At 40.7% G+C, this 72,089-nt stretch overlaps 1 long non-coding RNA gene across 1 annotated transcript; it reads right to left on the minus strand.

The window, feature by feature from the left end:
- Nucleotides 1-282: 282 nt before the first annotated feature.
- Nucleotides 283-51,468, minus strand: LOC309674244. Its single transcript, XR_014269377.1, has 3 exons — nt 51,342-51,468; nt 23,665-23,714; nt 283-926 (listed from the first exon to the last, which is right to left on the minus strand). It is a non-coding gene; the product is annotated as an uncharacterized lncRNA (long non-coding RNA).
- Nucleotides 51,469-72,089: the final 20,621 nt, after the last annotated feature.

A 72,089-nucleotide genomic window follows, 5' to 3' on the forward strand; every position in this document is an offset into this window, starting at 1 on the left:
TGAAAAGGAGGAAATATAATGATTTGCAGTGTATTTACGTTTTTGCTCTTTTTTTATTAAAATTACCATGAGTGAAATTTTCAAAAAGTGTGCCTTTCTACTGAAAAGGATGATAGTATGTGTCTTCTAATTTTTAATTTTTTTTTCTGAAGGTTATGTGCCTGTGAAAAGAGGACTTTGCAGTAGAAATAACAGTAAAAACAGTAAAAAAAATACAAAATTATGATGTTGCTGAAACCACTTGTCTGTACTCAGATTATGTGTAGTTTTGCCCTAAAATAATTCTAGTTATTATTTTTCAGCTATTTTTCCAACTGTAATGTAAGAATAAGATATAGAAGATAGTATGTCATTCTGTTTAACAGGACATGGTATTCTCTTATGTGAATCACACTATTGTCCTTTCAGATGTCATTCCTAAGGTCTCATTAAGATTTTTAATTAAAGTAAAATTTTTACGTCCCCTCATATCTATTACTTGCTCTCAGATTCCATACTTAATGTAGATAGGCCCTGATCCTGTACAAACTGAAATGTATATTATTATGTGTAAGCACACTGAGTAGTTCTCTTCATTACTATGCTCTTGTATTTTGGACTTAAGCATCTAATAGTGATATTACACAATCGTGATTCTCAGTATTGCTTAGCACTGCACGAAACATAAACCTAATGTAATAGTCTTGATTTACATCTTCCATTCATATCTCTTAAGTTAAATCATGCACAATTATAATAATTTAAGGGTCAGAATGGGTAAATATTTAACTGAGTATCAGAACAAGTGAGACAGGCGATTGCTAGAGTCTAAAAAACCATGTAATACGAGGTGGGTATTGCATTCTCTGGCTGTAGCATCTGGGAGAGGATCATCAGTTTGTTTCCTCAGTGACTAGTGAAGCCAAAAAGTCACAGCAGGAACACAGCTGAGGACAGAAGGGAGAGAAAGGGATTTTGAGCCTCACCAAAAGTGATGTCAATTCTTTAGATCAAGTTTCCATTCCAAACAACTTGGGCTCATCAGAACGGTGGAAATCTTATCTGCTGTGGTAGCAAATATGAGGTTAAGCTGCAGTTCCTATAATCGACTCCTTTCCTTGTACAGTTCTCATTACAGCACTACCTGAACGCCTTCTAGTAGCACCTGTCCTCAGTTATAGATTCCTCTCCTCAGAATGTCATTATATTGACAGAGAATCTCTTAATACTGTAGTAAGTGTCATGACCAGCATTTGTCATATCTGTTTTCTTGTTGCCAGGGGAAGGAGCATGTGCAGTTGCATGTTTTCAGTTTATTTTATCTGTCTTTTCTTCCATATAGGTGTTATGTATTTATGTTAGTGAGGCAAGATCAAAGTCACATGTGTTGTTCTTCAAGCAAAACGCAGTTAGGTTTCTGATGGCCCTTAGCTCCTAGGCACGTTCATTCCATAGACTTGCACCAGCCCCAGGAAAGTTCTGGCTCTAGAAATGGTAGCTTTTCCCTTCTTTTTGCCTGAGTTCTCTTATGTCAGAAGAGGGAAACTGTTGACAACTGGATCCAGTCTAGAGACCTAGTAGGCATTTCCTTAGGAATCCTGGATTTAGGCCCTGGAGGATCTTGAGACCCTGAATTTGTAATTTAAAATTCTGGAGAAAATGAATATAGAGTGGAAGAGAGGGACTTACAATGACCCACGTTGCTGAGATGACATCCCCCCAGCTTCCTGTACTTGCAGTTTCCTATATGCAGCAGACTTCGTGCTGGGATATACTGAATTGCCTGGGTCCGGTTGAGAGGTGGCAAAACCAAAGCAAGGTACTGATCTGCCAGAATGGTGCAGAAGGTCATAGCTAGTCAGGGATGATTAGAAAGCTGGAGGCTGTCTTCTGACTCAGGTGCACATTACTTCACAAATTACCTTGCTATGTGTTTCTAAGATTTATTTTACAACTATGAGGATTAGAGGAATTTGTTGTAATGAAAACTGGCATTGTGTTGGTAGCATGTAGCTTTTTAGTTAGATTCTTTGGCTTGCCTGGGTACTTGCATGGTATTCCGTTACCTGCATCTAGTTCAGTTCCTAGGTAAGTTAGACCAGTTGGAGGGCACCAAGATACACCCACATGTAGTAATTATAATAATCATTGCAATAATTGCACATCTACATGTTATTTTGGTATTCTGTGTTTGTGTGGCATATGGACATAAAGCCAGTGGGAATTCCAAATATTTTTCTACTTATTTTTCTAATTTGAGCCTTGCCTGGCCCCTGATGCTCATCTGGTGTTCTAGGTCCCTGTTATAGATTCATCTAAGCCTCCCTTCAGACCTCTTCTGTAAATTTGATATCAGTTGAAGTTTAAAGTTTCAGTTTAATAACCTAGTAACTGTAGTTGAATGTCCTCTTTCATGTATGAGTTTTCTACTTCCTCCTTTAGTCATTCAGTCTCTGATTTACCCTGACAAATGTAGGATTTGGAATTCATTACTTTTGCAATTTCAGTCTGCTAGCAATGATAGAGGTTGTAATCTAGAAAGGACTGGACAACATTTACTATTGTACAGTGAAAACAGAGTTCTGAATTTGCCAGGATAGACCTGATCTAGGGATGCTTCTGTAGGCAGTAAGGACTGCAAGAAGTATGTGCTGGCTTAGGACTTGCATCTGCTTTATTAGATTTCCTATCAACTTCCAGGTGGAAAAAGAACCTAGTGGTTTTTTTTTTTTTTTTTTTTACAGTAGACTACCTCCTGATTTTTCAGTAGCCAACTTTCAATTTAATTTTTTTTTTCAGCCTTTAAAATGCTCAACGTATCATGAAGACTGATGTTGTAGTCAAAAGTTTGGATTTACTGTATTTGATTCAGATCTTATAATACTGACTAACACGGCTATAGGCCTGACTCATAATAATGAACATATCCCTAAGGATTTAAGAATGTTTTGTTATTAAACTTAGGTGCTCTAGTAAAGTTTTGCTAAAATGGCCTAACTGTAACTTCTAAATGTTTTAATAGTTTTGTGGATTTAATGGTTGTGAAAAGTGCTGGCTTGATATCTGTGAAAACTGAAGCCCATTCTTTATTCATGGATTAATTACAGCAGAGCAGTTGCCAAGTGATCTTCTCCACAGCACTTGTGAACTTCAGCCTTGAAGTGAAGAGGACTCATCAAATGGTGAGAAAATAGCATGGCTGTTGTGGCTATTAAGTTATTGAGGGGATGCTGTATTTCTTCTTAGCATCGATTCTGTTATTTAATAGGTATTGAAGGTAGATTTTTGTAGGGTGATTGCTGGGACCATAACCTAATTTCTCCCCCTCCCCCGGTGTTTCAGCTGGTAATTTCTCAAGCTTTGCTATCTTCTTAGCTGTCCTTGACTTTTCAAAAATAATTGTCAGTGATACACTGAATTCAGTAGCCAATTTCTTAATTACTTGCTTTAGCCATAGTCCTGTGCATGTGCTTAACTCTGTTCACATGAGTAGTTTTATCAGTAGCACTGCTTAGAGGAGTGAAGTTCAGATATGTGGAATTGTTTGGAAGATTGAAGCTTAAACTTTGCAGATATGTATGCTTGCATTTAAATGAAATGCTACTGAAATGAATGCAGGAGTGAGGGATCTGGAAATGCTTTAGCTAGTACTAATTAGTTTGCTTTTATGCTGTTCAATTTATTTCTTTTGAGACAGCTTGAGGTAAGTTGTTCATTTGCTTCTCTAGTTTCCCAATTTCTGGGAAATTTTGAAATCTGAGCTTCAAAACATTTATAAAATTTTAGTGATGCTCGTAACTCTCCTGAGAAGAACAAAACGTTATTTTATTTAACCATTTTATGAAAGGGTGACTGCATCTATAGAGGAACTAAAGCTATCTCTAACTCACTGCCTTAATTAGGTCTTTAATCTTACTCTAGTGCCCTACCTTCATTAAGTAATGATTCTTATATATATGGATTTATTAAGCATAAATCTTAAAAATTTGGAGTTAACTTTTTTTACAGCCATAGATAAAGGATGGAATATTGGTAGCAAGGGGTTGTGTGTGTAAGAACACAGCTGTTGAGTGTTGGTATTTGCTTCCTGGTCATTTGGATAGGTGACAACTTAAAATAATGGTGCACAGAATGATCCATAGTTCAGGAGACAGATCACAACGATCAGAAGTTCACAGGATGCTGAGAGATGCACCAGACCTTTTTTGGCATCTCAAAAAGTGGCTCAGTTTCTGTTTTCCTTTAGTCACTGTATTGTAGAGTAAGGAGTAAAAGGGACAGAACCCTACTAGCAGATTATGATTTCCACATTTTCTCCTATCTCTATGGTTGTTACCATAGAGATTGGAATACAGGATATTAACTCTCTCCCAGCTATTTACCAAATTAGGTTTGGAAGTGCAAGTGTGTTTAACTAGGCAGGAGCGATGGCGAGCCCTTTATACCAAAAACTAAATTACACCCTGTGTTAAGAATTACTTTAGTACTGTTATCAACCACTGAACTAATTTAAACTTTGGCAGAGTTATTTACCATTTTGTGTATTAAAAATAAGATTTAATACTTAAGCCAGAAAGAAGCAGTAGTTTTCAGGCAGAGTGCACTGAGATATAACTCAGAGGTCTTTTATTTTTAATACAAATTCAACAATCTTTCTTTTTTTTTCTCAGCCACTTTTTCTTTAGTTTTCTTTTTGAGACCCAATTCTTGAATTAACTTTAAGAACTTAATTATTTACATTCTGCCTCATCAAAAAATTGATCTTGTACTTAAGTCACAATACTTGCGTGAGTATGGCTTTTGAGAGGAGAGTTTGAATTAGTCCCTTGCATGGTGTACTTGACTTTGACTATTTGATAACCAATAGGCTGGAGCCAGACTAGTGCCAAAGTGTGAGTCTGTGTTAGCAGGGTGAGGAATTGGGGCTCAGATTTGAATGTGTGCTTGATACTACAGACATAGTGAATGATCACAAGATGATTTCAATTTATTTTCAAATTTAAGCACTTCTTTAGTTGTTTAGCTGAGCAGAGTTTAGATACTCCGTATGCTTAAAGTTAAATGGTTCAAGTTAAGTGGCTTAAAGGTTTACCTAAAGCATTTTTTGAATTGATGTAATTCTTTTACCTCAATAGAAGAAGAGATAGGACAATGTCAAACAGTTTTGCAAAGCCTGTTCTCATTGCTCTGCTAAGAAGATAATTTTGTTTCTTTTGTTCCATCCCAGTTTTGGTTAAATCACTTTCACTTCCCTGACTCTTCTTATACCCATTGTTTCCTGCTAACCCTTCCTCTAATGTCCAGTTTTCTATTAACTTTTCCCACTGAGTATTGTTTGTTTCACTTCTTTTTTATTGGAGTTTTGGAGAGGTCATTATACTTTCTCAGTTTCTTTCCTTCTTTCATCAGTTCCTGGAATCCAGCAACAAACAAAACCCTCTGATTTCAACTATTATTTTTTGGTGAGAAACAACGAAGTCAAAATTTAGTGCTAGATCAGTAGAAAGAATAAGCAGAGCACTGTGGATGCCATATATATATAAAAAAAAGGGAACTGGGACTTGCATATTATTAAAAATTATTCACTAAATTGGTGTATCAGGATCTGGATCCAGGCAGTAGGATCAGCACCTGAGAGTGGTCATGTAGGAATTAGGGTTTCAACCCCCAAAAAGATGGCAGGATCAATAGCCCAGCTGAAGTGCATCTACACAAATGCACGCAGCACAGGCAATAAACAGGAGGAGCTGGAAGCCATTGTGCAGCAGGAAAGCTATGATATAGTTGGCATCACAGAAGCACGGTGGGATGACTCACACAACTGGAGTGCTGCAATGGATGGGTATAAACTCTTCAGAAGGGATAGGCAAGGAAGGAGAGGTGGTGGGGTAGTTAGGGAGTGTTTTGATTGTCTAGAGCTTAGTGATGGTGATGATAGGGTTGAGTATTTATGGGTAAGAATCAAGGGGAAGGCCAACAAGGCAGATACCATGGTGGGAGCCTGTTATAGACCACCCAACCAGAATGAAGAGGCAGATGAAATATTCTATAAGCAGCTGGGAGAAGTCTCACAATCTCTAGCCCTTGTTCTCATGGGGGACTACAACTTATCAGGTGCCTGCTGGAAATAATACAGCGGAGGGGAAACAGTCCAGGAGGTTCCTGGAGTGTGTGGAAGATAACTTCCTGACACAGCTGGTAAGTGAGCCGACTAGGGAGAGCACCCTGCTGGACCTGTTGTTTGCCAACAGAGAAGGACTTGTGGGTGATGTGATGGTTGGAGGCCATCTTGGGCATAGTGAACATGAAGTGGTAGAGTTTTCAATTCTTGCAGAAGTACGGAGGGGGGTCAGCAGAACTGCTACTTTGGACTTCGGAGGGCAGACGATGGCCTATTTAGGAGCCTGATTCACAGAGTCCATTGGGAGGCAGTCCTGAAGGGTAAAGGAGACCAGGAAGGCTGGACATTCTTCAAGAAGGAAATCTTAAAGGCTCAGAAGCAGGCTGTCCCAATGTGCCAGAAGACAAGCCGGTGGACAAGAAGACTGGCCTGGCTGAACATAGAGCTTTGGCTGGAACTCGGAGGGGAAAAAGACCTTTGGAAGAAGGGGCAGACCACTCAGGAGAACTACAAAGATGTTGTGAAGTTATGCAGGGAGAAATTTAGAAGGCCCAAAGCCCAACTACAACTTAATCTGACTCCTGCTGTAAAAAACAATTAAAAATGTTTCTATAAATATGTTAGCAACAAAAGGAGGGCTAAGGAGAATCTCCATCCTTTATTGGATACACGGGGAAACAGAGTGACCAAGGATAAGGAAAAGGCTGAGGTACTTAATACCTTCTCTGCCTCAGTTGTTAATGGTAAGACCAGTTGTTCTCGGGGCACCCAGCCCCCTGAGCTGGAAGACAGGGATGGGGAGCGGAATGAAGCCCACATAATCCAAGGGGAAATGGTTAGAGACCTGCTACAGCACTTAGACACATACAGGTCTATTGGGCCAGATGGGATCCACCTAAGGGTACTGAGGGAGCTGGTGGAAGTGCTCACCAAGCCACTTTCCATCATTTATCAGCAGCCCTGGCTATCCATGGAGGTCCCAGTTGACTGGAAGTTAGCAAATGTGTCATCCGTCCACAAGAAGGGCTGGAAGGAGGATCCAGGGAACTACAGGCTTGTCAGTCTGACCTCAGTGCCAGGAAAGGTTGTGGAGCAGATCATCCTGAGTGCCGTCACGTGGCATGTACAGGACAACCAGGTGATCAGGCCCAATCAGCATGGGTTCATGAAAGGCAGGTCCTGCTTAACAAACTTGATCTCCTACTATGACAAGGTGACCCACTTAGTGGATGAGGGAAATGCTGTGGATGTTGTTTACCTGGACTTTAGTAAGGCCTTTGACACTGTTTCCCACAGCATTCTGCTGGAGAAACTGGCTACTCATGGCTTGGATGAGCATACTCTTCTCTGGGTAAAAAAACTGGCTGGATGGCTGGGCCCAAAGCATTGTGGTAAATGGAGTTAAATCCAGTTGTCTGCTGATCACAAGTGGTGTTCCCCAGGGCTCGGTATTGGGGCTGGTTCTGTTTAATATCTTTATCAGTGGTCTGGACGAGGGGATCGAATGCACCCTCAGTAAGTTTGCAGATGACACCGAGTTAGGCAGGAGTGTCAACCTGCTTGAGGGCAGGAAGGCTCTACAGAGGGATCTGGCCAGGCTGGGTCGATGGGCCAAGGCCAAGTGCCAGGTTCTGCACTTGGGTCACAACAACCCCATGCAGCACTACAGGCTTGGGGATGAGTGGCTGGAAAGCTGCCCGGCAGAAAAGGACCTGGGGGTGTTGGTGGACAGCTGGCTGAATATGAGCCAGCAGGGTGGCCAGGTGGCCAAGGCGGCCAACAGCATCCTGACCTCTATCAGGAATAGTGTGGCCAGCAGGACTAGGGAAGAGATTGTCCCTCTGTACTCGGCACTGGTGAGGCTCAACCTCGAGTACTGCGTTCAGTTTTGGGTCTGTCACTACAAGAAAAACATAAGAGGTGCTGGAGCATGTCCAAGAAGGGCAATAAAGCTGCTGAAGGGTCTAGAGCACAAGTCTTATGAGGAGTGGCTGAGGGAACTGGGATTGTTCAGCCTGGAAAAAAGGAGGCTGAGGGGAGACCTTATGACTCTCTACAGCTACCTGAAAGGAGGTTGTAGAGAGGAGGGACTCCGTCTCTTCTCTCAAGTAAGAAGTGATTAGGACAAGAGGAAATGGCCTTAAGTTGCACCAGGGGAGGTTTAGATTGGATATTAAGAAAAATTTCTTCACCAAAAGGGTTGTCAAGCACTGGAACAGGCTGCCCAGGGAAGTGGTTGAATCGCCATCCCTGGAAGTATTTAAAAGACTGTAAACATGGCGCTTAGGGACATAGTTTAGTGGTGGACCTGGTAGTGCTACGTTAATGGCTGGACTTGATGATCTTAAAGGTCTTTTACAACCTGAATGATTCTATGATTCTATGATTTGAAGGTGATTCTTTAAAAATCACTATGCTTATTCAGAAAAAAAAAAAACAAACAAACAACCAAAAACCCCACAAAAGAAAGTCCAAGTATACTGAATAGGTTCATTAGACTTAATGTCACTGTTCTTTTATTGAGCTATGTATCACTGAACTTCTCTTATGCCTAAGGAGAGACAGCATGGAATTGGAAGAGAAGCAGGGATCTCCACAAAAGGCAATCAACTACAGTCTGGGTAAGTTCAAAATATATATATAAAATTTTATTTCTGTTAAATGTTCACCTTTATGAAGCAACATATATTTAGGGCCCTGTTCACAGTGGCAAAATAAAGCCAGTTTTATGAAACAGTCTCTACGTTCCCTGGATTCATTTATGCTATCAACATGTAAAAATCTGTGTTCTGTTATAGCTGAGTTTCTGGTATAACTCCTGAATGAAAATAATAAATGACATAAAATTTGTTAATTATTTTCACCATGATTATGCTACAGTGTTTTCACGCCCAGTTGCTGAACAAAACAAGATATATCGGATTGTGTTGTTTCCTAATGACTTTTGAATCCACTGCTTAATTTCAGCTGCATTTGATATAGAGATAGAGGTCACAAAGTTGAGTGAAATTTGAGTGAAACTTAGCAGCTTGGAGTAGAAAAGGGACTCAAATTAGTGCCCCTGGGGTAGAAAAGATGCAGCATGGACTCAGAAATTTTCTGTTCTGTTCAACCTGTTGATTTGCCTGTCAGTGTGCTTGGTTGGTCTGCCAGTCAATGTATGTGTAGCTCGGACCTAGCCACAGTGTGGGCTGCTTCTTGTTTTCTGCAGGGATTTAGGGAAATCTGTTTAGAAGGGAATAGGAATAGTGTCAGCCTAGGATTACTGCACAAGTGTGTTGGTGGCACGTACAAGCACGCTGATAGGTAACTAGACTTCATTACTTCTGCTAGTCATGCAAAAACTTGGTTTTGCCAGGGCCTTCTAGTCTCCCAAACCACTTGTGAATCATTCCACTGTATGGTAGTTTCTGTACCTGGATTAGATGCATGTTTTCCCTGTCCACGTCAGAGAAGGGAACTGTTGAGACAGATTCAGTATTTCATTTCTTCGACTGTTTGGATGTCAGCTCTGAGCTATTGCTTAGGCTATCAAAATTGTAAAACTGTGGTTTTGGCTGTCACCAGAAACTGACTGTAATTTAGACTGCAGCTATGTGTCCCTGACCCATCCTACAACCTATGCTCTTGGAGCAGTGCAGGAAACGTGCATTGTATTCCAGTTAACTTCCTTTGTGAAGAAAGACATGGAGCTAGGCATGGGGACAGAAAACAATATTAGGGTCTGGCTGCATCAAGTTACCACATTGCATTGCAACTTGGGAAATGCGAAATCTGTAGCTGCATGATTTTGGGCACTATGATTGTCCTGAAAGGTATGGTCTGTCCCTTCTTCTCAGTCAGTGAGAAAAGGGCAGCTTACACTTGCCAGAGGTACTGGTTCACTCACTTTGCAGGCTCAGGTAGGCAGCACTAACTTGACAGATGTCTGATATTTTTAAATTTTCTGTGTAATGTTAGACAGGGGTCAAGATACCTTATAAAACTTTTTAAACAGAACTTAGCACTGTAGCACTGTTTGAAGCAGTTGAATTTCTCAGAATAACAGAAGCCTAAGTCATGCATATGAAACATAAATTTTGAAAGCAGTAACATGAGAAGAAACACTTCCAATTCAATATTGTAATACAACTGCCTTGAAATTTGTCATAAAGTCTGAAATGTGTATTTTAAGTGTTTTTGTTTGTCCTCCTGCCCAGTTGAAAACCATCTCAACCTGGCAGCAAGGAATGAAAAACTGTGATACTCTTCTCCATTTTCTGCTTATTTTCATGTCTGTTGTTTCACAAAATCAAAGCCAGTAAGAGAACAACTTTTTGTTCTTCTGTTAGATTCTCAAATCCTTTCATTTAGCCCCAGCTTTTTTTTTTTTTCCCAGAAAAATATAATTGTTTCCCTAATGCTGTCTGTATTAAAGGAATGAAGAAATGTCTTCTGCATGTTTCTAGGGTCTCGAGGTTGTTCTTATAACTTTTATCACCAGTACTCTTGCATAGTGTCACCAGTTAAATATTTTGTGGAACCTATGGCTAACCTGTTTTTAAACGGTTTATAATATATAAAAACATTGTTACTTATAGTATATTCCTTTTAAAGATCAACATAGATGTATTTTAATAAGAACAGTAAGGTCAAATCATGAATGTTAAGTTTTGTGTGAACAGCAAATTGGTGGTATATTCTTGTTTAACATTATGTTGTGTGCTTACCGTGTTTTAAGTGGTATTCACTAAGAGCTTAAACTTAGCAAATAATTAATTACAGTTGATTTTTCATAAGGTTTTTTTTTTTTGTTTAAGAAAGCTGACGCTTTTTAGTCTAAAAATGACTAATACTAAACTACTTTTTATCATGTATTTTCAAAGACCTTGGTCTTGGATGCTACAGTTTGTGGTCAGAGACTTTCACGATCATGAAGACCTCAAGAAATTCACAGGCTTGTGCTGTGTCCCCAAAATGGGTGTTGTGGGACAGATATTAAGAAGGCTTAAACACTAAAAAGCAACTTGCATCATAGACCAAAGAAACGAGGATAATTAATTTTTAGAAAATAATAATTACAAATTTATATTTCAAATGCATATCCTAAAAGGTCCCATAACGTGCTGTCACTACATGTAAAATCCATAAGCAATTTTAAGCCAACATTCTTTAAAGAAGGAGCTAAAAATTCCTATAAATAGTATGCAACTTAAAGATGCATGGAACTCCTTTATTATGTGCTAAATGCTGTAATAAAACAGGCTATCAGTAGGTTTTGCTGCATGTTACTAATTTTTTTTTTTTATCCCAATATTTTTGCAGGTGTGTGGAGGAACACGTCCTGTTCTCACTGTTGTTACTCCCACATAGGCGGACTCTGTTATTGATTATGTGTGGGTAGGGGCCTATTGAAATTAAGGAGATTCTGCAATAGTGCAGGGTTCTTTTTGTCAAAGTTCAGTTGCAAGATCAGGACCCTTCTGTGACTCCTTACTGTGAATTCTGTCAGTGTATCATTGATTGTGCTGGAACCTGCCTTTTGGGATAATGTAAGTCCTGCTTTTCCCCCAAATGTACTTCAGACATGAAATAATCATGAAATGTTTCTAATTAGAAAATTAGTATCATTTACATGCATTCTTTTAATTATGTTTTTTTGGCAGTACCAAATAATATATTCCTCAAAACTTCTTAATGGCACTGAGGCTTTGTGGATAGTTGGTCACATGATGAGAAAATTCAGCTGTAAGTACATTGAAATGATTGAATTTTTCAATAGTTAGACTTTAATTATGTTGAAAAACTAATAATGATAAAAAGGTGAATCAGGAGGTTTGACTTATGTCAACTGACTTCAGTTCTTTTTAGAAAATAAATACAATATATCTATTAAGAATTTAATTATTCTTTGGTAATTCACCATGTGAACCTGGAGTCCTTCTCTACTGGTATTAGAGAGGGAATTTTAATTAATTTGTTATTTTCAGAATAGTGTGTCTCTGACTTGCTCTGTATTTTCACCCATAAACTTTCTGAAATTTATAGATCTATAAAAACTGTTTATACCACCAGTATTCATGTAGATATTGCAAACCGATTTACTAACATAATTGTTTTGCTGAGTTGAACATTGAAATGTTAATAAATATGCACTTATACTTGTGTCAATGTAACTTGGTTAAATTAAACTAAACTGAGCTGGCATTATGAGTGAATTCGATCATGCATGCTGATTAGCTCTAGTCTTAGGCAGGAACAACATATTTTATTGTACCTAAGGACTTTGTGCTTAATCAATAATAATTACGCATATCATATGTCAGTGGATTCACCCAAAATAACTATAAATATCATTGCTTGGATTAAGGAGGAATTTATTTTCCTGTAGCTATGGGTACAGTCATTGCTATGACTCCTATTTTTATATACAAATGAGCAAAAAACTACATGTAGGTGTTTTCCCTGTGTAACAAAAGGGGTATTATAAACTCCATGCCCCTTTTTATGATGCCGTATTTCCTTTCTGGTATTCAAATATAAGAATGTTTTCAATGGGGTCTTAGTATCTGAAAAATGGAAGAACTGGAAATATTATTGAATTTGTGAATAATTATTAAGGGACTATAAAGGTCTAGAGGAGTTGTATGTAAGGACAATTAGAGATTCTTTCCTGTGGAGCAAGGACACATAGTAATTGGTGAGTAAAGATTAACTAGGATAGGATTTTTTTTTTTTTTTTTTTTGCTTGGCACAAGAGCAGCATGAAATGAAAGTTATTTGAAGAAAGAGCAAGACCAAAGAAGAAATCATAAACTCAGATCAAAAGCAAACTAGAGAGTCCAATTTAAAAAAAAACCACAACACAACAAAACGAACAAAACCAAAACCCAGAAAATGGATGGCAAAAACATAGCTGAAAGGAGAACTAAATACATAGCACTCATTGCACTGAATATATGATAGATTTAAGTTTAAAACTTTCAGTTAGTGTTTTTCTGTATTTTTTTTTTCTGTTGGAGGGGAGTATGTGGGCTTTGAAGAAGACTCAGTGACTAGTTGTGAATTACCTGTATAAATTGGGGATTCAAGATGACATTTACAACTAAGAACAGAGAACAATAGGTTATGTATGCTAAACTACAATTAGTGCTAAGCAGAAGCCATAATTTCTTGTTCAAACACAGAACCTAATGATTTTGAAATGTATCATCTTTATCAGAGCTCAAAACACGGTTTCATTATGTTTGTTACAGGATGGGAATTTTCAAAGTTCTAGTTAAAACACTTAACAGTGATTCTTTTGAGATTTTGCAATATAACATGAAATTGAGATTTTTCAATAAGAAATGAAATTAAGATTTGAGAACATTGGATGTTTCATTTTGCATAAAAGATCTTGATCAGCATATTTTGTTTCTAAAATGTTTAGACCTAATGGTTTACTGTTTTCACCTTTTAATCCTATTGGCCGTATTTATTCTTACTTGCACTAAGCTGGGTAAAGAAAGAAAAGGAGAGGGAGGTTAGGTGATTGCAGAAAAACCCCAAACATGGTCCTCTAGCTGTGCCCACCCCGCCCTGAACCAGATCAAAAGTGCCTCAGAACAGATCTAGTTTTAGAGGAGAAAAGGGAGGAAAGTGACATGCTAGTGAGTTTGGTATGAAGAATCCCCTGAATGTTTCATATGTAGCTGTTTTTTTCACTCATCACCACTGAGATGCAGATCACCTGGGAGCGACTGCTTCCCTTTCCTGTGATGGCAACTTCCCAGTACTTTGAGGGAGGTAATGTTGGGGCACAGCTCTGTTCTGCCTGTGGTAGTGGTGCTACAAATATTATTTTGAAGAAAACGAACTCTGAATTGCTGCCTGCTGTAACCAGCTCTACACTACTCTCTGCTTCTAACTGCCATTGTTAAGCACCTAATCCGATTGTTTCTTTGGTTTAACCCATGCCGTGATGCCGTAAATTACTGAACCTAGGAGAACAGCAAGAAAGTGGATATCAGGAGGAGGAGTTGATGTTGTGGAGTGTAGGGAGTGGGCATTTGCTACACAGCTACACATTGTGTGGGCTTGGGAATACTTCAAGAGCTGGAATACCAAACTACAGCAACAGAGAGTAAGTTTCCTTAGTGGCAAACCGAGGTGATAGCCCTGGTTCTGTGCACTAAGAAGGAAGAGCAAAGGAACGTGCCTGAACATTCAGCATGTTAGTTGTTGTAAGTTTAAGTTGTGAGATCTTTTTCTCTGCTACTGTTTGCGCTTGGCTTGTGTCGTGACTGTCCTGTCTTCAAGCTGGATGTAGCATGTTCCTGTTTATGTTGAATGAGGCACCCATCATACTGTAATGTCACAAACATTGTTTTTCTTCAACCCTTGAAAGTCAAAACGTGGTAGTATAGATAGCTGTAATAAGTTAGTAATAAATGTGACATGAAAGAATTTTCTCATTTCACAGTATTTAGCAGAAAAACAATGTTTTATGTATTTCATATACCTCTTCCCATCTTTTCCACTTCTAAGCAGAGCTAATGCATGAAAAAATTCTTCAGTAGTACCCTTGGTTCTTTATTTCCATTTACAACTATGGGCCTTTTGTGTTTTTGTTTTTGTTTTTTTTTTTCATATTTAGGTTGAGGCCCTCACAAAACCTCTCTGCATCCTCTATGAATTATACCATCATGCTGTCACTTGCTTTAAGTCATCAGATCTAGGCTAAATCTGAGTTTTGGGAATCTTTTTCCAATCCTTTCCAATCCTTTAAGGATGGTCTTTCTTTTCTATCAGATTATCATATTTTTCATTCGGGTTTTCCATGACTCTTTAATAGAAAATATTTTTATTTTGCCTTGACAAATGCAGTCTTGCCATGCTTCTTATCTAGTCAAAGTGCTACTCTATGGTAAATATCAGTTTTCAAACTTACTCCTCTGGTATTTTCAATTTCCTCCTTCAGTTTAAAGCAATAAAGATAAGCTATCTGTCTTTATTTTCAAGGCCCATCAAGACTACTTCTACCTGATACCTCTCCTTCAGTATCAAGAGGTTGACTGGTTTTGATCAACATATGAAGCCAGCTTCCATCATTCGGTTGTTAAATTTTCAGACTGGATATTTTCTCCTCGGCTGCCTCTCATGTATTGGTTGGCTTCTTCATAAACAGAACTTTTCACTATCTTCCTTTAAACATAATCTTAAAAGTTTTATGTACTGTGAAGCTTAAAACAATCCAGCTAGACAACAGTTATATAGCAGGTATATTGATGCCAACGTTTATCGCAGTAGTACTGTGTCATTGCATTTGTACTCTGCCATAATTTCTCTGTTGTCTCTTTATGTAGAATTCAAGCACATCTACTTTTTGTTGTGTGTTTATTCATGGCATAGTGAGAAGTGGTCCAGGGTGAGGCCTCCCAAGATTTATGGTAATACAAATAATAATAAATAATAATGAATACCTACTGGATACTGCGGTGTAGCTATTGGATTCTGCTGTGCCTAATGTCACATTGTATTTAATGCAGAAAGACATGCTCCAACTAGAGGCCTCACAAAAGGGAAAGAAGTGAGTTGCAGCCAACAGATAAAATGCTAGCCCCAGAAGCCTTCTCAACTGTCAAACCCAAGTCAGTAGCTATTGTCATTGTGTCCTGAAAGCATCCCTCTTCTCTTGTTCACTGGAGTAAGAACAGACTCTCCCTCCTCATAGGAGGAGGTAAATGCAAATATCAAAAAGTTCTGCAGTGTGTGCAAAAGGTTAAAGGACGTTTTATACTTGCATAGCATCCTTCTGCTCCTTAGTGCATTTCCTTCCTGACACAGCATCTCTTGGTACAGAAATCTTGAATAACCTCAAATAGTTGTCCCAGCCATACTGTTGGCCAGTCCTTTTTCAAATCCTTCTCTGTTGAGAAGGAACCTATGCTAGTTTTGATTTGGTGTCTTGGCACATTGCTGTCTCATAATGCTCCATTTCCATTGTGCCTTGAAGGTAATGATTCTTCAGAAGAGTGGTAAGCATGAATTCCATCAGGAATTCCCCAGGTATGTCACCCTTCTCCTGGAAGAGGGTCTGCATGTATCCCTTTTCTTTCTTTAAAAGGGACACTGAAATGTCAGTGTATGCATTATATAGACATGATAGAATGTTTAGTGCCTAGCTGATACAGAGATGGTAGATTGGACTATGCAGAAAAATGGAACTGTAAATACCAAAGAAAATATAGTCAAATAAGTTAATTTTATCAGAACGAAACAACAAAACATAACTGCAAATGGTTCTCTGTTTCAATAGGAAGTGTCTAGTAAGAGCTCTGGACTAGTTGATGGGGTGAAGACCGTGACTGTGAAATACTGCGGGAGACTGGAGAGGCTATACAACCCGAAAGCTTGATCATAACAAGAGTTTGCAGTTACCTATGTATAGACTGGATAAACAACATTAGGCCACATTAAGCCATCATGCACAGGCTGTATTTTTAGGTATCATCAAGAACTACTTTTTGAGCAAATCAGCTAGAGAATCCAGAAGGGGGGGAAAGCCCTTGATTTAGTCTAGATTAGCACACAAGAAGTGACTATAGAAGAGCCATTCAGTAGCGATATCTCATGTTACACTTGTCTCATGCTTGTAGGTGAGAAAAACATTAAATCATAGAATAGTCCAGTATTGTTCAAAAAAGAGGAATTGTATACAAATGAAGATACTGTTTAAATAAATATTAGAAGAGACATGGGGAATTCGTTTTCTGATTCTAACCCAACTGAATAAGAATTGTCCAACACAACTGAACAGTAAAGGAAGTTACTAGAAATAAATAGAGATTTTTCAGAAAGTGAAATCCAAGCAAGCAAAGCAGAAAAGAGCACGATTCTGCGAAGTTAAATGTAGATCTATTATAAGGCAGAACAAAAAGATTTTGAAGTGCAACAGGCTAAAATCCTAAAAGCCAAAACCTGTTTTTTTTTCAGGTATAAATTTTGCTGGAAGGGAGGTGAGTTCAATAGATAATTGTGGATAAAGAGAATATTTAAAGACAAAGCCATCACAGAAAGAAACAAATGAACTCTTTGCTTTGGCAAGGTTTATTACAAGAAAATTAGGGCCATCGCAACATAAAGTTGTTCTTTATAGTGTCTATTTCAGATTTGAAATATCAATAAAAGATTTTTTTTTTAACAAATTGATTGAATAAACATTAACAGATTGTCAGATAGCATGTTCATTTGGTAGTCCTAGAGAAATTTAGAAATGAAATTAGCGAGCCATGAAGCGTGATGTATAATCTATCACTTAAATTACCCCTGATAACAGACAAATGGGAAGTAACAAATGTGACACTAGTTTTAAAAAGGACTGTAGGGATGATTGTGGACTAATGGACTAATAAGTCTAACTGCCATGACAGACAAAATGCCAGTGAATGTGATAAAGAATATAATTAATAGGAACATGGGTAGGTGTAATAGGCAACCATCATCTTGGCTTTTGTGCAAGGTAGTTTTGTCTTAGAGCTTTGCTAGTTATTTGAAGGAGTCAACAGATCTACAGGAAAGGGTGACCCAAAGTTTTTTAAGTATTGAGTAACTTAAAATTCTCTGTGGATTAGTAGACTGTTACAAGTTAAGGAACAATATTACAACTGATGGGCAGTTTTAACAATGCCACCTCACAAAGATTTGTACTGACATCTTTGCTGGTCCACCTGTTCCTAAATGGTCTGAAAAAGTGCAATGATAAAGATTGCAGATGATAAAAGGAAGATACTCAGTTGGAGCCAGACCTAATGTTGACCCTGAAGAGTTGCAGAAGGATGTCACAGCAGGACCTGTGGTGATCCAGGAGCTGTGGCTATCACAGAGGCCAGATACTGTTGACCCTGCTGTTCAGCCCTATCTATCAGCAGAGAGAGGCGGTGGCTGTTGGATTATGGCAGCCATCACCCTGTGAGCTCAGAGGGCTGTTACCAGTCCTGCCACTCAGGAAGGCAGGGGCTTGTAGCTGTTCTTTCTAACCACAGCAAGGGCCGTAAGTTGAAGAGAAGATTCTTCCTCCCTATTTCTCAGCATTTCACAGCCCCAGTGAGCTTGAAGTACAGGTTTTGATCCTCAGGTTCCTGCCTGTCACAGGGGTAGAATACCGCTGTTAAACTGATAGGTAGTATCTCGCTTCTGTGAGAAGTCAGGGCTCTCAAGCCATCTTACTGGTGTTAGCAGGAGCTGATAAAAAGCCGTGCAAATTTCCTAACATCATTCTGGATGGAGCTGATGCTAGCAAAAAGTGGCAAAATGGTATTTAAAATGGAGAAGAGGGACTGGCATGCTGGTCAATTTTGAACATTGATGAGAACTGTGTATGACATAGAAAAGGATGACTAAGAGGTATGGGATAGCTCTTCTGCGGGGACAGTAAATGGATCAGGATTTCTCAGTTTGGAAGAATGTTGACTGAAGAGTATGTAATGGGAGAAAGGTCTCTCAAACCATGAATACATGGAAGTGTTTAATAGGGAACTGTAGTTCCTTGTTTCTCATAGTAGAAGAACAAGGGGCCTTTGGTCACTGTTTTTTTTAATTTAGGTGATCTTACAATGGCAAAAGGCTGCTTATCAACAATTTTATGTGCCATAGTTTTGTGGATACAGCTTTTCAAGTGCACAAAACCCAACTGTTTTCTGGTCTTGAAAACTACAATTTTCCTTAACCAGATGTGGCAAAAATCCAACCTGTGCAGCATTATAGCTTTTCTGTAAATAAAATTTTGAAGTCCTCATTGATTGATGATAAATTTTAGACATGAATCAAATCTAAATTGGTCCAAATTTCCTAAATCTGCAGATATTTTTTTTATCCTCTGCTTCTGTTTGTTCCTTTATCTGGTAGTAGCAACATTATGGATGGGCAGATCGGTTTTAGTTAACAATGTTTTAAATAGCGTTTCCAATTAAAAGTTTGATCAGGTGAGTGTGTGGTGGTTTTTGAAAAATATTAAGGGTTGATAATGATCTGTCGTTCCAAAAATATGGGAACTGCTGTTCTGGAGTGTATGAAAAGGTAGAGAGCAGTCAACACTTTCTCAGCTTTAGATAGGTTGCATGCTTTTCCACCGGAAGCAAAAGCTAGAGTTCCCAGAAAGGAGCCAGGAAGAGCAGTCTGGTAGCATTAACCCTTCTGTCCCCACCGCGCCCTACCCAGTAACAGAATTGTGGGGTCTTAACTATTATGTTGTCCTTGAGTATCACTAAAAGTCTTTCACTACCCCTGCTTTTCAAATACACTCATTACTACTAGATTTAGTTTTCTGAGAAGTGAGTACAGTTTTTCAAGTCTTGGGTCCTCATAGTATAAAGATTGAACTTGTCAACTCCACTAGATTAAAATATATATCCATCTTTGAATTAATACCTGCTTTCTCATTGCCAGAAAAATAGACTTTTAAAATTTTCTATTCTGTCATTATTAACAGATGTAAACTTTCCTTACAGGTATTAGCATGTCTTATTACAATATCTGTTCATCAGTTTTTTAAAATTCCCAATTCTATGTGACCAACTTCTTTTAATTTATGTCGACTCTCTGAATGGTAATTTTACATTGTAAAAATCTTCTCTGTCTTCATATCAGGTCTCTTTGTTACTGTTTTTTCTTATTGAAAATTTTCTGGAATCATAAAGTATTTGTATTATCTTTTAGGGCTTTTAGTTGCCCTTGACATAGGTTACTTCCCATTGTCCTGAGTACCATACAAGCACATCCATAAGTAATTTGTAGAGATGTTGTCTTTTCCAACATACTGTGCATCTTTATGCTAGGAATTATGGTGGTGTCAAATTTGAGAAATGCCTTATTCAAATGGTACAAATATGTTTATCCTGAAGAAATCAGTTGTCTAATCTAAAATTGCTGTAGTGTATTTTATGAAAATTAAACAAAATACTGGAAACAAACTTTATTGACAGTAGTGTTTTAGAAAGAGCTGAAGAAAGTTGGCAGGTGAGCATGCTCTGTGTAATCTTTTTTTTGTTCCATATTTCTGCCTCGTGTTTTGATACATATGTGGAAAATGAGGGGGTTTGTACATGTTTTTGTATTACCTTGCTAAATACCTGTTGCTAACTATGATTCTGAAGTTGTCTTTGCTGAGGCTTAAGCTACTAGCTGGATACGAGATCGAGGAATCTTTGGCTTGTATCAAAAAGGAACATGTAAGGGAGGGAGGAGAGACTTCTACTGTGGTGTGGAAAAAGGTTATTTCCTGGTGTCATCTGTGAGTGAGAGGAGGGAGGGGTTCATGATTCTAGACAAGGCATATGGGTACAGAAGCAGTGATGGGGCGTATGAGTGTATGTGAATGAAGAATTTGGAATAGGGATCAGAACAGGGTTTCTGTGAGAGTTGGCGAGATCACAGTTGGATAAACATATTTGGGTCAGTTGGAAGTCACTTTACTACGGAAGGTGGGTGCAGCTCTCTATCTGAATCTAGCTCACTCCACACTTGCCCAAGCTATGCTCTTTCCTGTGTCTCCTGGAAGCCTAGCTTCTTCTCCAATTCCTGCACATGACCTTTTTAAGTGGAAAACCTACTTTCCTGCTTATTCCAGGAACAGTTACGTGCAAAGATACAAATGGTCCCACAAATCCCTCCCATCTAAAGCTTCTCTTCTGTCCCACTATCCTTTCTTCTGCCTCCTGCCTATGGGGTTCTGCACTGCAGGTGCAGACAGACAAATGAGTCGTAAAATAGAATCACAATCATTTAGGTTGGAAAAGACCCTTAAGATCATTGAGTCCTACCGTAAACCTAACACTACCAAGTCCACCACTAAACCACATCCCTAAGCGTCATGTCTACATGTCTTCTAAATACCATGGGGCAGCCTGTTCCAGTGCTTGACAACCCTTTCACAGTGAAGGAATTTTTCTTAACATCCAATCTAAACCTCCCCTGGTGCAACTTAAGGCCATTTCCTCTTGTCCTATCACTTTTTACTTGGGAGAAGAGACCGACCCCCACCTCGCTATAACCTCCTTTCAGATAGTTGTAGAGAGTGATAAGGTCTCCCCTCAGCCTCCTTTTCTCCAGGCTAAACAACCCCAATTCCCTCAGCCATTCCTCATAAGACTTGTTCTCCAGACCCCTCACCAGCTTCATTGCCCTTCTCTGGACGTGCTCCAGCACCTCTATGTCTTTCTTGTAGCGAGAGGCCCAAAACTGAACGCAGTACTCGAGGTGGAGCCTCACCAGTGCTGAGTACAGGGGGACTCAAATGAGATGCTGTGAAAGTGCTGGGTGCAGAATAATGATGTCTCTCCTTTCCAACATACAGTATGCATCTTCTCCAAGTGGGACATGTCCCATCATTTGAAATGTGCTGATCATAGCTGAATTATTTTTTTTCCCCTTTATTCATGTAGTACTCATTAGAATGTGATGATTTTTTATCCACATGATGAATTATGATTTTTTTTATAACATTTGTCTTACTAAACAGCAGAAGAAACCCCAGATTTCTAAAGCCTGGTCCCTCTGATCTGCATATTTCTGTGATCTATGACCTTCCTAAAAATAAATAAATTAATTAATCCAGTGGATGACTGCACCTACTGGTGATAAGTTGAAGCTTACTGACAGGATGGTTGCTTTTCTTAATTATATTTTGCAGATCCCTTGTAAGTTGTTTATGAAGACTAAAGAGTCTGCAGAAAGATTGAAAGCTGATGTCGTAGGGTATCCCCCTAAATGCGAGGGGTTTTTTGAATGCAGGAGGGGTTTGGCACAGATCTTTTCATAAGTCTTAAACTTTTATTTAACAGTTTTCCTTCTTAATATATGATTGCATAGTTATGTCTATGACTAAACTTAGCTAGCCAGAAGCATGATTTCTATAAAAGTTTCAAATTCAGTCATTAATTAATAAGCCTTTCAGCACCTGACAATACAAATAGGTTAGGTAGCAAGATCACCGTAACAATAAAATAAAGCGTGATATTTTTTTTTGTTGTTAGAGGGTGCATTTTAATGGAAAACTATTTTGGTGTTTCTTTCATGAGCAGTTTTTTGTAGTGGATATAGAGATCACACTTTTAGTTAGGCAATGTTGGTCCCTAAAAATTGGCTCTACTCTTTTTGCTTGTCTTATGTCATTTTATCTTTAAAGACTGCAGGAATTCGTGATTACTGAGAAGTAACACCTTGAAGTTTTGGCACAGTCCTCTACAAAGTAACTTATACTAAACTGACTTTCTGTTATCATGACAGTGAAACATCAAATGTTGATACCATGTGTGAAATAACATTTGATATAATGGCTATTAAGTTACTTGAAAAAATGCTGTAAAGATGGATTTTGTGTTTAGAATAGCTGGCATCTAAAAATGTATGTCATGGATACGGGTAGTAAATGTTGTTTATGAATTGCTACAGGAGAAAAAATATTTACATTTGTGTACAATATGCTAATCTTAACTCTAGCTATTTTTAACTCCTAAGTATCTTCTCATAAGCTCGTTATAAAGTATTTAAAGACATGAATCATTTCATTTGTTGAAGAATTCAGTATCATTTAAAATGTCTACTAAAGGAGAGAAGTGGACATGTGCTTCTTGTAACAGCTAAGCATGAAAATAAGGTATCAGAGATAATAATATAGTTCCAAATCAGTAAAAATCGTTGTTTTGTTTTGCTGCATGAGCAGAGCTGTTCACAGAATGGTGATCTCATTCTAAGATTACAGTTATCTAAATAGATTTTCATTGCTAAACTTTATTCTGGTGATTATATATCTTTGTTAGAAATGACAAACACTTAAAATTTAAGTCATTGATCTTAAACCATGCTGAAAGCTTTCGGGACTTGGTATTTCACCCCAGGATTGGATCCATAGCCCTTTTAAATTTTGGATTTTCAGAATTTGTGCAGGTGAGTAGGAAAAAGCAAATGTGAAAGGAAGAAACTGAAGTGGAGAGGAGGAAATTGTTCTCCTTTACAAAAGGAAGGGAAAGGTGAAAAACAATGTACTGAGCTTAGGAGAAATATTAGGGTGAAAAGGGAGGGTAAGTATTGACACTTATATTTTGTATTTAGTGCTCAGACATGTTCTGCTTTATGCTTGCATGGAAAACAGATTGAGACTTCAGCTTTCTGACTAACTGCTGTGCTGAGCTGTAATTTATTCTCTGTGCATTTTTGCTTTAGCACAGTTGCTTCTAAGGAAGGCTTTAAATTGACTTTCAGAGCCAACCTGAATCACAAAATGCATTATCCTACTAGAAAATGACAACTGTCCCAATGTTCTGTCTTCCTAAGTTAGCTCTTAAAAGCAACACTATTAGGCAGCAGAAAATCAAAGTAAGTTTTTTATATATATTTCTGTTGTTAATTCTCATCACTAGCATTTGAGTCAGGGCGCAGGCAGGCAACAAAATACCACTTGAGATTGGCAAAATTTGTGAGCAAAATCTAATTGTAATAGTGCTGAGACTGAAAATCGAAACTGCTAATTAATCATTATTCAACAGAACTAGGCAAAGTTAATTAATTCATAAGCAAATATAGCTGTAGAACAATGGATTACTTACATTGGCTTTCATTGCAGGTTAGACATCAGTGTGTGGATTTCATCCATAAGCTGTAATAAAATAAAATAAATTAGGAAACTGACAAAAAAAGTTTAATTCAGTAATTTGTTCATTTATGTGCTTAGTTAGTGCATGATTCCCATGAGTATATGGTATTATAGCGGAGTAAATGTTTAGGGAAAATGATGTACTTTTAAAACTGAGAAATTACCTATATTTATATACTGACTATAGCATGATTATCCTGAATTACCCTGATAAAAACTTGTTTATTTTTAAACACAGATGTATGGACCTCCAGTTTTCTTATATTCACTTGGTGGTATGCATAAAATGCCTTACCTGTCCACCTGAACAGCACTTCAGTGTAACTGAGCTCCAAGCTGATGTACAGCTGAGTAGCATCCCCTCATCCCCTCTAAAACTGTCCCATTGCTGACTGGGGTCAGAAAGAATGAAAATGGGTGGAGCAGGGAAAGGCCTTACAGTGCCAATTCACAAATAATTTTGGAGTGGTAATATCTACTTTTTGGAAGGTAGAATATTAATTTCTGCTGATTGAGAGAGATAACTCCGCATAAGAATTACACAGTGTCTGTGTCACTGAGCAGCAGTTTTTAAGGGCACCCAGTGAAGATGTGAATTTTGAAAAACTGACATGGCTGTACTCATGTTAATTCTAAAAGGAGAATGAAATCATATGCAGATACAACTTCAGATGCAAATACAAGTTCTAAATAAGAGACTTAATGCTGTATTTTATAATTAGCCCTTACTGTTATGTTGTTTTGCGTTAGTGTTACACTGTTATGTTACATGACTCTAAAATTGTTTATATCATATCAATTCTTCAGTGCAAAATCATGTTTGAAGTGGACCAATACTTAGATTTTTAAAGATGTCTTTTTAATTCCAATGTAACTGACATCTCTGTGTTGTCCTCATGTAAAAGGCAGTATCAGGATGCATGTATTCTGAAATAGACATTAATGGAAGACCATTGTAAGCATAGGTCCCCAATGAGGCATGAATTGCACAGTCCCAGGCTTATGTCTGTCAGGCTTTCCGTGCTAACAAGAAAGTGCAGACTCTGAACTGTCCCTTTGGTATATATTCCAGCCCCCAGATCAGTGCCCAGGAGGAAAGGTCCCTTTCCCATCCTCTTCTCTGGTTATTTATGCTTTGGTACTGCAGTTCTGTAAGAGCAGAGTCTTGGTTTTGCATCTGGGCTGGCAAGCTGGTGAAGGTGGTATGAAGAGGTTGTCCCCACAAGACCTGCTCATCGCTGAAGCTTCCTGCACAGAGACTGGGCTATGTACCAACTTGAAAACCAGCCCTTCACCCATGACTCTTGTATTTAATTATAGTTCATTTAAAATAACCACTATAATGTAAGTATCCGTGACCATGACATAGGATTTCAGCATTTTTTCACAGCAGTATTTACTGTATTTAGTAACAAATTACTGAAATATCACCAGTGCCATTTTAAGTATCAGTTAAATGTGATATTTCCTGAATCAGGTCTTAATGTTGGGAATATAAAATCCCAGTGATGTCAAGCTTTGATTTTTACTTACACCAGATAAACTTAAAGCCCCGGTAGTACATAATTAATCCTAATAGAAAAGCAAACTTTCTTTTGTTTGGGTCAGACTTCATTTTCGTGCTCAGTATAGTGAACATAAGTAATGTTCAGTAATAAAAAAATATTATGCAGCGCAAACCTATTACATGTTCTGTGCAGATGAAAGTCATTAGTAATTTTTCTTTGTAAAGAGTAAAGGAAGTTGAAAATATGCTGTTTCTCCTATTATTTTATTCCAGTTGTTGCTATCCATAACTATTCAGCTTAAAGATTTCCTGCTAAGTTCATAAATACCTAGTGAACTTCACAAAATTAATTACATTTCAGAGTCTAAGGTTCAAACCTTAGGATGGGATGAATCGCCCTCTGGAGGTGCCCGTTTCAGTTTACCGACTTCACAGGAATCCTGCTTTGAATTGACTAGCTTAAACTAAAAGTTAAGCAACTGGCCTGTCACCTTAAGAGAGGAATAACTGAGCATTTCGTACCATACTAGATCTTTTCTGTAGCCCTATTTCTTTTTAAGAATGGCTGCCTTATTCCTCACCTTTTCTTTAAATGTTCTTGAACTGTTTCTAAAATGAATAAGCACAATTGTTACTGTGGGTATTTCCTGGGTATTTTGTTTTTTCCTGTCCTTTTCGATCTTGTTACCTTATCTTTCCCTGTTTTCTTTTTTTCTGTTTCCTGACTCTTTTTAGCTACCATCTCTTCTGAAGCTTTTCGCTTGCTACTTCTCTGACCATCCTACCTTCCACGTTGAGAGTATTGTCCTAACTTCTGATGTGGAAGATTGCTGACCCTTTCCTTTGATGCTGATACCAGTATTGTCTGTGAGAGATAGTACTGTAGTGAAGACATAGAAAAAGAAGAATATGGCACTCGAGAATTTTTTATGTTTTTGAATAGTCGAGAAGTATTGTTCTTCTGCTTTCATATAAGATGCGCTAGTTTTCTAATGTACTTGTAATTTAAAGATGTTTGTAGAAATGTAAAATCAAATGCAAAGAGTATAAAATCCATATTAAAAACACTTAAATTTAACAAAGTATAGCATTACTCTTTATTTTAAAAATTGAGTCCTACATGGCTCACTTGCAAAAAGTGGGATAGATTTTAAAAGCTGGGCACTGGTAAAGTCTGTCTTATTAAAAGGTGAAATTATTTTCTTACTCCCTATGGTAATATTTTCTTGGTTTATACTTATTGAAGATCTCTTCTTGTCTTGAGTTCTCTGTCTTCTCCCTTTTCTTGTTCCTTTTGTTAACCTGATGTTCCTGTTCCTTTCTGCACTGGACTCTCCTAACTCTTTTGGTTCGATACAGATCCATTTTTCTTCCATGTATGCATTCATTTGCCTAAAATATTTCCTTAAGCATGATCATATATATTCAAGAATATATTTACTTCTGAACACTGGATGGATCTGCTATTTTAAGACTTCCAGTAAACCAGATAAGAAACTTAACAATTCAGTGACAGCATTCTAAGTTTTTTATGACACATGTGCCTTCATCAGATCAAAGTACCTCTCCTCCTATGTCAATGGATTAATAGTTACAGAGAGAGATAAACATTCCTGTAAAAATACAGACTTATGGTACTTGTTCAGTATAGGAAAACTAACTTAAAAAAAGCATCTGAATGAAAGCAAACATGCTGCATTGATAAATGGTATGGTAGTAGTTTTCAGATTTTACTTGCAGATAAAGAGAAATGCTAATGGAAAGAGTGCTTTGTATTGATAGTAATGGAAGCAGTTCAAGTTTTTTAAATGGAGACAACTAAAAGATGTACATGGATAAAATCAGGAGAATTTTTGCAAATCATACTTTATTATAGCAAAAATATTAAATAAAAGTTAATGTTTTCTGAGGGGTAGATACCTACCTATTTTATTATCTATACTAAATGTTCTTTAGATAATCTGAATTCTTTGGATTGGAATAAAAGGAATGCCAAATACGTGATAAAACATAAATAGTGAAGTTCAGAAGTTTTCAATTTAGACATGTAAAATATGATTTTGAAGCCTCTTCTTATACTTAGAGTAATTTGCAATAACAGTAAGAATAGCAACTTACTAGAAAGTGATTGGAGGTGTGGCTGAAAACATCATTTATGGCACCTAAAAGTTTTTAACTAGGACTTTGCATAATTTTGAGCCCATTAAAAAAGCGCCTTCTGTGCCAGATTCACTTACTGAGCATGAAGATGATATTACAGGCAAGGATTAGAAAGCAGAGGAGACTTGGAATCTAAAACAGTTACACTGATGATGAGATTTTGTGTTGTACAGTAGTAGCAGTAAGTTTGTTAGAATGAGTCAACTACAAGTAATATAGTAAAAATGAACCATATTAAAATTATCCATAGAAAAAGAAAGAAGGAATATTAAAAACTATTTAAAACCTGTTAGGATTTTCTGGTGTATATCCTCAAGTGGTATAAATTGACACGCATAAAGTTAAGTCACCACTGCTTACTGAAGATTTGTCCTTTCTATTAACTATATAATACAATACAGATCCTGAAATAGTCCCGTACTTAATACTTGTATTCATCTGACAGTGGAGTAGTTATGGAATAAGGTCTTACTCATCACGAGAAATAATACAATCCTAACAATGGCATGTTATTGTTAGAAGGAAGTGCATCAAACTGACTTGAATTAGCATAGTTTTAGAAAATGGCTTTGGTTTTGAGAGTACTGTATTGATATTGCTTGTTAAGTTACAAAACTATTGCTTATTTAATAGTACTACTAATCTAAAATTTAGAGTTGCAGTTTGAAGATAAAATTATTTTTACACTCAAGTTTATGTATTTTTTATTTGCAATTTTTGGGTGATAATGTCTCAGTTAAAACAACCGGTTAAAATGTTTTATCTTTTTAATGTATGAAGAACAGTGAGGAAAGCATAGCTGGAAATACTAACAAAACAGGAAAGATTTTTCAGCAAATGACTAAGCGTAGCCATAGGGAAACACTTGGAAGAGAAGAATAAAGTCGCGTGAACAGTGCTACTCTGAGATGTGAAAACATGTTTCATCTATAAAGTCCTGCAGGAAATAATAATGAAAAATTAGGACTTTCTGTTCATAAACACATGGTGCATGTGGTCTTGAGAGGTGCAGTACCACTACAAATTCCATGAACTGTTCTTTGATTGCATTACAAACAAGTCTAGCTAAGACATAAATAGAACTATCCCTTGCTATATAAGGAAGATAAGGTGAGGGAGGCATAATTTATAAAACGACGACCCTGCTTGCAGATCTTGCAACTCACATGGCTGGCAGACACAGAAATAATTTCACAAATGAAAGTGGAAGATGTGAAATCCATGAAGACTCTGTTGAAGGTTTGTTTCATTTGTCTTTCTCTAAGATTATGCGGATGCCTACAATTATGATATAGATACACATATATATATTATACACACATATATTGCTATGTATATGAAAATAAATGTGTGACAAACTGTAAAAGAGGAATTTGAGTTACATGCAAGAAATGTTTCAAAATAGGCTACAGAATGATATTTTTGTATAGTACTTAAAACAACTGGAAGAAGTAATGAGAGTTAATTCGGTCCTGGATCTGATAGTGATCAGAAAAAAAAAAAAAAGGATACTAGATCTAAAATGAAAACCTTATGAATGTACAATACTTCTGGTTTAATAAAAAGACCAGAAAAAGGGTAAACATATTGTGAAAATCATTGACAGAAAAGTAAAGAGCTTGAAGAGTAATAGCAGAAAGCTATACTCCATTCAGCAATAACATCGCACTAGAATAAGAGCACGATTCCGCTGTAAATAAATGTTTAGTGAAATTTAAAGTGGGAGAAAAGAAAACAAAAGTGCAAATGGGAACTTTCAGCTTGCCATCATGCAAAGATAAAACAAAATGGAAAGAAAGCTCGGACCATGTGATGCCATCTGAGAAAGCCTAATTATCTAGTTAGTATAGTGTTGCTAATATAATCTGAAAATATGTGAAACTTTTAAAGAAATCAGATTTTTTTCAAATTTCTTCAACTTTCAATTTTCCTCTTTGTTTCCAATAGAGTAATGCTGAGTAAAAGGAAATCTGAGACTACTGTCTGCAAATCAGATTATTTGAAAAGATAGTTGAAGAGACAGCAAACAGAAATGGTAATTGGAAATGCAGAAAAGTATCTGAAAATATGAAGGGGTCCAGATTCTGTACCCCTGCTCTGCCCACTGGAGGTAGCACCAGGTAGCCAAGATCCATTCCTAAACATGGGCTGAGAATTCGCCTGCTGTGGGGAAGTCACAGGCAGCCTAACGCTGATCTATCCCTCTCCCATGCCAACAGCTCTCATCCTTCGCTTAGGTTTGGTAATGGGACCATAAGAAGTTACACCTACTTTCTACCAATTTTCAACTGCATTTAATTTCTTAGATGACATCTATGCTAGAAAACAAAATGGACCACAGCCCAGTCAAGAGTTGGTAGCAAATTACAGCTCGCATTTGCATGGCTAACCCATCTGCTCTCCTGAAGCAGGGTGGCCTCATTCATACCGCCCACTAAGGACAGTCCCTAACCCGTGCTGTTCCCCAAATCTTGCTGTCTTGCCTGAGTGCTTGTTTTGGCCTGAACCAAAAGGATGCCAAAGAGCATGCTAACAGTTAGATGGCACGGTAGAACCCAAGCATGTGCCTGGGCCCTGTTTAGCCCAGTAACGCAGAGGTAACTTGATGTACTACAGTTGGCAGTAATTACAACTGTACTAGCTTGCTCTAAATCAAAATCACAATGGCATGAAAACCAATCATCTATAGGTATCTTTCAGACTACTGTTTCTTCAACAGAAATGTTAATGAATGGATAAATTTAGATGTAATGTGTGATAATTACAAGGAAAGAAGGCATAGAAAATTTGAAAAATTGGTAAATTGAGAAAGTCAGAGGAGGACAATAAAAGGGAAAACAGTACTTATTTGATGTGAAGTATTTTTAAATGGAGATCAAAAAGCCGGTTAGATGAGTGAATATTCTTTTCAAAATAAGCAAGATTATGATAAAGAAGTCAGTATGTGACCATTTGGGTAAACAGATTTAGTTCATTATTAAAATACAGTTTGCGTCCCACCTATGTGGACCTTCTTGTAGGAAAAAAGCCTGAAATATAATGCATTTGCTTATGGCATTCTTTTCTGAGACTTTTGAGGACTTAATCCTGAAGTGGTCACACTTCAATATGAAGTACTCACCGCATTGTGCACATGATGGGATAAGTGCTTTACTGAATATTTATACATATTTCAAAAAGGGATATGCGGTAATATTTTGGGATTAACATAATCTCTGTATTACTTGGACAGTTTTCCAGTATGCGATGTAATTACTATTAGGTTCCAGGTCATATTTTGACCTAGTGAGGTCACCAGTAATTTTCATGATCATTTCTAATTTTACAGGTTATAGAAAACTATGTGCAGGATGCACAAAAGAGAGAAATAAAATTACATTCATAGACTACTTTGTGACCTGGGATTAACTGCTTAAGGCTGAAGATAGAAAATAAAAAGGGGAGGGAAAATGTGTCAAGGCAGACAATGTTGGAACATAGTACATTGGCATTCAGTTGAATATTGTCGTTTAAGTTACTCGGAGGTAACTGCTCAAATAAAAACTATATGCAGATTCTGAAAGGGGTTCAGCTCCTCTGGTGACTGCTGAGGACATAAAGGACATAAATGAACTAAATAAATTGGGCAAAATTTTAGGATGCTATAGGTCAAAGGAGAATGGCCAGAAGTTGAGATGGAAGGTTGGGAATAGGTGTTTGGAAACAATTCTTAATAGGAAATGATTCTTAATGGAACACTGGGAAGCAAATAGATCATCATAACAACTATTCAGCAATAAATTTGCCTATAGATTAAGTATTTGCAGAAGCAGTCCTGCAGAAATGGAGGCAGCTTTTCTGGAGGAACTAACTGGCTCTTCTGGCTTTACTGTATTGCTGTCAACTGTATGTGCAACACAGTGGGGAACTACGCTTGGAAAAATCACTTCTGTAGTATAAATGTACGATTCTGTACCTTTGGCTTGCTTTGGCTTCAGTAGGGTTATGTTCTTGCAAATGATAGAAATACATTCTTGCAAATAATAGAAACTACATTAAAAGAAGCAAGAGGATATCAATGAAGAATATAAGTAGAATTATGTACATATAGATGGAGAAAAACATAAAGCAAATCTGTCACATATATTACATACCTAGCTGGAAAAGAAGTGTTCTTTCCTATAATGACCTTGTAATTTTGAAATGCAAATGCATTATATAAAATTATAATACTCTGATGCCCTCAAGCATAGTTTTAGAAAATTACATAAAACAACCAAACAGAATGTTTGAAGTTGTCCACTTCTCTCTGAATGTGTTACATATTCTAAACCTAATGTCTGAACTGCCGGAACTGGTAGTTCCTGTTTTGAGGAAAGAAGTTGTTTTAAAACTTCTATGAAAAGAGATTCTAAAAAATGTTATGGCAGACAGTGCAGGTACTACCGTCTGCTAGAGAAGCATTCATTCACTGCTTCTCTCTTCATTGCGAATACATTCTGTGCCCATCACTCATGCTTAAATAATCACTTGTTTGGGGGATTGCCTCTCTACGTTTCCTGATGAAGTGGGGGGATGGTTTTTAGGAGCTGCTGGAAGCTAGCGAGAGGAGATGACTACATCAGAATTTTGGCTGAAGGGTAGAGAAATTGTAAAGGCTTTTCTGGAGATGGGGGAATGGGTGGCTCTGAACAGGAATGTAATGCTGCGGGCAACCCTTAAACCTATTTACTCATTTAGTATATTGAGAGCACACCTAGGTATCATGGGATTTGGATGTTTTGCAGATGGCTAGAATAACTAGATTATAAAGAACAACTACTAAATTTCAGGAATTCATTATGAAAGTACCCTGTGAATAAACTGTATGCATATTAAAAAGCAAAAGCAAACCCAAACCGTAGAAACCACTTCTTAGAAGAACTTTCATATGTGACTGTGGTATAGTTGCATAGTCTGTGCAAGTGAAGTAGGGCAAAGGAGCAGAAAATGTGGGCTAGATGTCATAAACCACTGCCCAGTTTTTCACTTTTGCTTTCCCCCCCTTCTTTCCAAGGAAATAATTTGGAGATTCCTGAGATAAACTGTCTCTGGTTAAAAAAAGTAAAGAGACTAGATTTTGTAAAGTCAGGCATCTGGAAACACACGTGAGGACAGCCAGCCACTGCAGCATTTAGAGCAGTTCTTTGATCTGTTATTATCTTACACCCTTTGTTTTACTTTTCTTGGTCCAGAATATTTCTGCTTTATTTAGACAAAACTCATTGAAAACAATGCAGACATACATTTACCATGAACTAATAATTGTTTAATCATCAAAAAGAGACTCTATAGTATACTTCAACTAGCAATATCCTTCTACTTCCATTTCAGCAGAGTTTATCTATTTTGAGACAGTGGAGAGACATACAGGCTTTGAGTCAAATCTTCCTTCTATTATATTTGATTCTCAAAGAAAACTGGATTTATGCCTGCCTGTCCATCCATCTCTCTGTCTGCTTATTTATTAAGAATATTATAATTCTTGTTTTAGCTGTTAAATGTAAAAATAAAAGTTACGGTATTACTAAGTAGAAGGTATACAAAATCGCTGTTTTATCCAGTTCTTTGAAGAAAAGGGGAAAAAAATAAGAACAAGTGAATTATTCTACATTCAAAGAAGATTAAGTATCATTACTAGTTTCCAAAAAAGTTACTGAAGAGATCGACAGATGTATTTTGTTTCGGGGATCTGTGGGGCCTACTGCTCTGGAGTACCACAAAATTCCAAATAACATTGATACTACCTGGGTATACGGATGAAGCAAAATGAAAGAACACTCATGAAAAATGGCCAGAATAAAAGCCAGTGAATAAAATTGTTGTATCTCTGTGCTAAAATAAAATCTGGAGAAGGAAAATAATTTTGATTTCCAGGTAAAGGTGAATCCATAGGAGAGCATGTGAGCAAGAAGTTTTTTGGAAAGCAAGATTTATAAGGCACGTTTCAAAAGAGTTGTATTTGTTCAGTCTAGAGAAGAGAAGACTGGGGGAAATAATCTGACATCTGAAGATTACTGTGAAGAAGGTGGTCATCAATTGTCTTTTGTACCCAGTTGTGGAAGGACAAGAAAAAATTATCTTAATTTACAGTGAAGAAGAACAGGCAACGTATTTGGAAAATCCTTCTAAGTACAAGGACAGTTAAAGCCTGGAACTAGGATATCTGGCAATGCTGGAGCATCTTCCTCACTAGCAATTTAGAACAGATTAGACAAAAAAGTTTCTGTCATCACAGTTCTCTTAAATCTATCTTCTTTCACAATTGTTGGCTCCGCTCAGTAATTAATCTGGAATATTACGAAGTAATTTGAAAAATAAATTTAGAATGTGGAGATGAAATTGGGTAGTCTGAACGCATGATAAATCATCAAAAATGCAGGTATCATATTTTTGTCAATGGATGTATTGTTGCATTTTGTATGTCTTTCTGTATTTTCATTTTCACTTATTTTAATTTTAAAGTTCATATTCATATAATTTCTATTTACAGATCGTTGATAAGGATAAAGCATTTTACCTGTTCATGCAAGCAGTACTATTACTTTGCTTACAGTGCTTGATCCTCTGGGCGGGAAGCTGGTTTCAGCATTGTCAATACCCTTTTTCCTTGGCTTCTAATGCTATCTAGCACATGCTCTTCAGGTATGTATATCTTTGTAGGTATTATGAGGAAATATTTTGCATTCGAAACACATGTAGTTTCTTTTAAGTCATATATAGATAACTAGTTTATTATTTGACAGAATATCTGAAAAAGTCTGATTCCTAAGCACAACCAGAACTTTGATGATGAATTTTACTTTCTGTGGTTAACAGCCTGTTTTTACTGTGATAAGTCGAGCCTGTTAGTAATAAAAATGAAACCAAGTATCTCTGCTGTGATAATGGAACCCTAAAGTGAAATTAGTTAGTGATATTAGAAAGTATCACTTGTATTTGTGCTCCAAACCTCAAGATATTTTATTTTCCTGTACTCAAAATCAACATCAAAGAATATGTATGGTTCATGTTACCAACACTCATGGCCATGATTATAATGTGAATCATTTGTGTATATGCTTTTGCATATAATATGTAACACAAGAGAGCAAGGATATTGAAGGAGTGAAGATCATTTGCCTGTTCAGAATACTGACAGAATTCAGTCTGTTCAGAATACTGGCTAACATGTCTTTCTAAGAAATTCAATTTGAAGGATGATGAGAAAACCATTTATATTTATTACTGTGATAATCTGTTAGCTGCTTAAGGACTTATGTGTTCATATCAAACAATAATTAAAGTCTTCCAATTAAAGTGTTTATCTTCCAGTGTTTTTTTCTTGTATTGGGTCTGTGACAGGAAAGGCTGTGAACATTTGCAAATGGACGTTTTATTGCACCTTCTACACTCAAATTGTGTTAGAAACGTTTCAATTATTAGAAGCAGCTGTATTAAAAATGTGAGTAGTGTACAGAGAATCAAGTGGCTTTCACTCAGTTAACCTCCCAGAAAGGGAGATCTAAGTAAGAGAAGTAGCACCCCTTCACTTTTCGTAGCTTGCTCTGTCTTTTTATCTTGATATAGAACCAAGGGCTTCCAGTATAACTTCTCTGTTTGATAATGCACTTGAATCATCTAGATTTACCTGGCTTTGGTGTATGTTTTTTTTTTTTAAGTAGGAGACATCTACTTATGCTATTTGAGAATTAACTTATTAAAAGACCACCAGAGTCTTAAAACCTTAATAATATAAACCAATCTGGAGAACGATTGTTGTCAGCTTGAATAGAATTATTCAAGAATATGAATCACACACCACTGCACCTTTATATTAATACAGTTTATATAGAAGAAAACCAGTATAGGTCAGAGAACCTTTTGGAGGAACACGTCTAGTAAATAACTTTAGAATGTTTAATTCACGCTTTTTTACAAGGATAGGAAAATATAATTCCTGGATAGAAAATACTGCTTTAAATAGGTCTGTGAAAGTTGCAGTGATATGACTTCTCATGAAAGTCAAAGAAGTAGTTTATGATCCAAGATGTTTCATGAAGAGAGAATAATGGTTCTAAATTGTGAGATGCCTTAATGAATTGAACAAATTGAGAAAAATGAAAAAAACTGCTAAGGTTCCTTTTGCTTACAATTGAAATCTAAGGTTGACTGGTTTTACTTGTCAGAACTTGCTTTTCAACATAAATATTAATTTAATCATTTTTGTAATTGAAAAATCACATTTATATTTATTGTTTTGAAGTTATAAGATGCAAACTGTATTTTCAGTTTTCCCATTTAATATTTTATGAAACAGTTTAAAAATATTTTTTGCTGACTAAAGAAAATATCCACTTAACCAGAGAGAATTTATTATGATGAGAAATTTAGTTTTCCTGCATATCTTCAGAGGCCCAACGTAGCTACTACAGGAATCAACCCCAAGCAAGTTGCCTGTGTCTATTTTGGATAGTATGATATTCAGAAAAATATAGAACTAATAATACAGAAGGATCTAACCCCCATTTTCAAAGGTGCCAATGAATTTATCATTTAATAATTTTGAAAATATTACTTGCAGATTAAATAAGGACACTCAAACAGTGGGAATAATTAAAGGGTGGTTAGGAAGAAAAGGAATGTATGCAGTTTGATTAAGTGAGCTAAACAACCATATACAAGGAAACTGGAATGATATAATATTTATTTAAGTTGGCAGGAGAATGTATAATTGGAGGTAGAATTGGGAAAACAAGGTGTGTAGTTATTCTGAGTTATTCTATTTTAGCAGCTTTAATAATGTTTCAAAGTGTTGGTAGTCCTCTAATTTAACATAACTGCAATTGGACTGGACGAAGTAGTAGAAACTGTACTTCAGAAAGACAATCCTATGGTTGGATATAGGTTGCAAAGTGTAAGTGTTAGCATTTAAGAGTGTGGATTTTTTTTGGCCAATTTTGAGAAATGAATAAAAAAATATCAGAGTTAATAAAATATTTTCTCTGGAGTACTAGAAAGTGTATTTATGTGTAGTTTGGGGCTTTCTAGACTAACATGATGATGTACAGTCACAGTATAAAGAGATGGTTGCTTTCTTAATGCAGTTAGTGTGTGTGTTAATTGGTATAGCCCAGTTTTCCATCTAAGTTGGCCAAAGCACAGAGAATTATTTTAATTGCCCAATTTTTATAAAGAGCATGAATAACTCATCTGGGATGCTTTTGACTGCTTCTTTGAGTGGTTGTGTAGGTGGATTTCATTGGTGGCATGCATGTGCCCCATAAGTGCAAGGACAAATTATTTGGACAAGCAGAGTCCATTAGATGTATCAGCAGACTACTACTTGAAGCACCTTCATGTCCACTATCCTCAGGGCATTATATAGCATTGTGAGTACAAATGTTCATGATTTCATTATTTCCATCATACCACAAAGGTGGAAATAATGCGGTATATGTACTGTGTTATTCATTTAATTTTATATGGAATAGTATAATTAATGTCATGCAGTCTCCTCGTGACCATTAGCAACATGCAGTTTGAGTTAACATAGTAGATACATCTCTATATAGACGGATAAAGGAGTCATAAGTTATTGGGGTTTAAGATTTTCTCTAGTGTGATTCTTCAGAGAGCAACATGTCCCACAGTAACATTTGCTTTTTCCAAGAGGAAGCATACAGCAGGGGAGGGAGGGAGAAGATTTCCCTTGAACAGAAATGAATGTATTTCTAAATTCCACAAGTAAAGCTATAGTTATGATTTAAGACAGCGTCTCTTATTCAATGTCCTAAAAGCTGTGATTCTGAGCTTCTGGGACATATGCATTGCCAGGGTCCGCTTGTATCAGCAGGGAAGTCTGATGGAGGCAAGAGACGCATGATTCCCAGCTCAAGTTGCTGCCCATGCATGTAGCAAGGGATGAAAAAACTATTCAGCAATATGGCGTGTCTTTGATTCATGTATTTTAAAGTCCAGGGCCTGAAAAGACCCATTTTATTACTTGCATGCTCCCTGCAGGGACCGTGATAGTGACTGGCTTTGTGTTGAGCGCGTTATGTATTTATAGCCCCAATAGTAGTGACTGTCTTTGTATTCTCAGTACCGTGTTGTACATAGCGCTGAGTGACTTGTTGGTCTCCTGGCTTTTCTCTCTCTTATTCTCTAACAAGGTATCCGGCTTATTAGAAAAAATAAACATCAGAAACAAATTCCCTTCTATGACTGATTGCAGAAGCAAATGTACCGTTAAAATCAGTGTCGGAGCCTTCTGTATCTACAACTTTGCAGGAAGGGTGATGGCGCTAGCAGTTCAGTGTCAACTATCAGTGCCTCAGCGCTTTCATTTGCTATTTCAAATTCAGACTGGAGTAGTATCCATAATCTCCTAACCAATCACTGAATTTTGAACTGCCAGCCTGCACAATGCCTGTTTTTACATAGGGGTTCATGCAGCAGAGGAAAGACAAATTCCACATAGGAACACTGGACAATATTACAGAGTGCTACCCTTCAGTCTTTCTCGCGAACCAAGCAGGAATTCTCTGTTGGTTTTGTGTTCCCTCTACCTCCTCCCAGAAGAAGCAGCCATCGTCACAGCCTGTCTCAGAAGATAAAGGACTGAAGTGTAGTACCACAACAGATGATTCATTCAGTTCACACAAGTCTAAAAAACTATATGATCAATAGTTCCCAGCCTTACAAAACCAGCAACATTGATTTGAAACACTTGTTTATGGTTTTGCTGTTATACATCATATTATCAAGAGCTTTTTACTTCCCAGAGGAGAGATACAGACAGTAACAGGTCAATTAAATCAGCTTCTAGGTGACCTTTTAAGATCAGTAAAAACATCTCAGCATTTATCGTCTCTGACAAAACATTCTGTACTTTATCTACATTGTGCAGAAAGTTGACTGAAACCACAGCCTTCCAGCTACCTGGTACATGCCGCATCACATGTCTATGGTAGACAAAGACGCCCTCTCCTCATTAAACTTGGAACGATACTCAGTACAGTGTCGTCTTCATACCTTAATGTACCAAAGGTCTGGGTGACAGACAGGTCTATTCAGGGATAGGGATTTGCTCACATTCAAAATCTCTGTGATGCTCAGGGGATGCTTTGTCTCCATATAAATATCTCAGAGTCAGGACCCTCTGCCTTGAACAAAAAGTACATTTGGTTTTGTTTTTCAGGGACTGACCAAACAAGCGCTGATAGTCAATGTGATAATTAATTAAATGTTCTGTCAACAAGACAGTGAGGGGCAAGACCATCTTCAGCAACTTTTATGTGACATATGGCTCTGAATTAAGCCAGTCAGAACCAGGCAACATTTGGGGTTAAAGTTAGTAACGCTGGGGGCTCTGAGCCTTTCTAATCTTCAGCAAATCTAACCATCGTAGCAAGGTGTCAACAGCAATGACCTGTCCTCCAGAGTTACCTTTTTCAAATGGGGACTGCTAAACGTGCACCTGTTGATAACAGACACAAATAGGTGTCCCATTCTAACTAGAGAAATGCTGAGAGCTCCTGAAAAAATGTTTTGTTTACCTGTTAATAACACAGGGTTTGTATGCCTTTTTTTTTTTCTACCTTTCTTTGTGTCCTGTGAAACTTCCAGTACAATCTCTTTACCTGCTTGGCCAAACATACTTTTCCAAAATAATAATCACATCCTGCAGCCAAACCCAGTATGATTATAGCTGATAGACTGGGTGTTGCCTAGGTGAAATCTGCTGACAGAAACTATTTTGCAACAGTACAGATAATTTTGTGTCAAATAGAGTCACTTTAACTAGAGTTACTCGTGAACCTAAATGAAAAGACTTTCTGTTTGAGTATCCTAGCATCATTGCTCTCCCTTAACCTCCTCTACTTCAATAGTACAGGACTGTTTAGTAGCGTTGATACTAACTGGAGTTTAAATAATTTCTCTAAGAGTGCATTTTTCTGCAATAGCTGCTTATCTTCTTCCGTACAGGGGTACCATATACCTTACCTTGTAGTAAGATTTCTGAAAGGCCTTTGTGTATATTTTTACCTAGGAAGGGAGACCTGTCTTACCTACCCATCTAATTTTTTACTATTAGAAACTGGCTTTCCTGCCTGCTTGAGAAACATTCCTGTGTGTTGTAAAACACATAGCAGGGAAAATGGGAGTATACTGCATGGGTTATGAATTTCCTACTGAAATAATAGGAAAGTCTCACAAGCTTCTGCTGTTTTAATTATTATGTTAACTGTGCCTGCTTAAGGTCTACTGCTGAACTCTGGAAACAATGCCCTCCTCCTATAAAGGAAGCTTGAACTATTTAATCTTCAGTTTTTTACTTCAGTTTTCAGATAAAGTTTACATTGGTTCCTTGAGCTTTAGTTCTTAGCAAGTAATTTTCTGAGAATGGGGCTGATTTCTGTGGATTGGCAAATTTTCTTCTCTTCATTTCCACTCCCTACTATTCTTTTAGATTCTGCTTGCAGAAAGACCAGCAGGGTTTTAAGAGCACAATATGCATGACTGCATCTTTTCCTCTAATGCATCTTCCCTAACAGTGGGAAAGAATGGCTCTCTCAGAATGTGCTCATCTAAGCTTCCAGTTCCCCAGGATCTTGGAAGGACTTCTGTGCAATAGCAGCTTCAGCATCTGCCACAGATAGGCAAACTGGTGGTTGATTGGCAGAGCTAAGAAGAAATAGATTTCCAGCACAGGGGCAATGGATTCTTCTTCAGAGACTTTAATTACAGCACCCCTTTAACACTCCTTCAAAACAGCAATAAACGTTTTAAAAACACACGTGAAAAGGCTGGACAGGGATCAACTTTTCACCTTCTCTATTAATAAAAAAATGAGGGTGCATCAGATGAAGCTGGCAGTAGGCAGGTTCAAACCAAATAATACAATAAATTATATTGGTTTACATATCAATGAGTAATATACTCATGGCATTCTTTGCCGAGACAATATGGATGAAAGAAGTTCACATGGATCTCAAGAGAGATTGCATAAGACCTCGGAAGAGAGATCTAGTAAAGGTCACTGACTAGACAAACCACATCAGGCTCAGGAAACCCACCGAGCTAAAACAAAGTTGGATGCTGGAACCCATGAGAGATATCAAATGTGCTTGTCCTGGTCCTGCTGTTCTCTGAGAGAGTACTTGGGTAAGAATTGGCTTATGTCTGCTGTTGGAGATACGTAAATTGGCCAAGCATAAGCCTGGCCTGAACCAGTTTGACCTCTCTTGTATTCTTAAAGGACGATTTATGTATGAATCTTGGCCTACTCACAGTCTTTGCAAAAATGAAACAAATACTTTCAGGACTTTCCCCTCTTTTAAATTCTGCCAACTAGAACCAACCTTGGTCAGTCCTTCTCTTCCCTGTTGCTGCACTGGCAGCTTTGCTAATTGCATAGTCTGTTGGTATTTCAAAGATTTTATGGGATATGTTAATGAAATGCCTCTACCTCATCTCTTTTTCCTCACTTAATCATGCCCTTACCTAAACCAAACTTTCTTTATCTCTTTAGAAACTTGTTGCTACCGATGCAATTTTGAATAGTGACTTTTCTTGTTCCTTATGCTGGCCTTCAGATTCTCTCTACTACAGAGAAGAAATCTTTGAGCCCACAAAAAAAAAAAAAAGAGCAAGAAAAAAATCACAGAAAATCCATGGGTTAGTGTTGTTTCCATCACAGTAATCTGGGAGGAGCAATTTTATTCTAATCCTTCTTAAGTGAATAAATCAAATCCACAGATCTGTAACGCCAAATCTATAAATCATGTTCCAAAATTCAGCAAGCCAGGATCACAACCTTTAGACATTCTTAGAAATTACTTCTCTTCTTTTCAGCTTGGGGAGTTGTCCTGATAGTAGGTTTATCCTTCTAAGTCACTTAGCAAGGACAAGGAAATTCAATGGGAAGTCTCTATATTTAGTAAAGATTAAGGTGGTCGATGCTTATGTTCAAGTCCCTAGTTAGCTTAATGTCCTTCCAATTTTCAGTAGATAGGCGTAGGTGACCGCAGCTAGAGCTCGAGGAGGAGGAGAATAGGAATGGATGGAGGAACAAGGGAGGATCTTGAGCCCTTCATATCATCCTTTCACCATCTGCCTCCTGCTGCTGGTAAATCTGCACCTGAACAGCCAGTGCTTTTTTTTTTTTTTTAAAAAAAAAAAAAGCCTCTCCTGTTTGGCTTTTTACTTTTAACACCTCAGGTGTTGAGCAAATGAAGGCACACCTCTGTGCCAGGGCTCTGTCTCTTTAACTTTGTATGTACACCAGCAGGCACAGTAGGAACCCATTCTGTTTTGAACATACTATAGCATAAATGGTTGATAAATCAAACAGGAAGGAATCCACATTTTCTATTACTTGTGCAGCCTCCTGGAATGATTAATATATGTTTAATGAGTTCTATATGTACACTTTATTTAAATTAAATGTTTCTTTTTTAAACAAGACCCCTTAAAATTAAGTATGGAAGTAGGGCAGCCAGTATTAAGGTTAAAATTACTATACTATTTTAAAATAACACAATAAAAATACTATGCAACACATTTTTTGATGCCAAAGTTTTAGAGAAAGTCAAACCACTGAAGGGGTGGAAGTCACTGGCAGAGCAGTTGGAACTATAACCTAGAGAATGCTGAACCTGCTTCTGATAGCTTTTTTTTCTCTTTTAATGTACTCATCTACTTTATGTTAATGACTTGTACGTTCAAAATTGAAAAATCCACTGGGAGATGAAAAAGCAGGCAATTTCATTTTTCATCAGGTCCATGAATGAAAACTGTAAGAGGATGAGATGTACTAGTTCTAAAGTCTTGAAGGTCGTGCTGACCAGAAACAATCACTGACGTTCACCAACTAGCAGTCATTAGTCCTTGTTGAATAAATCAGTTTTCAGTGCAGTATGTTCTGATAATTTTTTTTCTTACATGTTATATGCATCTATGGTTATTTAATTTAACTGATAAAAAAAGAAGTGCTCTTTTGCTACATTTTAATTGAATTCCATTTTCTATCTACAGTTTACAAATTATAATTGGAAGGTCGAATCATGTGGTAAAGAAAAGCCATTAAATTTTCTATCATAAAATGTAAAAATTAAGAATCAGAGGCTAGTTATATAGATCATTAATTAAAAATTGTACAGGCATAGAATAAAAATGTGGATAGCAAAAAGAAGAATATTTTGTAAAAAGGGTATATTTAGTTGAATAAGGGCCTTTAAAATTGAAAAAAAAAAAGGCAAATGTAAAATTGGACCAAGATAGACTGTGTAAGATAAGGTTTTTCTCTTTTCTGTTTTAAAAGGTAGTTAGAATTGATAATTTAACTCAAGAGACACAAACCGATCCACCCAGTCTGCTGATAACATGCACTTGTAGTTCTGGGTCCTAAACAAACACAATATGGGCCTTGCAAGCGCTTTAGAAAGCCCTGGTTAATCATCAGTTGTCCAGGAGTCCCCTCTGACCTGCGCGGGCCCTCCTTCCCCGTGGAACAAAACCCCAGCAGCTGGTCCTTGTGTAAGCCACCATGGTGCAGTAACGGCACCCCTCGCCGCTGCCCCGGCCTCCCTCGGCCTTCTCCCCGCCTGTGGGGAGAGAAACCTGCCTCTGCCACTTACCTTCAGAGCAAATTAAAGCAAGCTGGGCAGCTGAGTTACTGCGACCTGCCTCCGAGTAAGGTAGAAGGAGATGACCTAGGGTTAGATGACCCTGGCTATCGAGTGTGTTGCCTTGACAAACAGTAATTGCCTGACAATTGCTCTAGGCTTGGAAAACATATGTTATCATGTTCGTGCTGTATCCACTGATAGAGACTGTTTTCATTACACGTACTGGATATTTCTAACTCCACTGAACCTACTGATGTGTGAAAACACAGACAAGTTCAAACTGGAGGTCTCAAACTTGAAAGTCTGAAACTTGAAAGTTTCTTCTTTGTTCTAGTTATTCCTTTTGGCTAGCGGATGTCTGTCTTTAACTCAAGAACAAGTCTATGTCCAGCATCTACAGTGGTCTTTGAAATGCCTTTTTTTTTTTTTTGAATGGTGTCTTTGTTAGAGCTGGAGAAGTTTCAATGAAAGAATATCTCAGTTTTGTTCTTGGTGAATGCTATTGTATTAATTATCTCATCGTATAGGTTTCAGCATTAAGACTGTTGAACACATTAAAGAGCAGCCCACACTCACGGCTCGGTATTTAAGGCAAGTGCGGAGTTTAGCATTGATTGCATATTTTGTACACTGTAAACCTTAAATTTTTTGGTCTGTACTGTAACAGTACTTCCTTTTGAACTACTGTCTACAGTTACTGTTTCTTCCCCTTTCAGCAAAAGTTTTAGTGATAATATAAACATGACCCTCTTTCAGTTGAAGAAGATTTTATTTTCTTTGAAATAAAGTATTCCTTTTTCTGAAAAGCTGCTGAGTCTCTCCCTGAAATAATCTTATCTTTTTACGTTTTTCCTTACACCTTAACACGTCTGCTTAAGTATCGAGAAGTTTCTCAGTGCAAGAAAGTCTGTAGAGTGACATAAAAGGTGATAGGAAATTTTTTGGAAGGAAGGGGAGGCAGCGATGTATAACACTCATATGGCTCAAGTGGTTAGGGACACGCATGCTTGCTGTATTAAAGAAAAGGCAGCAGGAGTCTGGTCAGGGGTCAGTACATGGTCACTCATGACCTCTGGAGCATAGAGAGGTAGAGTCCTTGTGACACGATTTGCAAGAGAATGTGTGGACTTTGATTCATTCGCTTCACAGCATCAGAAAGTAAATAGGATACTGCTCTCTTATTTGATGAAGACTTCAGTCATCCAGCTCAGCATCTTCCATTAAACTTCTTTTCTTATCTTTCCCTCCCCTCCCTTTCCGTGTGCCTCTTGCATATTTCCAGCAGGCTTTCCCTCTAGAATGACGGATGTTATGCATAGGAAAAGGACAGTTTTGCTACTACTTGTAAATTTGTTGTCATATGACACAACCAGTTGTTATTTTAACTGTTGTGTTCAAATGCAATGTCTGCCAGTCTGTATGTTGAAATAATGTATTATTAACAACTACAGTAGTAAGACCTAGATCTAATATACAGCTTTTTTATCTATAGATCTCAACCTTTTTTTTTTAAGCCTGGAATGAGATTTTCTTCCTTTCAAAACTCACAGAGCTCAGGTAGAAGTGACTGAGGCAAGATTAAATGGCATTTAGACCTTCTCACTGTTGGGCTGCTTGACAGATGATACCCTAATGATACTGCTCTTCTAGCATCCGAGTGCCACGGAGCCACAACCCAGCATCTATGCAGTGCTTTGGGCAGACTCTTCTGCTGCACACAAAACTTCCCCTATTCCAACAGGAGGAGGCTGATAGCTACCTTCCACAGTTCCTACAGAAGGATCCTTCCCTGGGTGAGATAGGAGGCTGTTAGTGCCCTTTCCCAGTCAGTTCTTGATACGTGAAGAATTATCTTCTAATGTGAGGAGTGTGGAAGACTGGTGAGGATTTCAATCACCATAACTTTTGGTTCTTTTACTTGGAGATGTGATACAGCATGACCGCTCCTTTAAGGGAAATCTTCCCAGCTGGATTAGCTTTTGATATTCAGTAGGGAGTGCTAACTAGACACCTTCCTTGCCTCTGGAACTATGACTTTTGTATTTTGAGAAGACAAACACGCAGGTAAACAAAATGTTGCTAAACACTTATTTCAGATCTTAGGTTATTTTAGACTTTTTGTAACCTTAGTAGATGCCTTGTAGATGCCTTGGGGCATCTCTTAGATTCAGTGAGAGACAGGACAGTTTTAATTGTCCCGATCTTGGAATCGAAAAGCCATTGGTGAAATTCTGAGTTGGGGACAGGATTATGGCCCTCATTTTAACTCCTGTTCCAAACCTTGGCCAAAACACCATCCATCTTCCACCATGATACAAATTTAACATCAGCTGTGTGATTTAACTTGAAACATCTGTAGGAACAGTAACTAGTAATCTGCGCTCAGATGGCGGGATGAAAGAGAGAGCAATTGTATTCTTTAATGTGTTAATCGATCCAGTTTATTTAAGCATGTTCAGGAAATTCTGCTAAGTCGCTTAATTTCTTTTTTCATTTATTTACAGATCTACTATACCTGTAGTGCTGAACTATTGTGATAGTTTGGGTTTTATGACTTGTGTCGAGCGTGAAGCTTACAAAACCGTGTGTCAAAGGTAAGTTAGTTCAATAATATTCTTATTTGTATATGTCCCTAAAAACACCGTACATTGACAGGGGAAGTTTTCATCACTTAATTGAAGGCTTAGCTATGTTGATATGGCACAGTCCTGAGTAAAGGATGTTGTGAAGCAGTACGTGCTCCTGCAGGGAGCTCTGAGAGAGATTTTCTCCCAGTGCTCTCCAGTATACTGAGGAAGTGTGTACACTGCACCAGCTTTTAAAATAGTGCAACCTGATCCTTTCTTTACAGCTCAGAGGGTGGGGGTGGGGAGCGAAGGTGAAAGAATAGTAGCCCAGATCCTCCTTCCTATTTTGGGTCTGGTTTTCTCTGTTGGGTAAAGAGAGCATTAATTGTGCGTGAGCATTACGAGAAGGGACCCTTTGCTCTCACTCTTCACAGTTCTTGTGACATAGGCCAGGTTTAATCTAGTCCGTGTTAGGAGAAACTAAGTACACTTACAGGGTTGCGATGAGCTTCCTCCTCATTTTCATTTTCCCTCACTGGTATGTAAATCGTTGCTCTAATGCTTGTAAGGGATAAAAATCTGTAGGAGTTACGAAACTGAAGTGATTGCAGTAATGTGGAGCTCCTTCTAGTTAGTCAGCAGTGTTTATCGTACGGGCTAGTGTTGTAAAACTAAAATGAAATAAACTCCAAATCAAAAGAGACTATCTAATATTTCTCTAAGCAACTAATAAAAATAAAAATGATGAACTACAGTAAATTACTAAACCAATCTTTACAAACAAGGATAGACAATGTGCAAGTCAGGAAATCAGTTTGTTGGAGTTTCACTTGTGGGTAAGGGTTTTTAAAGTTATCCAGATATAGTAGTTCATAGATTAAACTTGGAAAGACTACCAAAATTAATATTTAGTCAGTAGTTGTGACAGCCAGTCAGTACACTGTCATACAGTGGAATCTTTGTGAAATTTACTATAAGAAAGGATGTTCATGCACGTACCACATTCAGCCAGAAACAGAACAGTGGTTTTGATATTCTGTTTTGCCAGCTAGTGTTGCCTAGTTTTCTGCATATTTATTTTTTACTTCCTCGTGCAGTCTAAAGGGCTTATTTCTCATCTGATGAACTACTAATGATTTCCTGATTTCCATTCATCTTTTACAAAAGATTTATTTGTAGCTGTAATCCATATTGAGAGCACTTTTTAGTCTGTAGTAGGTGTGTCTTGTATAGACACGTACACATTTTAAAGTAATGCCCTGATTAGCCAATATCATATATATTGTAGTATTCATAATTTTAACTGTACATGTAGAAAATATTCATGAAAACTACTACAGTACTTTCAAATATTCTGAAAAATATGTTACTTTTTATGAAGCCTTAATGCCAAAATTGAAAACCCTTCTATTAGACATCCATCAATATAGCTAGGTGATAAGACCCAGAATCCAGAAGTAGGTTCAAGAGAAGGAACTGCGGAAAACAATACTTCTCATTTCCAGATAGTAGGAATAAAAGCTGCATAAAGATTTCTCCAAGAATGCTATCAGTCTTCAGTTAGAAGGGTCATGCCATCACTGTCTAGGAAGAGAGAGTTTTCTTTTCTTTCCCACTTTCCACGAAACACCAGTTACTATAAAAGGATAGCTGGAGCTTGTGCTGCTTTCCTCCTGCGCCTCAGGCTCCATTTTTTAAAACTTTTTTTCTCCTCCGGTATCTTATCCATCATGAATAACTACTTCACTTTCCTGCAGTTAAAAGTTTTGTCATATGGCTGCAACAATATAAAATGGACATTTCGGATAACCTAAGAGCTGGGTACAGGCTTCTAAAAAGCAGTAACTGGACTTGCAGTCTTGTTAGTTATGCATGGCTGCTGCTCGTTAAAGTGCTGCTGTGCAAAAGCTGAAACACTGGAACTGCCTGCTTGCAGAACCAGGAAGACTATGCTGTCTGTATCAGTCAAATTTCCAAGTGTAAGTTAGTAACACCCTTTACAACTGAAAAGACAGAAATGCGTTTGGAGTTTTAAACGAAAGATGTAGAAATTCATAGCGTAGGCCTTTATGATCACTAGAAAAAAAAAATGCTTGTTATCATTAGGAACTATGAGGCTGCATTTTTTAAAATAACTGGGCAGGGAGAAGTAACAAAATTATATTTTAAAAATAAAAAGTATCAGACACCAAGTACACAGTCAAAATGGTCACGGATACAACACTACAGCAAAAGCTGACTGATAATCTTTTTCAAGAGTGAAAAAGGAAAGGAATGGTCATTCAGATAATTACATGCTAAATTACTTATTTATGTAATTCAGGTAATCAAAAGAAAATGAGGCCTAGATAAATTAATAATAAGCTGTATTTTTTATAAAAGGAAAAATTGTCTTGATCGTGCAGACCTAAAAAGCCTTTGTATTGTAACATAACATTAATTAAAAACTACATAGGTTTATATTAAAATACAGGTTTCAACCTCCCAGTGAGTAACTAGTAACGCAACTCTGGTCTCCAGTGCTTTTTGATAGTTGAACCAGAAGGGGCTATTAATGTAAGGAGATATGTCTGTTTGTGTGCATATATCTATATATGTACTTCCTTCCTTAATGGGTTAATTTAAGACATATAAGTAATACGGAGAAAGTATGCTCCTATTTTATTTGCTGAACATTAATACCTTTACATGTGGGATACTGAATTAACATTTGTTTATCATCTGTGGGAGTGTGACAGATCTGCAGAACGACTAATAGCAATCCCAAGGCCAGAATTAGAGAGCAAAGTGGGTTTGAAGTACACAGAAACTTAGCTCACGGTGATGGGACTTGGCTCCAGTCTCTGTGCCTCAGTCTGTAAACCACATCCCTACCCAAGCCGCTTTTCCAATCCACCTAATACATCTACCCACCTTTTGTTTTCAGAAAACGGACAGTGTTGGGGTTTGCTTTACACTGTTGTCACTTTGATTTCTTTCTCTGAGAAGCTCCAGAGCCGCAGAAACAGCCTGGCAGCAGCACTCGAGCTCCAAGTGCAGCAGAACTAGGGAGCCCTCCAGGAGCCCGTTACAGCTCTCAGTCACTGGCCAACCCATCGCTTGTAGAAGTTAGCGTGCTTAAGTTGACATTGATCCCTCCAGGGACTAGCTACCAGCTAAACAAAACTGGAGCACAGGGCTAGCCAAGCATAGATTCTCTGTGACCCTGTGTCAGGACCTGTGATCCCATTATAAAAGCCAGCTATGTTACCTCCTTGCCCTCGGAGACTCCCAGGGAATCCCCAAGTAAACGAAGGGGAGAGTTATTTACATCTCCTTCGTGTCTCTGGCCCAATCTTTTTTTTTGGGTTTTTTTTTTTTTTGGTAAAAACCAAGAGGCGATGGAGTACTTTAAAAAGGCACACTTGTTCCCTTATGAAGGTTTACTACAACAAAGCAAGAATAATTTGCCCCATTAATTATAGATAATGGAAAATGTGTAAGTATCTAGGTGGTTAAAGAAGTGAGTGTACTGTCATTGCCAGTATCATGACTGTTGTGTGCAGCCTGGAAAGACAGATGCATTTGCATTTTACTGGTGGGTCAGAATATTTAGAAGCCGGGAGACCTATAAAGTCTAACTATTAAATAGACTGAGGGTAGAAATGCTTATTTGCTTGTGCAGAGGAAATAGAGCAAAGATACACCGCAGCAGAAAAAGGCAGCAGGACAAAGGAGATACTATTGACTCATTCCAGACTGCCGACTTAGCAGCTCAACTTTGTTTCCTTTTAACTTTTGTAACAGTAGGAGCTCAAAGCTTCTCAGTCTATTTTCTGCACAAATAGAAACACCCAGACTTCAAAAAGTAAGACACTTTGAAGAAACCCAAACCATTAACACATTAAAAACTGTGTGTACTACTAAAACGGGGCTTCACGGTTGCTTGAGTTTTGCAGTGAGTAAAAGCTGATGTTTTAGCAATAATTTTACACGGCCGCATTCTGGCAAACAATTCTTGACAAGTATCGGTTTGTAAAACACTTTTTGTTGTTTTTAGTGTGATACGGATTTATTGACTTTGCAGTGGGGTAAGTACTACTTCAATATTTTCACAGACCGAGTAAAAAAACCCAAGTTTGCCCTCCCGCCCCCAGCAGTGTATCGCAACAAGTTTCTAACCCTTTAATATTACACTCATAACACCAGGGAAAGCGTACCACGTGTGAAATTTAGCTTTTGTCTTCCGTGTTTAAATCTATTTCCCGTTTTAAAAATAATAATAATGATAATAATAAATCAAAATCAGCTTTTTGTTGTCCACTCTGGACAATGAAGCGTACGAGGCCACCGCTGTGACAGCTTCTACGCTCAGGTCTTTCCCTGTGCCAAACCCCACCGTGTTCCCGGCAGGAGACTGGCTCCTAAGAGGGGGGGGGGGGGGGGGGGGACACGGGGACACGCGAGACTTGAGGCAGCGCTTTAACTTCACGCGTAACCCCCGCTTAGGAATAACCCCTCTCCTCTCCCGCACCGAGAAATCGCTTCTCGAGCCTCTAGTACGCGCCGACGACGTCATAAAACGTCATAAATTAATCGGCATCCTGTAAACCACCTTAGTCCCCGAGCGTGGGGACTCAGTCAGTTGGATTTAACTTTTGAAGTGTTCAATCGTGGGCTCGGTTCCCCCCCCCCCCCCCCCCCGCACCACGGCTCCGGTCCCCGCGCGGCGTGGACGATGGGGGGGGGGGGGGAAAGACGGGCGGGGCGCCTTGGCGTCGGGGGCCGGCGCCCCCCCCCCCGTTGGCGCGGCGGGCTGTCACTCAGGCGACGTCACAATACGCCTTGTGTGAGCGCTGTAAACAGTCGGGCGGGCGTGTGTGTGTGTGTGTGAGTGACGCGGGGGCGCGCCTCCCCCCCCCCACCCCGCACCCCCCCCCAGGTCGGGCGCAGCCCGACCCGGGGGGGGGTGCGGGGTGGGGGGGGGGAGGCGCGCCCCCGCTTGTATCCCTGCGCGCATGGTAGCGGCACTAAAGGTAGCATCACTGGAGCAGGGGATGATGTAATTCTCCCTCCGGCCAGTAACTGCCTGCGCTTGCACCGATCCGACTGGCAAAGCTGGGGGGGGCTGGGGGGGGGGGGGGCAGTTGTTTTACGCGTGATCGTATCAGCATCTCCTGACCGCGCACCCCCCTCCTCTCTTTAAATCCCTCTTCGCTCATCCCCCCCCCCCCCCCTCCCCACCATCTCCCCGGGGCGCAGAGGAGGGAAGGGGTTGGCGAAGTGGCGGGGGGGGGGGGCGCCCTGCGTCGTGTGTGTAGGGTAAACACGCCGGTGAGCGGTAAACAAGTCTGAGGTGCCCTCCGCCGCACGGCAACTTGCTGCGGGCGGGGTGCTTCCCCTCCGCCCCGCAAACACACACACACTTCCCCCCCCTAAACAAAAGCCCGTTTAATATCAGCGCCAGCTTTTGTTCGGCGGGCAGCGGCAACCGGCCCCTCTCCCTATCACCTTATTTCACCGGTGTCACTTCCCAACCCCCCCCCCGAGGATCCGCGGGTCCCCCATGCCCCCTCCCCAGTGCGCGCATCCCCGCTCACTCCGTGGCGCTGACCCCCCCCCCCATTTCCCCGGCACTAAGCGCCTCCAAACCCCCGTCCCCGGAGCTCCGGGTTCCTCCTGCCCGCTCTCCGGGGCAGCAGGCAGGCAGGTAGCCGAGCAGGCAACACCCCCCCCCCCCCCCCCCCGCCTTCCCTCCCCGTAGAAAAGGCTTAATGGCACTTACTGTCAGAAGAAGAGGAGGTGGGGGGGTGAGCCCTTCTCTCCGTGTAAAAGCAAAATAGCCGCTCGCAGGACGTTGCCAGCATAGGAGACAGCGAGGAAAAAAAAATATAGATAATCTTCCAGTAGCGGTTGGGGGGGGGGGGAGGGGGGGCGGGGAGAAGGAGGGAGCGTTCGTCTTTTAGCCGGAGAAAAATAAAATCAAAAAATAACCAGTCGTTCCCCCCCACTGTCGTCGTCGTTCCCCCCCAAGCCCCCCCCCGGGTTGCCTTTTTTGTGCAGTTTCAGCAAAGCTGCGAGGAAGTTGGTCCTTTTGTTCCACTATTTATAGATTGCGTCAACATTGCGAAAAGGAGAAGGCGGAGCGGTGGCACTTACTCCTCACCCGGGGGGGGGGGGGAGATATCGGAGTGGAGGAGCGGGGAAGACACACACACACACACACACGCACGCACCCGAGCGACCTCAGCGCTGTCCCCGCAGCCTCCCCGAATACAGCGGGGGGGTGGAGGGGAACCGGGCGGTGCGGCGGAGGGGAGAACCGAGCTGCTGCTTCCCCGCCCGGTTGCCGCCGCACAGCACCGCCCCGCGGGCGGCGAGGCGAGGAACGCCGAACCGAGCGGTCGGCCCCGCCGCTCGGTTCGGCGCTCCTCGCCTCGCCGGTACCATCCTTCTCTACCTTCACACACACACACACACGGTATTCTTCCATTCCCCCCGGTAAAACCTGTTGCGACCCACTCGGTTAAAAGCTCCGAGGGCAGGTGCACCAACCGTCCGGTTCCCCGTTTTCCTTTCCGAAGTGGTCGAAGGGTTAATTTTGGGGGATGGAGATGGGGGGTGGGTGGGGTGGAGTACTGTGAAAGTTAGAAGTCTCTTCTCCGCCATGCGGGGGGGGGGGGGGGGGGGGGGGCAGAAACAACCGGCGCTTTTCTGGCCGAAGGCCAATGTTTCTAAACTGAATGTAAACAAAGAAAACTGCAAACACCAGGAGGAGGGCCTTCCACCGGCGCCGAGGCTGGGGAACGGTGTTCCCAAAGGGGTGCCAAGCTTTGCTTCACACACACCACCCTCCGCCTCCCCCCTCCCCGCGTTTCTCTTCCCCGTCCTGAGCGCCCACGGTCACCCCCGCCACCGCCCTCGGGTGCCGCGGGGCGGGGGGAACTTTCCGCTGCAGGGTAACAAACCTCAAAAAGAAAAAAAAAAAAAAAAAAACAAACCAAAACCAAAACTCTAAACACCCCACTTTATTTTTTGCTTTTAACTCTTTTTTTTTTTTTTTTTTTTTTTTTTGAGAACGAGGGTGCGCCCCTCCCGCCCCGGGAGGCAGAGCCACCGTGCCCCGGGCGGGCGGAGGCCGAGACCGGGCTTGCCCGAGCCTGCCGTGGGCTCCCGGCTCCGGCCCTCGGGGCTCCGTGGAACTGCGGGTGACACGTTCGGGGAAACATTCACGGGACTCCGGCTCCGTTGGCAAAACCTTTCTATGTTTAGACGGGGAAATCCTCGCTTGGCGAGCACCGAGGCCGGCGGGGTGTCACTGCGGGGTTAGATAAGGAGCTGGAGGGAAGGAGGAAGGCTGGAGGTGTGCGTGACACCGGTTGTGCGATCGCCCTAAAAACACCCGTGGTGGACACGCGGGCGGTGTGAAATAACAGCCGTCGGACCGGGCGAGGTTTGGATTTTTTTATTTATTTTTTTGTTTTCTTCCCCGTTCCTTACTTTCGTGAAATCTATGGGCGGGTGATTCCCCCTCTTAGTTATGCTTCGTGACAGCGGATGCCATACCGATGATGATTTTCTGGGGGAAGAGTGCGAGTCCCTCGGAAATCTCCCGCCCCAGCCCACGCACGGCCCCGGCTTGCTGGCGGGAGCGGGGGAGCGCAGGTAATTAACGGTTGGGGAAAGCTCCGAGTGAATAAAATAAAATCCGTTAGTGTGGTTCCTTTCTTGAAGCGTCCCCTGATTCCCGGGCTTTCCTCTCTTCTACAACTTCGCGCTTCGCAGCCGAGGACTCCGTCCCACTTCGCTGCTCTTGCGACGGAACACGACGCTCGCTCATCCTCCGGGAGGACTGTGGCTACTATTTTCCTGCTCTGCTGGGATTAAAAAGATAAAAACAAAATAATAAAGAAGGGGGGGGGGAACCAACCAAAGAAAATAACGAAAATTACCTAGTTGGAAGACGGATGGTGTTCACCATCACTCAAAAGACGGATCGTCTTTTGCGTACAAAAACCCTTGGCAAAAGTGAACTCTTTAAATAGCCCTTTAAGTGATGGTGTAAAAATGGACTGGTGGTGGAAGGTAGTAAATAGTGGTAATAAAGAATAGATCCAAACTACGAATCGTGAATAAGACTTCCTGGAAAGCGTTGAGAACTGCAGTGGAGAGTGGGTAGGCAATTCGCTTTGCTTCTTCCCAAAATTTAGAAGGAAATGGGAGTGTGACGTGCTGGCACAATTTTTTCTTTCTTTTTTTTTTTTTTTTAAACCAAACAACCAAACACGCCTCTGAGAAAAAAGATTAAAAAAAAAAAATAGCCTTCTGATGGAAATGCCCGAGGGCAGATAGAAGCGAGAGGGGAAACGTGCGAGCCCCGGGCGCTGCCCCGCCACTCCGGGCCGGGGCCGGGGGGGGGACACGGGGGGACGGCTGAGCTACGGCAAAAGCCACGGCGTTGCAGAAGGGTTGCGACAACAGCGTTTTTGGAAGTCTAGATCTAAAGAAAAGCCGAATTGTTCGAACTTAGGTAACTTAAGGAAACTCGTTGTGACCTACATTGCTTTTCTGAGTCAGCAAAGCCGCAAGCCCCGGCGGGTCGGTCCGCGCTCCCGCCGCTGCGCACACCGCGGGCGGAGCCGACACCCCCTCCCCTCCCCCCCCGCCTCGGTCCTCCCCCCCCCCTTCCCCGGGCTCCCTGCTGCCCGGGTTTACAAATAAACTCGCCTGGATCGAGACGGTTTCACTTCTCCCGTCAGGAATGCCTCCGAGTTTTGAGTTTTGGGGGGCTTTTTTTTTTTTTTTTTTTTTTTTTTTCTTCCTGGTTTGCGGACAGAGCAGCGTGCCTGCTTCGGTGGTGGTTTACTGGCTGGTTTGTGAGAGGGAAAGATAATTTAAGCGGAGGACGAGGTTGTTTTTTTTTTGTTTGTTTGTTTGTTTTTGTTTTGTTTTTTGGGTTTTTTTTTCCCAAGTTTTTAAGAGCTGTGCTTTTATTTTCCGAAGGGATACCGATTGTTTGCTGCACCGGGAAATAGATGCCTTAGAGGGAAAAGTTACTACGTGTTGCACACTGCTTTGCTCTTAAGATAGACAAGGAAACTCTGAAGTTCCTATCAAAAGCTTACCAAACAGCTTTCCGTATTCCTTCTGTAATGTAACATAAAAGTAGGAACGATTGAGCTCCAAATGTCCACACTCTCAAGACTCATAGTTTAATCCAGTTTGCAGCGAGCTTGGACGGTTACACCGACCTTTTACAAAACGCACGGTCAGCATCAGGGGAAGAACCAAGAATGTTTTAACATCTTGATTAAAGTAATCTGTTCGCGAAGTGACCGCATCACCCCAGCCGGGTGAGGGACTGGGAAAATGGACCGGTCAGCTTGCTTTTATATTCAAAATGACGAAAGAGTCGAGATGAAATGACCTCAAAAAAACTCCGCCTTTTGGAAAGAAGCGCTTGCTGCCACCCCCTAGCCCCCCGCTGCTCCCCCTCATTCTCACTTCTTAATTATCGACACGCCGTTGACATCAGCCGGCAAATTGAAACGGCAAAACTCCGCTCCAAACGCCTGGATTTTCCACTCAGGCGTTTACCGGGTTTGCCCCACCGCTCTGAGGGCTGCTTTTGGTGTTTTTAGCATTAGTACTGACAGCTTTTTTTGCAAACTTTTAGGATTTTATTGGCCACGTACGGCAACTCGCCGCGTTTCAAAATGGGACGGAGAAATCAAATTCAATCTCCTTTCCTTTATTTTTCAAAGAAACTTTCGCAGTGGTGGTGGGGAGTTGATTTGATGCTCTTTACTAACAACTTTGAGCAGCTGTGCGTTTCCTGCAATAGCGATATTTCAGTCTCCCTTCTGAAAAAGAAAAAAAAAAAAACAGCAAAATTTGGAGATAGCGATCGAAAGCAGCTCCCCGTGCCCCTAAGCAGGGGGGGACGGCAGAAAAACGCCGGCTCTGATTTTGGGGTTCGAGGAAGAGTTGTTTCTCGGTGGGGAAATGGCACCTCTCCAAAGCCCCGTTTTCCTACCAGATGGGTTTGCAGCTGGATACAGAAGGGGGGGGGGGGGGGGGGGGCGGGACGTCCCCGCTGCCTCACCGTGGGGATGAGCCACGGTCGCGCAGCCACCTCCGGCTCTGCGGGTGCTGCCAACCATCGCCAAATAAAGTCAACGCCTTCGCCTGCCTGATTTTCTTTCAAAGAACCCCCAAAAAATCCCCCGTGGTGTCACGGAAAGAGAGCGGTGGTAACCGCCGCTTCAGAGCTCTCCTTGCTCACAAGCCCCAAATGTCAAAGGCAGGGGAGAAGGGGAAAAAAAAAAAAATATGAAAGAAAAATCAGATATAGCAGGGGAGGAGAGGGGTGTGAGGGAGAAGGGGGGTGAGAAGGGTTTTGGCTGCGCTGGGGCTGACACGGTGCGTCTCCGCTTCCAGCGAAGAGGGAGCGACTCCGGCATGCCGCTCTCCTCCTCGGCGATGGGTTTGGGAGTTCTCCGGGAGCCCCGCGTCCTGCAGCCCCCCTCCCCGGCTCCGCGGGGCAGCCCCGAGAGCTGCCCACCCCCCTGCTGCCCCTCGCTCAAACGCCTCCAGAGGGTTCGGGCAGCCCCGCAAGGGGTGGAGGGAGGGCGGCGGAGCCCCCTCCGTTTCCCCAAATCTCTCTCTGTGCGGTCAAGCCCACGGAATGGGATCGAAAAGCGAGATTTTGGGAAACTCGTGGAGGGAATGGACGTGATCTGCGCGCCAAAGCGAAGCTGGAGGATCATTGACACGAGTCACTTCTATCGAGATTTTGGGATTTTTTGGTTTGTTTTTGGTTTGGTTTTTTTTTTCGGTCTGAAAACTTTTTTTTGGCGTATCTAGAGCTGCGTAATTTCGTAATTATTTTTTCAGCATCGTTGTCTATATCCAGCGTATGCGACCAGGTTGTTAAAGACTGGATGATTTTTGCTCATACCAACTGGATCTCTGCAAGATTTAATTAACCTCTGTGCGCCTCATCACGTTTCTTTAACTGAACAAATTAGCTGTCTGAGCAGCTTGCGGTCAGCTCGGCATTGCTCTGTATTGCAGGACTGAAAAGGTACGATGCGATGTATACAAAATGATTGTAGCCTTTCAGGGTGTTACCGAGGTTAAATGAAAGCCCCGGGACGGTAAAAGCAAACAACTGGTAGCCGTCCAAGAACAAAATCGTTGTTTTTAATTGAGCCGAGTTTTTTTTTTTTCTTTTCTTTTTTTTTTTTTTTTTTTTTCCCTAGCGTAGCTGGAAAGTGTCTTTGTTCTGTGTAAATTAGGAGAGGCTTTAAAACGTGCTTGTCACGATTGACTGGCGGGAGGATATAGACAGCAAATAACGACAACCCTCAGCGAAAGAAATACAGTGATCTGGGTTTGGATAGCGATGTCCCAGCGACGACTTGTCTTTTCCTGGTTTTATTTATTTATTTAATTGTTATTTTTCTCTCTTTTTTATTTTTTTTTTTAAACTTTAATTATTTCAGAGCTGTGGTCAGGAAGAGGGGATGTCATTTCAGAAACGCCCCCCGTGGCCCCTGGCCGGAGAAGGTCTACCGGGCACTGGGGCCGGGGGCGCGGGGAGCTCGTTTCTCTCCAGCCGCAAATGTTAAATCTCCCTCCCCTTTTCGTTCCCCAGTCCAAAGATTTGGCCGATAATAACTAAATCTCTGTGTGACGCCTCGCTTTCCAGCCAGGCTCAACATCCAGCTCATCCCCTCGATGTCAGGTTTCTGAGCTTCCTGTTTTCGGACACCCTTTTTCTCGGAGATGTCCCCTAGCCCATATTTTTATATATCCCCCCCGTCCCTCTCCCGACCCGGTGGCACCGGGGCTACCGGTTTCGTCTCTTGTCAAACTTCGCGTATATTTGTGTGTAAATTCAGGTAGTTTCAGCTCTACAGACGACTATGTTATCTGCTTATTTGGCATAATTAAATTAAGCTATTTTAAATCTCGTCGTTAAACATACTAAATGCAAATATTCGGCACCTTGGATGTCTGCTGGTACTTTTATTTCTCCCGGCACGTAAGGAGTTACTTAACATATAGAAAGAAGGGAGGAATCACCTCCTTTTAGCAAAAGGTCAAACGGTGCAATTAAGCAAAAAAAAGTTCAGAGTCGGAAAAAGCTGTAAAGAAGCAGAAAAAGCAGCGACAACTTTTTTTTTTTTTTTTTTTTTTTTTTTCCTCCTCAAGAGTAACCGCTTTTTGGACTTGAGGTGGTTGTTTCTTCTCGGTTATTTACTTGTCCGGGGAATATACCGAGTTCCCGAGGGGCCCAATTCTGCTGCCGGGGGATCATCAGTGGGGGTACCGGTGCCGGTGCTGGAGGGGGCTCCTGGCACCGAAGCCGTGGCTAGCTCAGCTCTTGCTCAGGCGAAGCGGGGTGGAGAGCCGCTGGCAGCCCGCTCCAGATCTACTTCCCAGGCTAGTTTTGGCTTCCGGGAAAATGAGTAGTTACTGTAAAATGTTCAAATTGCTCCGATGGAAACTTTCCGGTGTATTGAAAATACGTAAAGACAGAAACGATAATGACACCGCTTCGTAAAATAACTTCTGACTCCCTGAAAAGCAAGAAAAACTTTCAAGACCTGGTAGTTAATGACAGTCATTTCCATCCCGCTCTACTGAAACCAAAACGTGTGTTTGGGGGAATTTCTGACTTTTCCATCACACGTGGGGAGCGGGGGAGCCCTCCTTGAGCCACCGCCTGTCCCGTGGTCCACGGGTACCGCCGAGGCTCCGTCTCCGTCGCCTGCAGGTTGCCCCCGCGGGGCAGCGGGGTCTCCCTGGGGCTGGTATTCGTTTTTCCCCGCTCGCCCCCATACCCCCTTGGCCGCCCTGAGCCGGGCAGAGGGACCGGGGACCGCCGGGGCGCTGCACCTCCACCGCCACCCGCTGCCACCTGCGCTGTCCCCAGCCGGGACGAGCAATTCTGCGGGGTTGCAACCACTTTCAAGTCTCTCTCTTTTTTTTTTTTTTTTTTTTTTAATTGTTTCTCTGCACCAGCCTCTTATCTTTTTCTCGCAGACACTGGAGCCAGTGAAACCAGTGGGCGTGCAAGCAGTTGCGGCAGCTCGGAGATCTCGCTTTTCTCCCCCCTCTCCTCCAAACGCTGCAGTAAAATGCTGGCGGTGTGGTGACTCGCCTCCAGCTGCTGCTGCTGGTCAGTATTTACCACCAGACAGTCATTTATCTCCCGGGTTCAGCTTTTTTTTTTTTTTTTTTTTTCTTTTCCGGAAGGAAAATGCAAGAGAAATTTGTGTTCAGCCATTTTCTGCAAATTTGACACCCCGAGCTGCGGATTTGGCCGTGCTCGGACTTTCCTGGGGGAGCTGAAGCGTTGCTGGCGTTTCCTTGTGCCCGCTAATTCTGCAAACCCTACGGCTGAGCCGCAAAGCAATTTGTGGGTCCCATCGGCGGAGCCCCCGGCTCCTTTTCCAGTCTGTGTCTCTGTGGCAGTGGCCGTGAGCCGTCCCGGGGCACGATTAGCTCTTCCCGTGGCCCTGGGACTGTCACCGAGGGCTGCACTCGTCGAGTCCCCCCGTTTCGTGCCGCCTGGCTGGTACACGGGTTGCGATCCTCGCCCTAAGGCAACCCGGGGGACGAGTGAGAGGAGCCCACTCGGGAGTGGTACCCGCGGAGGAGCTGGGACACCGCTGGGACACTCTAGGACTGTGGTGGGAAAGTCTCGGCGGGTGCTGGGACAGTCTGGGACTGTGCTTGGACAGTGCTGGGACAGTTGGGGCGGTGCTAAGTCTGTCCTGGGACAGTGCTGGGACAACGCTGGGACAGTTGGGACAGTGGTGGGGTAGCGTGAGACTGTCCTAGGACAGTTAGAATAGTGCTGAAACATTCTGTGATGGTGCTGGGACAATGCTGGGGCAGGCTGGGGACGATTCTGGAACAGTTGGAACAGTGCTGGGTTAGCCTGCGACTGTCCTAGGACAGTTAGAATAGTGCTGGGACATTCTGGGACAGTGCTGGGACAATGCTGGGGCAGGCTGGGGCTGAACTGGGACAGTGCTGGAGCAGTTGTGACAGTGCTGGGGTAGCGTGAGACTGTCCTAGAACAGTTAGAATAGTGCTGGGACGTTCTGTGTGACAGTGATGGGACAATACTGGGGCTATCCTGGGACAATGCTGGAACAGTTGGAACAGCCTGGGACAGTTAGGATAGTGCTGGGACATCCTGGGTTGGTGCGGGGACTGCTTGGGACTATGCTGGAACGGTGCCGGGACGGTGGTGGGACAACGGGGGCGGTGCTGGGCAGACTGGGAGAGGGCAGCGCCAGGAGGAGCGATCCCCCGAGCGGGGTCGGAGGACAGAGAAGACGGGAGGGGAGGGAACCCCGGCCTCGGTTTCTCCCGCTCGTAGCGGGGAGCGCCCCGGGGGGACAACCCTCTGCCCCGGCCCCGGCCCGCTTCGCCCACGCCGGGCTTCCCCCGCGCCGGCGGCACCCGCGGCCTCTGGGCGGCCGCTGCGGAGGGTGGGTGCGGGGAAGAGCTGGTCTGCGGGAGCTGGCCCCGGGCTCTCCGGGCAGCTCTCCCGGGGCTCCTTGCCAGCCAGCCGCCGCCTCTCCCCGTGCCCTCCGGTAACGCGGAGCTGAGGCGTTCAAGAAGAGTCCACATCCCGCATCCCGCATCCCGCATCCCTGGCGTGTAAAATCAGTATCTAGCCCAGAGCTCCAAGAGGCGGCCGATAACATCAACTCCTTCTGGCTTCTCTACAGCTGCACCCAATACACCTTGTGGTTTCCTCCCTCGGTTTTGGGTTGTTCCACCCCCTCCTCCTCCCTCCTAGAGACACCGCTCCGCCGCCCCCCGCGCCGCCGGCTGCGGTCCGCCCGTGCGGGTCACCCGGAGCGGCGCCACCAGCGGTTCCCCCTGCGGCTCGGTGACGGCTTGAAACGCTCCCGTTAAGCGACCTCGTTCTGCCCATTCCTTTGTGGTGGCAGAATCGGGCTCGCTAGCTGGAAAGTAAAGGGTAAAAGAAAAAAAAAAAACAACCACCTGCCATAAACTTTGTAAAAAATATTTTTTTTAAAGTAGAGTTATGTTTGCATCTCAGCTGTGGCCTTTCGGAGGTCCTAAGCAAGCTGAAAGCTGCTGGAGTACCTTATTTAACTGCATGTGGAACAACAGTTGCAGGAAAATTATTTGGCCTTATTATATAGAGTTATGTACAAAATTATATCAAAGATTATCAATATCAATCTATTGAAATTGAAAATTACTTGCACTCTGAAATGTCGGTAGCTCTGTAAAGATGTTTCCTCATTACTTTTGCTTAGAGATATAAAATGCAGTTCTTGGCCATGTACATTTAGCAGACCAAATTCATTAAAGACGTGTGTTTTGTACAATCCCACAGGACATCTTTAATCGCCGGTGAAATGTTGTTTGACTTGGCAATGTAACAGTGGGGATTTGACTCATCAAGATGTAAATGAAGAGTAAATAGAGGAAAAAAATGTTTCTCTGCATACATCTGAATGTATATTTCCTCATTTCAATAGATTAATTAATATTACTTCTCAGTCATAAATTAAGAAGTGCTCAAGAGGGAATTCAGGGAAGAGTAACCAAAATGATTAGTGTACTAAGGGGCTAATGTTCTTATTGAACTCTGTTCAATATCTGTAATGTACATCTGCATAAATAGAAATGAAAGTAGTTTGGGTAATGAAATGTATGTGTTTGTGGCCAGGGAGATTTGCAATGTGCAAATGTAATAGGACTGCTCCTGCCGAAGTGCTCACTCATACTAGCAATGCTCAGTGCTTAATGATGATCCGAGGTTCCAGACTAGAATTCAAACTGGTTTTGAGTTGTTGCCTCAAGGTATGCAAACTCCAGAGAGAAACGAGATTTCAGATGCTTCGCATGCCTGGCCTGTTGTATCACCTAACTCCATGATTTAATGTGCAACTATGTATTTGTCACTCTTCTGAGAGTCCAGTTTTTCTCATGTATTTCACAGCAAATTGAAGCACTTGATTTGGGACTTTGTATCCTACCTGAGAAGCTAGGTCCCTGAATCTGGATATGGTAGCATCTAGCTTATAGGTACTGTACCAGTACCTGTACTGTCTCTTTTTCCTTATATTCCAGTCATTCTTCCCCACAAAGAAACAAAAGGGTGTTGGGGAAAACATCTGAAGGAGAAGAATGTGTCCTCAGGATCAGCATTTCTTCACTTAATAATTTTTTCTTTAAATTTTTTTTTATCAGCTATTTCACCCTGTTCTTGTTTGTATGTTACCTACTTACTAAGCTTACTTGGGTAAGATAATTTTGGGGGAATCCAGAAACCATCTAACCCATTATAGCGTTGCTGTATACTGACTTATGGTGATTATGGAGAGTTGTAGCATGCTTATAAAATGTGATAGTCGGGTCATAGCCACGATGGCCTAAGGATGTAAGCCAGAAAGAGAAAAATTATAGAATGTTATATCAAAAGGAAGTCTTGTTAGTTACAAAAAGCATGTCAGTGTAAAATGATATTCAGAAAGTATTTGCTCATCACAAAATAGTTACCTTATTTTAGTAAATGCAGCTTGTCTTTTATTACAGCCCAAGTGAGTGGCTCAACTATGTGTGACGCTACAAAAACTATAACTAAGTTAACAACAATCGACACATCTTTATATAGACCCTGGCTTTCCACACGTAACACACAGCCGTTTCTACTGCGCATCGGCTATCTCATGTACAGATTTCAGGAAACAGACCAGCAACACCTAATTCACTGCCCAGAAGTATATTTAGCTCAGAAACTTTGGCAAAGTTTTCTACATGAGACTCTCGTCCATCTGAGGGCATCTTGAATTATTTGGTGCTTGGGTAGCTCAGATGGGACCATAGGCCTCGATCCTCAAATGTCATCTGGGATCCTTGGGCGTCTGACTCCTCTTCAAATATACCTTGTTGGGTAGTGGGAGGTAAGTATCTGAGTAGCTTTAGATTTTGAGCCTCATTTTTTTTCTTAGGCATTACAGCAAAGATCTCTCATTGCACCTGTAAATGTACATTTACTAGAAAGTAACCCTAGACAAGAACATCCTGCTTCTAATGAAGGGATTTCAGCTGTTCTGGTCTAGTGTCCTGCACAGCATTGTTAGAGAACTGATCTCCATTTTGAAATTGTCAAGAGGCGAGATTATTGTAGAAGTAAATCTCTTAGCTCTTGAGAACAGGAGAGAAGCATCAGTCTGTTGAAAAAGTACTTAGAGCCTCCATGGTTAATCCCATACAACTTCATTTAGAAGGAAAAAGAAGAAATCTCTGAAACAGTGGAAGGAAGTATGGGAGGGGGAAAGTGCAAAAAAGTGGGGTGGGAAGGCACAGCAAGAATGAGAAGAGGGAGGCATGCGTCTGAGATATCCAGGGTCATATATGCATCAATATATAACTGGGCAACTTATACACTATATATCCGTTATTTAGATCACATGGGTATGCACACTAATTGTATCGGCTGATTGAAGAAACGAGACAAGGCTAATTAGCAGAATTAGTTTTTTTTAACGGTATCTCTGAATGTTCTCCTGCCAGGATTGCTGCCCTCAAAGAGCTTTCTAGAATATATACGTGCACTTGTCACCTTAGCACAGAAGTCAGCTACTGGGAAAGTTTGTGATTGTCTCTACTCGTTCCTTTTGGATCTCCAAGGAAGAAAAATAAGCATGTCATGTGAAAAGCCCCTGAAGTTTGTACTTGATATTTTAACTTCCCTTTGCAAGGCAGCTGCTGCATTTGCACATGTGGGAATCTGGTGAGCCATACAATCTTAGGCTGAGGATTTCTATTCACCAGGGATTAGCTGAACTGTTTTCCTAAATCAGTCACCAGATCTGGATTCCAAATTAACAAAGTGGTGCTGAGCAATAATGTAGACTCTAGGTAGCAGCTTTGCAAATTTATTCAGTGAAAGCATTATAAAAGCAGGCTGTCTAACTGCCTTAGCTTTAGTGCAGTGAACTCTGAGAACTAGCGGACTTACTGAATTTATAACAAGTAAAAAGCTCAGGTTCATTCAGCTCCAAGGATGCTGAATGAGAAATGCTGGTCTTTGCACAATTACTCTAAACGCAACTACTCACGACAAAAAGTTTAGAAGATGCAGAAAGACTGTGTCCTAGAAAATAGTGTTAGAAGGGACCTCAGAGATCATTGAACCTCTCCCTGGGCCTTGATGGTCTTCTATCCCTCTGTCTTTTCCATTTGTCTAGCCTGTTCCTAAAGACATTCAGGGATGGAGATTTCACCCCCCTCCTCTCCCTCCGCCCCGTACAATCTATGCCAATGTTTAACCATCCTTCATGTTGGAAGTCTTTTCTTGGCATGTTTTCTGTAGTCATCTGTAGACTAAACCTTGCCAGTCGTTTTGCTTATCTTTCATAGGGTTCATATTTTTTTCTGACCTCTGACAATTCTTATCTCTCTTTTCTCAACTCGGTTCTATTTACCGTGTCTCAAACTAGATGCAGTATTCCAGCTAAGACTTTGCCGCTGCTGTGGGAGTGGACAACTCAAGTCTCCTAAAGGCTGTCTTACTATTATGTGTCCCAGTGTGGGGTTTGCTTTTTTCCTTAAAAATTCCAGCAGCGCAGTTGATTATATCCTGGCTGTGCTCCCCTACCCGCTTTCTGCGGGGCTGCTGTCTTACCAGTTGGCTTACCAATTCTTGCCGGGCCTGTATTTGTGCAGCGTGAAAGTGCAGGACTTTGTGTATGTCCCTATTGATCTGCCACCTATTTTTAAGACTATTTCTCCAATTTGTCAAGATAATCCGAATTTCAGTCCTGGTGAGCTGGAGCTGGCTGTGGGCTGGCACCCTCTGTTAGCATGGGATCATCTGTAATAACAAATAAGCTTATTTTATCTTCCCTCATTCAGGGTGTTAATGAAAATAGAGAAGCCCCAAATTTAGCTCAGATTCCCAAGGAATTCCACTCTATACATCCTTCTATTTCAATAACCATTGATAAATGCTACTGCTGAATGACTTCCCAGCCAGTTTGTACTCATCCGATACTAGTTTCCTCTAAACCATATTTCTCTTTCTTAGGTAGAAGAATAATAACACATGTCAGTGTCAAAACCAGTGAAGATATGACACCTCCTGCTTCTGCCATCTGTTTGCCTGCTGCAGAAGGAAACTAGATTAGTATGTCACCACCTAGTCATATCCAGAAAAGACTATACACCTAATTCAAGCCTTTATGAGGCTTGGAGCAGCAGTTCCCAAACTATGGCCTCAAGTGAAGGCACTGCCTGTGAGGGGAAGCGCCAACCTGACTGAAATCAAACCGGAGAAGTGGGGCTCACAAGCTGAAGTACATCTGTCAGGGTTAATGTGGTGTCACAGTCTGGGCAGTGGGGCTGCTAGAGCAATCTGATGTGAGACACTGCCCTGGAGCCTTTTTCCATCCGTCTTTTCTACAGGTGAGTATGGTGTCTTGAGACACTAGCGTGTGAGCCAAGTGACATTCAGATGCTATTTGTAGCAAAAGAAAAAGAAAACAGTTGGATCTCTGGAACACACCAAAAGAAAAACAAAGCATTAAAATATTACTTTCATTCAGATGTGTAATGAAATACAACACGCAGCCAGAGATTGGAAACATACAGTCATTAACTTGATCATCCTCAGCAGGGCATGCCAAGATGAAAAAAATATTAGGGTAAACTTGATACACATTAATATAATTTAGTTTTAGAGGTGTACAGTGTACACCATGTCACATCACATTTGTTTATAGTCAGAAGAAATAAGTACTTTGAGTATATAATTCATCTAATCTGTTTTAGAAAGCAGTTGCACCCAGAAATATGCATTTATGTAGAGCGTGATCTGACAGGTCACAGGTAGACATCTGTATTTTAGATGTCTAATGTTAAGTTATACGATTTTTGCTTTTTGTGCCAGGTGTCTAATGAGTCACTTCTGGTCTCTATTAATTGTTATGAAAAGAGTGGCAAAATCTCCATACTGGGAATGCCCTGTTGATTTGAATTTTAGGGAAGCTTGAGACCAGCAGAACACTATTTAAATGTACAGTATCCAAATGCCTCCCATTATAACTCCAGGTATAATAATGAGTTTTTTATCTGTTGGATATATAACTTCCCTCGTAACTGCCATCATTCCTCTTGTTGCCTAGTTAAAATCTGCAGGTTTAGGTAGAGTGTCTCCTAGCCCTGAAAAATTGTTAAGAAGAAGGAAGTCCTATTAAGAAACTGCCCCTGTCAGAGTTCTTGGCATCAAAAAGTCCTGTCTGTGAGACATAGAAGTTAATCTCAACAGATTTCTAATGCAGATTTACTAAATAGTATTAAGCACCTGTGCAGATACTTATTCAGAGTTTAAATCCAATATAGTTTACTTCACTCGGTAGATCCAGGTTAGTTTTCTCAAAGCGCCTTGTGTAGACAAATCCTGAGCATGTCTTTGACCTGATAACAGAGCTAAACTGTCTGTGCTACGGTATCTGTGGATCCAGATGGTGAGTGTCACTGACGGAGTTCCAGAAGACAGTGCCTGACTCGGAGCCACTGGCTTCTACATTGCTACTTGAGGGGTTATAGTAGCCAAAAATGGCATGGGGATTTTATTGTAATCTGATAGATTTGATGACCTTGTTAATTTATAAGATCATGAATATTAAAGTCTGGTGGCATGTGTGACTACTCTTTTAGGCTTGGCACATTTTCAAATGTGCTGAACAACAATTTTCAAGGGGGTTTTCCCAAAGCACAGAGGAAAGGCATGGTATGTATCCCACTATAGCAGTATGCAGAGCGTGACACACACCATTTACTGTTGACTTTTTCCCCAGAGTTCTATGATGCAGATATGACTGTCGGTCCTGAAACTGAATTGGGAAATTCAATTGAGTTCTAAAACTTGATAAAAACTCCTAAGAAAGAGATAACAGTAACAAGACAATCCATTGCAGAAAGGAAGAAGCACGGGCAGGTGAAACCCACACAGATCTAAAGGAACACTTGGCTTTAAAATGTTAATTTCCATGTTTATACTTCTCCTCCTTCTTCCCTGGAAGGCTCTGTAGTATTGCCATAGGACCCCACAGAAGTCATGGGTATATGCTTGGGCCATCTAGAACAAATTACAAGGTATTTTTTCGACCCTGGGCACAAGGTCGTTGAAATATAATGTCAGAAAGTTGCCTTAGTTCAGTACAAATGATTGGCATGATTTCTGAACCATGTTAGAAGAATATGAAGCTGCAGTTTTCATGGTGATCCCCCAACCCATCTGTTTTGAAAAGGTGAAAGAATGAGATCAGACTTCTGGGTCTGTGTTAACATTATTCTGGAGGGAAGTCACTGAAGAAAATGAAAGTGATCTTTACGTATGACAGAGACGATACTGCTGCATTCTTTCAAGTTTTCTTTGTTATCTTTGTTTCAGGGAATTTACAGGCAACTTAGATACAAAAATAGTGCATGAGATTACATACGCAGTTTTGTATTGCTATTTGCTAGGTAATATGCATATATTTACTATACTAAGTAATTAATGTGGCTGTAAATGCAAGACTGCTTTTTATACATTAGAATGATTAAATTCCTCAGTTCATGTTTACAGATTCAACAATAATGTATTTATATGCTTTTTTTAGTTTGCAAACAAAAACAAAGTACACCACCCCCCCACCCCATAAATAAGACAGGGGAACTACTGATAACCAACATGGAGAAGGCTAAGGTACTCAACAATTTTTTTTCCTCAGTTTTCAGTGGTGATCTCTCTTCCCACATCTCTCAAGCCCCTGAGCTTCAAGGCAGGCGCTGGGGGGATGAAGCCCCTTCCATTGTAAGTGAAGATCAGGTCTGAGACCACCTGAGGAACCTGAACTTATATAAGTCCATGGGACCCGAAGAGCGGCACACCAGGGTCCTGAGGGAATCATAGAATGGTTTAGGTTGAAAGGGACCATGAAGATCATCGAGTTCCCACTCGATGCCATAGGTTCCAACCCCACTAGACCGGGTTGCCCAAGGCCACATCCAGCCTGGCCTTGAATACTTCCAAGGATGGGGCCTCAACAACTTCTCTGGGCAACCTGTTCCAGTGCCTTACCACCCTCAGAGTGAAAAGTTTCTTCCTAATGTTGAATGTAAACCTGCCCTTTTCCAGTTTAAAGCCATTCCCCCTTGTCCTATCACTACATGCCCTAGTAAAAAGTCCTTCCTCAGCTCTCCTGTAGGCCCTCTTTATGTATTGGAAGGCCGCAATAAGGTCTCCCCAGAGCCTTCTCTTCTCCAGGCTGAACAACCCCAACTCTGTCAGCCCTAGAGGGAGCCTCTCTCTCTTAGCCAATCAGGAATTGGCTGATGTATTTGCCAAACCACTCTCTATCATATTTGAAAAATCGTAGCAGTTAAGCAAAATCCCTTGTGACTGGAAAAAAGGAAACATTGCACCCATTTTTAAAAAGGGTAAAAAGGAGGACCCCGGGAACTACTGACTTGCTTGGTAAGATCATGGAGTGGATCCTCCTGGAATATATGTTAAAACGCATGGAAGACAGGGAGGTGACTAGAGAGAGACAACATGGCTTCACCAAAGGCAAATAGTGCATGCTTGTACAATGGAGTGACAGCATCCATGGACAAAGGAAAAGCCACACTGTCAATGTGTGCTTGCAGTCCAGAAGGCCATTCATATCTTGGGCTGTATAAAAAAAAGCGTGGCCAGCAGGTAGAGGGATATGATCCTGCCCCTCTACTCTGCTCTCATGAGACCCCACCTGGAGTATTGCATCCAGTTCTGGGGACTCCAGTCCAAGACAGACATGGATCTGTTAGAGTGCGTCCAGAGGAAGGACACAAAAATGATCAGAGGAATGGGACACCTCTCCTGCGAAGACAGCCTGGAGAAGAGAAGGCTGTGGGGAGACCTTATTGCGGCCTTTCAATATACAAAGGGCCCCTGTAAGAAAGATGGAGAGGGGCTTCTTGCCAAGGCCTGTAGTGACAGGACAAGGGGGCAATGATTTTAAACTGAAAGGGGGTAGGTTTAGATTGGACATAATGAAGACTTTTTTTTATGATGATGATAGTGAGTCACTGGAACAGGTTGCCTGGAGAAGTTGTGGATGCACCATCCCTGGAAATGTTCAAGACCAGGTTGGATGGGGCTTTGAGAAACCTGGTCTAGTGGGAGGTATCCCTGCCCATGGCAGTGGGGTTGGACTAGATGACCTTTAAAGGTTCCTTGCAACCCAAACTATTATATGATTCTACGATCTAGTTTTAAAACATGACTGTTTAAAAGAGAATGTGTTTATCTTAAGAGTAGGTCAATATTACTGGCTGGTGTTATTTAAAAAATGAGATAAGTCATTGTGTCCTAATTCTGGATATGACACACTGTTGTAGTCAAAAGCAAGTCATATTTTTGCTTCTGTATCTCTAAAATGGGTCATTATCACGGAATTATAGAAAGTAGTGCTAGAGCAGATCTGAGGTCATCTACTCCTTTCCTCTGATCAGGGCAGAATTAAATATATCTATGTTCTCCTTAACAGATATTTCACTAACCTGCTTTCCAAGACCTCGAAGAATAGAGATTTCAGAACCTCTCAAGGTGGTTTACTCCAATGTTTAATCATCTTAAACAATTGTCCTTTTTGTCATACACAAGTTATGTGTACAAGCCTGATCTCTTTTGCTGAAAGTTAAGCCCATTGCTACCTCTTCTGGATCTTGACTTGAAATGGCTTGAGAATAACTTATTTTTCTTGACTTCCAGCCATTCTTGCAGCTTTACTTTTATTTTCCATCTTTCTTGATGTTCAGTGCCCAAAACTGGATGTGATGTACCCTGTGCCAAACAGAATGGAAGGATTCCTTCATATGCCTTGTCAGGTGCACATCCCATCATATTATGACTACTTTTGTCATAACGAATTGACACTGTTGATTAATCTTCAGTTTATTCAGCTATAATCCTGAGGTATTTTTCTCAGAACTACTCCTTAGCCTAGCATCCTTCATTCTTCATGTGCTGCCTAAGGGTAGAGCTTTGTTCTTGTCTCTGTAGAATTGCCTCCTATTGTTTTCAGACCACTTCCATTTTGTTAAGATGGTTTAATTCATTACTAAACTGGTCTGGAATATTCACCTATCTGCCAGTGAGAGTTGTGAGGCCTGGGAGAGATTTTAGGTGTTTATCTTTGGGGTAAATGTAGGTGTCCACGTGTGAGTTAGATGTTTAAATGCCCTTTGTAGTCAAACTAGTCAATACAATCAATGGAGCTTAGAGACAATTCATCTCACTCTCATGTAGACATCTAAATTTGGTCAGCTGAACAGAGCATTCATTGTACCGTTCATAATGAATTAATTGATGTTAATTCAGTGTAAGCATATCAAAGGAGGTCTGCAGGCCAACTCTAGCTTGGAAGACAATATGAAATAACATTATAAAGCTCTCTGCAAAAGACATTACAGCAATTTTATAGCTTGTGCAGTAGGAACTGGAAGTAGGAGCCCCAATTACGCCTTTCTTTCTCATCTTTTTGTTCACATGGAACAGCTCTGCCTCTCACCTGCCTACTCCTAGTTTTTAATTATGAAAATATTATGGAGGAATCTTGTTACAAAGCAAGATAAAAAGCTTACTTTTCTCTGAGTCTGTTAAATCACAGAACATATACTTTCTCTGCACAGGCCTCTGTCCCAGGGTGAAAAGCAGCCCCAAACTCTGCAAATTTCTGCCTTTTGTTCCCTTGGTGAAGAAGTAGATCAGTAGATCAGTAGATCATGTTTGCATGGATATAATAGTTTGTTACTACTGTACTTCATAGTTGCTATATTTTTTTGTTATGGTAGGTGTTTCTCTGTATTTGTTGGCAAATAAATTAGTAGTTAATATATGTGCAATTTCTTTTAACGGTCAGCTTTATGAAATTCCCAGGCTTTAAGCCATAGGTGAAAAAAGTATGACATTGTGGCCGTAATCTATGTTCTGCTCTTGAGAAATAGGTCACATTCCTTCCATATGTGAAGTTTGTCATTCGTTGTGAGTGGCCAGAGAAGACTTGGGAGACAAAATTGTTAGTCTTCATAATGTGGAAGACTATGATGATAATATCATCTCCTACGTGCATCTGTGCCGTAAGGCACCAATGTTTTCCTCTTCTGAAATGCAGATGTCTAGGGTGGGATTCTTCTAATCTAAATGTAGATGTCTGCAATATAGATGTTTGTATCTAAGCATGTCACCTTATGTAATGTTTATGGTTAATGTAAAGGAGTAGGTAATTCTGGGCAATTGTTCATCTGACTGGTTTTTGGCATTTCCTTTATGATGAGAAGAACCACATGTTAGAAGTGTCTGTTTCTGTCCTCTAGTGTCCAGTTAATGAGAGGGCTGAGGCCACCCACTGTCATCAGCTGTACCCAAAACCAGTGTTCCCAGAAGACCAGTGCTGTTACAGCAGTTAGCTGTCACTGAGGCCCACAGAGAAAGGGAGGAGCTCTTAGGTACCTTTTTAGTTACTCTTATTGAAACTAAACAAGTAAAGGACACAAAACACCGAGGCCGACTGAGCCAGTGCATTGCAGCTGGCACTGCAACAGGCAGTAGAGGTTGAACTCTCAGAAGCAAAAGCATAACTAATTTTAGTTTTTAGATCTTCAGTATCTTCCCGGTCACTGGTAAAACTGCCATCTTCAAGGAACATAACGTCCCAATATTTTTATCTGGTACTATATCTACATCTCCTCCTTCTGCCCCTGATGGTATTGATGTTGTTTGATGATATCTCTGGACTAGATTCACTCTAGAAGTGCAAAACCCCGTATTTCTAAGGGGAGAGTCCTCTCCTTGGCTTTCCATTTGGCTACAGGAAGTATTTTTCATCATAGGTTGCAGTGAGGAGCTACAATCCAGTCAATTCTTCTGGTGTCTTTGTTGTCAGGAAAAAGTGATCTATCAAAGCCCGTTTAGTGGGAACTTCAGCCAGACACTTACGAGTGCCGATTCTTTGTTATTTTCTCATTATGTGGTTCCTAGGTTTCTAAAGGTCTTGACATACATTCTCTACCAATAAGAAAAAAATCCCTCCTCATGAGATTTAAGCATGTTGCTTTTATCTTTAATGGAGCCATGTCTGAGTGTCTGTCATCATGTTCACTAAATCATCTGTCAATGAAATCCACATTTTTAGTAGCCATTACCTCAACTCAGGGATAAATAAAGTTCTAGCTTTTATGTCTAATCCTCCATATTATTTTCAGGTGGATAGGGTAACACTGAGGCCACATCTTAAATTTATTCTAAAGGTGGTTTCAGATTTCTTATTAATCAGTAAATCCACTTACTAATATTTTTTCCCATGACCCAGTTCACTGGTAGAAGGATCAAAACATTGATCCTTCTTGAACGTACTGCCTTAGCCAGACAAAGCTCTTCTGCAAATCTGTGATGCTCTCTGGTCTCAAAGAGCCTTTGTTGTTCAGGATCAAA

The sequence above is a fragment of the Vanellus vanellus genome (assembly GCF_965231255.1).
Source record: "Vanellus vanellus genome assembly, chromosome: 1".
In the NCBI taxonomy this organism is placed as follows: domain Eukaryota; kingdom Metazoa; phylum Chordata; class Aves; order Charadriiformes; family Charadriidae; genus Vanellus; species Vanellus vanellus.